Raw genomic sequence first — 70,291 nt, forward strand, 5'->3', positions numbered from 1 at the left:
CAATCTCTAGGAAGGCTAGAAAGCAAAGGCAATCCCCTTTGCACTGATCCAAATAACTGCATTTGCTGATTAACTGCTCTAAGGTCATGTAGGAGCCTCCATTTCCCTGATTTTTTCTTGATCACAAAAATAGGTGTATTCCAAGGAGATTGAGACATCTCCAGGTACCCCAGAGCAAGTTGCTCTTTTACCAATTCTTGTGCTGCCTCCAATTTTTCTCTAGAGAGGGGCCACTGAGGGACCCAGACCGGGATGTCAGTGGTCCAGGGTATAGGGATGGCATCCTCAGTGGCCCCTAGGAAAAACCCAGGCCTTGACGTCCAGGACTCATTGAAGGCATAATCGGTTCAGGGGTGCCCTGAAGCCCCTTCCCTAGTCCCTTGCCCGGAACATATCCGGACTGCAGCATTAACTGTTGACTAACATCTGAATACTGTGTAACAAGTTTTATTCTCATCTGACTCAAAACATCTCGCCCCCATAAGGAAATGGGGAGATCAAGCACGAAAGGTTAAAATAGTCCCTTTTGGCCTTCTTCATATGTCCAAGTTAATTCTTAAGCACTGACCTTTGGTGTATTGGCATACCCCAGGCCCTGTAATGTTTGAGATGATAGCTGAAGAGGCCACCGTTTCGGCCAATCCCCCTCTCTAATAATGCTGCGGTCTGCACCTGTGTCCAGCAATCCTTGAAACGTTTTGCCTTCTATATTAAGGGCTATAATCTGCCTTTGATCTAAACCCATAGACAGACAAACAAGATCTGTGCCAGTGGAACCAAACCCCTGATCCTCTCTATTCATAGCCCTGGCTGGAAAATGGTTATGCAGACTAGGCAAGATCAACATTTGAGCTATGCGATCCCCTGGGGAAATAGCTGTAATGCCCCTTGGGGAGGAACACATGATCTTAACTATGCCAGTATAATCAGGGTCTATAACACCCGCGGTTACTACCAGCCCTCTCAGAGCAGATGATGAACGTCCTAACAGTAAGCCCACAGTGTCTCTAGGCAACGGACCTTTAAAGTCTGACTCGATGGGCTGCACTCCCATTTGTGGTGTCAATACCAGCCTGGTGGCGGCACAGATGTCCAACCCTGCAGAGCCCGCGGTTGCCCTTCGGGTTTCTGAGGTGGCTGCTCTGCCTGATCTTGCAATGCCCCATACATTTGAGGGCCCTGGGGACGTGGGCCCCTCTTGCCGTTTTTTGAACCTGGTGGATTAGTAATGGGCCGGCCAGAATCTGATGGATTAGTAATGAGCCGGCCATTGATATCTTTCACCGACCGGCATTCATTTCCCCAGTGGCTCCCCTTTTTGCATCTTGGACAGAGGCCTCCTGGTTGACGTCCTCCACCTCCCTGCCTCCCTTCTCCATTCGGACATGTTTTTCTTATATGACCCGGCTGGCCACATTTAAAACAGACTCCTGGTCTATTGCCAGACATCCGGGCAGCAGCCAAAACAGCAGCTGCCAGTCCAGAATTAGTCAATGGCCCTCCTATTTCCCTGCAAGCTTTCATCCATGCTTGGAGTCCTTTTCCTTTCCAGGGGGTGATTGCCCTCCTACATTCTTTGGTACATTGTTCATAGACGAGTTGCTCTACTAAAGGCATACACTGGTCCATGTCGCTAAATACTCTTCCTGCTGCCTCCATCATTCGAGCAACAAAGTCTGAAAATGGCTCTGCTGGTCCTTGTATTATCTTGGTTAAATTACCCGACACTTGGCCCCTGTTAGGCAGGGCTTTCCAGGCTCGTATGGCTATTTCATTAATTTGTTGGTAAACCTGAATAGGAAACACGGTCTGATTGTTTATCCACTGTCCTTGACCTAGTAACATGTCTGCTGTCCAGGCAGCATTGCCATTATCTGCATTAATACGGGCTTGCGCATAAGCATAGTCGGTATAAATGGACCTGAAGTCCAAGTATTGGCCTAAAGTAACACACGCCTTAACAGTACTCATCCAATCGGCAGGTGTCATTGCCGATTGTCCTAGGCGCTCTACAAGTCCGAGCGTGAAGCTCGCAGACACTCCATAAGTCTGTGTGGCCTCAGCCAAGTCCTTCAACTGTTTATAAGCAACCGGCTCATGAAACCTCTGCCCTGTGTTGGGATCCTGAAAGATGGGGAACGCAGCAGCCAATCGGCTCCATGTGCCAGGCTTAATGAAGGAAGCTGACGTGGCAGGAGGTGCCGATGGGCCACTCCTGGTACCACTAGCTCTAGGTGAATCATATGGTGGGGGCTTAGTATGCTCCGGACTACACTGTCCCCGTTCATACTGAACTGCAGCTTCCTCTAGATCTTCCTCTAGACCTTCCTCCTCCACCTCTAATTGGTCCTCATCCTCGGAGGACTCATCTATACAAAATTGAGGAAATTCCTCCAAGAGTGGATACCGCGTATCCTCTAGCTCCCTGTCTTTCTCTGGAGCTTTCTCTTCCCTCTTCTGAGAGCTCTTGTCGCTCTCCCTTTTCCGAGAGCTTTTGTCTCCCTCCTTAGGCCTATGTTTTTTGTGTTCTCCTGTCTTTTCTTCCTTGGTATCTAGCTCCGACATGCTATCCTGGTAGTCTGAAAGCGCTCCTCGGCCTTCTTTTACTGCCTCGATGCATTTCCCGTCCCGCAAACAGGCTCGTACCAATTTCCATAATGGATGACTTCCCGGCCGAAGCTTACCCTCCGCCTTTGCTGTCTTGAGGGCCCTATCTAGCTTGTTCCAGCAGGGGAGATTGATGTCCCCAGAACCTCCAAACCATGGTGCTACTCGATCCACATCCTCCAAAAACTTTCTTACGGTACCCTCGGAGATTTTTAGATCTCGGTCCCTAAGCAGCCTCTGGATAGGGCGCGAGAAAGGCGCCATGCCAGCGGGTCCAGATGCTACATTTCCCATGCTGTACGTTATCTGCACACCTTATGCACGAGTTGAAATGCCTACCTATCTACACCGAGCTTACTTTCAGTTTCACTTACTGCCGGTCCCAGCAAATACACTCTTGACTGGCTCTATGAAAACGTGGAAAAAAGGCAATGGGTCAGCACCAAGACGACCATACCCCGAATGACAGGGGCTCCCCAGAGCGGATTCACTCCTCCACTCAGCACGTCAGAAGTAATACTCACGGAGAACTCACCGGCGCCGCCTCTCCGAGTGTCTAAGTTCTGAATCCTCCTGCATCCGCAGGGGTCTCTGCCTGATGCCGTGATGGAAGTCCCGGGTTTCGGCACCACTTGCAGCACACCGCTACTGCCAGCAGAAGAGACGACTGCAACAGGATCCTTCTCAGAATGCCCTTTATTGGAGCACTTACGCTTGAGGTTTGAAAGAGGCAAGAAGACCCCGTCCCCGTGGAAGCAGAAGAATATATACGGTGCCAGACAAAGCCCTGACGTGTCATCAACCCAATGGCTCAGGCCAGAATGGAGCGATAAATGTGCTAAATAATGATTGGCCAGATCGGATGGCCAGATCGAAAGACTCCCCGCGCTGGAGGGGGGAGCTTGTGTGCATGCGCACAAGTTCTCTCAAGTTTGATGTGGAACAGCAAACGGCGCCCAGGCTCCGCGCCCACGACATGACAGCGCCATGGTGCACGCTACATAAAGTAATAAAAAAAGGAATTATTTGACGGGCCTGGTAGTACAAGCCTTCAATCCCAGCACTCAGGAGGCAGAGACAGGTGGATCTCTGTGAGTTTGAGGCCTGTTTGGTCTACAAAGTGAGTTCCAGGACAGCCAAAGATACACAGAGAAACCCTGTCTCAAAAAAACAAACAAACGAACAAGCAAGCAAAAATGAATTATTTAATGGCATAGATGGTTTGGGTATGGATGTCAGTTTGATCTTGCAGAAGTGGTGCCACGTTGGACATGTTTCTCAAACTGTCTTTATTTGTTTTCATCAATAAAACAGAAATAGTGATCTTGTTTGAGAGGTGCAAAAAGTGAGGGACTGGCTCTTCCTATCCCACCCAGCTTACATCCAGAACCCCCTACCCCCTGTCTCCCTCCCTCCCTCTCCTCTTTGTTGGCATGGCACTGCCCAGCTCAGCCTGCTAGGGCGCTGGGACCGAACCCGAATTGGGAGGGCAAAAGGGAAGGCGGTAGTTCCTTTGTCTCCATAGCCTGCCTGCAGCAAGCAGGGAGGGCCCTGTGTTTGCGAGCTACCCAAGCAGCACGGAGTTTCAATCTGGGCACCGGGAGAGCCATCATTGGGGTGAGTGAGTGCGGCTGCAGCAGGGAACAGGGAACGCATATGTTCCTCATCCCTCCTCCACTTCCTGGTCATCCTGCAGGGGCTATACTGCCTGATACCTCCTCTCTCTTCCTATCCCACCCAGCTTGCATCCAGAACCCCCTACCCTCTGTCTCCCTCCCTCCCTCCCCTCTTTGGCGCATAGCATCTCCCAGCTCAGCCTGCTTGGGCGCTGGGACCGAACCCGAATCGGGAGGGCAAAAGGGAGGGTGGTAGTTCCTTTGTCTCCATAGCCTGCCTGCAGCAAGCAGGGTGGGCCCTTTGTTTGCGAGTTACCCAAGCAGCACGGAGATCCGATCTGGAAACCGGGAGAACCATCACTGGGGAATGACATCACTGGGAAGGTACATCAGTGGGCAAGAAGACCTGATCCTGTAAAAGAAGATCCATAGGGGAGTACTCTGAGGAAGAGATGGGCAGGCGCCAATGCAAGAATTCACCCAACAATCTGAAAAACAACAGGAAACCACCAGAACCCAGCGACCTCAGAACAGGAGGACATGAACACCTTAATCAAGAAGAAGTAGAAAAAACTGACTTTATGAAAGTGATAGAGGCCCTTAAACAGCATATAAAAAACACCCTTTTTGATGGATGAGAAATATAACAGAAAGTTTGAGGAATTGAGTAAATCAGTGAATGATAACCTAGGAAACCAAAGAAAAACAATCAAGCAGATAATGGAAACAGTTCAAGACTTGAAAACTGAAATGGAGGCAAAGAAGAAAACACAAACAGAGGGCCAGCTGGACATGGAAAATCTAGGTAAACGAATAGAGACTACAGAAACAAGCATAACCAGCAGAATACAAGAGATAGGAGAAAGAATCTCAGATTCTGAAGATAACATAGAGAAAATAAACGCACTGATCAAAGAAAACAGCAAGTCCAACAAACTCTCATCACAAATCATTCAGGAAATATGGGACACAATAAAAAGACCAAACCTAAGAATAATTGGAGTAGAAGAAGGAGAAGAAGTGCAGCTCAACGGTCCAGTCCAGAAAATGTACTTAATAAAATTATAGAAGAAAACTTTCCCAACCTGAAGAAAGATGTACCTATGAAGGTTCAAGAAGCACACAGAACACCAAATAGGCTGGATCAAAAAAAAAAAATCCCCTCGCCATATAATAATCAAAACACAAATCATACAGAATATTAAGAATATAAAGAATATTAAGAGCCGCAGAGGAAAAAGGCCAAGTTACTCATAAAGGTAAACCTATCAGACTTACACCTGACTTCTCTATGGAAACCATGAAAGCCAGAAGGTCCTGGATAGATGTACTGCAAAAACTAAGAGACCATGGATGCAAGCCCAGAATACTATACCCAGCCAAGCTTTCATTCACTATAAATGGGGAAAACAAAATTTTCCAGGATAAAAACAAATTTAAACAATACGTAGCCACCAATCCAGCCTTACAGAAAATAATAGAAGGAAAATCACTAACCAAGGAGTCCAACAATGACCACAATAACTCAGACATCTAGAGACCCTTCACCAGCGCAACTCAAAGAAGGGAAACACAAAAACCCTACAACTAAAAAAGTGACCGGAGTTAACAACCACTGGTCATTAATATCACTTAATGTTCAATGGGCTCATCTCACCTATAAAAAGGCACAAGCTAAGAGATTGGATACGAAAATGGGATCCAACATTCTGCGGTTTACAAGAAACACACCTCAACCACAAAGACAGGCACCTACTCAGAGTAAAGGGCTGGGAAAAGTCTTATCAAGCAAATGGACCTAAGAAACAAGCAGGTGTGGCCATACTAATTTCTAACAAAGTTGACTTCAAACTTAAATCAATCAGAAGAGATGGAGAGGGACATTTTATACTCATAACAGGAACAATTCATCAGGATGAAGTCTCAATCCTGAATATCTATGTCCCTAATATAAGAGCACCCACGTACGTAAAAGAAACATTACTAAAACTCAAGGCAGCCATCAAACCGTACATACTAATAGTAGGAGACTTCAACACTCCTCTCTCACCAATGGACAGGTCAGTCAGACAGAAACCTAGCAGAGAAATTAGAGAATTAATGGAGGTAAAGAAGCAAATGGAATTAACAGACATCTATAGATTATTCCACCCAAAGAGGAAAGAATATACCTTCTTCTCTGCAGCTCATGGAACCTTCTCGAAAATTGACCACATATTCGGTAGCAAAGCTAACTTACACAGTTACAAAAAAATATTAGTAACCACCTGTGTCTTATCAGATCACCATGGATTAAAGTTAGAATTCAACAACAATGATACCCCCAGAAAGCCTACAAACTCATGGAAACTGAACAGTCAACTACTGAACCTTACCTGGATTACGGAAGAAATAAAGAAAGAAATTAAAGTCTTCCTTGAATTCAATGAAAATAAAGAAACAACATACTCGAACTTATGGGACACTATGAAAGCAGTCCTAAGAGGAAAGTTCATTGCACTAAGTGCCCACTTAAAGAAAACAGAGAAAGCACATATTGGAGACTTAACAGCCCACCTGAAAGCTCTAGCAAAAAAAGAAGCAGACTTACCTAGGAGGAGTAGAAGACTGGAAATAATCAAACTGAGGGCTGAAATCAACAAAATAGAAACACAGAAAACAATCCAAAGAATCAATGAAACTAAAAGCTGGTTCCTGGAGAAAATCAACAAGATTGATAAACCCCTATCCAAACTAATCAAACGCCAGAGAGAGAATACGCAAATTAGTAAGGTCAGAAATGAAAAGGGGGACATAACCACAGACACAGAGGAAATTCAGAGAATCATTAGATCTTACTACAAAAGCCTGTATACCACAAAGCTGGAAAATGTAAAAGAAATGGACACTTTTTTTAGATAAATACCATATACCAAAGTTAAACCAGGACCAGGTGAACAATCTAAACAGACCTGTTAGTCGCGAAGAATTAGAAGCTGTTATCAAAACCTCCCTACCAAAAAAGTCCAGGAACAGATGGTTTCAATGCGGAATTCTACCAGAACTTCCAAGAAGAGCTAATACCTATACTCCTTAATGTATTCCACAATATAGAAACAGAAGGGTCATTACCAAATTCCTTTTATGAAGCTACAGTTACTCTGATACCAAAACCACACAAAGACTCAACCAGGAAAGAGAATTACAGGCCAATCTCACTCATGAACATCGACGCAAAAATCCTCAACAAAATACTGGCAAACTGAATCCAAGAACACATCCGAAAAATTATCCATTATAATCAAGTAGGCTTCATCCCAGAGATGCAGGGCTGGTTCAACATACGAAAATCTATCAATGTAATCCATCATATAAATAAACTGAAAGAAAAAAAAACCATATGATCATTTCATTAGATGCTGAAAAAGCATTTGAGAAAATTCAACATCCCTTTATGATAAAAGTATTGGAGAGATTAGGGATACAAGGGTCATACCTAAATATAATAAAAGCTATATACAACAAGCTGGCAGCTAACATCAAATTAAACAGAGAGAAACTCAAAGCCATCCCGCTTAACTCAGGAACACGACAAGGCTGTCCACTCTCGCCATACCTCTTCAATATAGTGCTTGAAGTTCTAGCAATAGCAATAAGACAACATAATGGGATCAAGGGGATTTGAATTGGAAAGGAAGAAGTTAAACTTTCGTTATTTGCAGATGATATGATAGTGTAAATAAGCGACCCCCAAAACTCCACCAAAGAACTTTTACAGCTGATATACAGCTTTAGTAATGTGGCAGGATACAAGATCAACTCCAAAAAATCAGTCGCCCTCTTATACACAAAGGATGTGGAAGCAGAGAGGGAAATAAGAGAAGCTTCACCTTTCACGATAGCCACAAACAGCATAAAATATCTTGGGGTAAATCTAACCAAGGAAGTGAAAGATCTATTTGACAAGAACTTTAAGGCATTGAAGAAAGAAATTGAAGAGGATACCAGAAAATGGAAGGACCTCCCTTGCTCTTGGATTGGGAGGATCAACATAATAAAAATGTCAATTCTACCAAAAGCAATCTATAGATTCAATGCAATCCCCATCAAGATCCCATCAAAATTCTTCACAGATCTGGAGAGGACAATAATCAACTTTATATGGAAAAACAAAAATCCCAGGATAGCCAAAACAATCCTATACAATAAAGGTTTTTCTGGAGGCATTACCATCCCTGACTTCAAACTCTATTACAGAGCTACAGTAATGAAAACAGTGTGGTACTGGCATAAAAACAGAGAAGTCGACCAATGGAATAGTATAGAAGACCCGGATTTTAACCCACAAACCTATGAACACCTCATTTTCGATAAAGGAGCTAAAAGTATACAATGGAAGAAAGAAAGCATCTTCAACAAATGGTGCTTGCACAACTGGATGTCAACCTGTAGAAGAATGAAAATAGACCCATATCTATCACCATGCACAAAACTCAAGTCCAAATGGATTAAAGACCTCAATATCAGTCCGAACACACTGAACCTGATAGAAGAGAAAGTGGGAAGTACCCTACAACAGATGGGCACAGGAGATCGCTTCCTATGTATATCCCCAGCAGCACAGACATTAAGGGCAACATTGAATTAATGGGACCTACTAAAACTGAGAAGCTTCTGTAAAGCAAAGGACATGGTCACTAAGACACAAAGGCAACCTACTGACTGGGAGAAGATCTTCACCAACCCCGCAACAGACAAAGGTCTGATCTCCAAAATATATAGAGAACTCAAGAAACTAGACTTTAAAATGCTAATTAACCCAATTAAAAAATGGGGCACTGAACTGAACAGAGAATTCTCAACAGAAGAAGTTCAAATGGCCATAAGACACTTAAGGTCCTGTTCAACCTCCTTAGCAATCAGGGAAATGCAAATCAAAACAACTTTGAGATATCATCTTACACCTATCAGAATGGCTAAAGTCAAAAACACCAAGGATAGCCTTTGCTGGAGAGGCTGTGGAGGAAGGAGTACCCTCATCAATTGCTGGTGGGAATGCAATCTTGTGCAACCACTGTGGAAATCAGTGTTTCGGTTTCTCAGGAAATTCGGGATCAACCTACCCCTGGACCCAGCAATACCACTCTTGGGAATATACCCAAGAGAGTCCCTACCATATGACAAAAGCATTTGTTCAACTATGTTCATAGCAGTATTATTTGTAATAGCCAGAACCTGGAAACAACCTAGATGCCCTTCAATGGAAGAATGGATGAAGAAAGTATGGAATATCTACACATTAGAGTACTATGCTGCGGTAAAAAACAATGACTTCTCGAATTTTGCATGCAAATGGATGGAAATAGAAAACACTATCCTGAGTGAGGTATCCCAGACCCAAAAAGATGAACATGGGATGTACTCACTCATAATTGGTTTCTAGCCATAAATAAGGGTCACGGAGACTACAGTTGGTGAACCTAAAGAAGCTAAATAAGAAGGTGAACCCAAGGAAAAACATATAGTTATCCTCTTGGCTATGGGAAGTAGACAAAATTGCCGGGGAGAAAATTGGGATCTTGGGGTTGGTGTGGGATGGGGTTAAGGGGAGATGGGGAGAGAAAAGTTAGAAGGGAAGGAGGGGGGGAACTAGGGGAAACAGGAGGATTGGGATAAAGGAAGGTTGGACAGGGGAGCACGGAAGCACAATTCTTAGTTAAGGGAGCCACTTTAGGGTTGGCAAGAGACTTGACCCTAGAGTAGCTCCCAGGAGCCCATGGTGATGTCCCCAGTTAGTCCCTTGGGCAGCTGAGGATAGGCAACCTGAAATGACCCTATCCTATAGCAATACTGACGAATATCTTGCATATCACCATAGAACCTTCATCTGGTGATGGATGGAGATAGAGATAGAGACCCACACTGGAGCACTGGACTGAGCTCCCAAGGTCCCAATGAGGAGCAGAAGGAGGGAGAACATGAGCAAAGAAGTCGGGACCACGAGGGATGCACCCATCCACTGAGACAGTGGAGCTGATCTATTGAGAGCTCACCAAGACCAGCTGGACTGTGACTGAAAAAGCATGGGATAAAACTGGACTCTCTGAACATGGCGAACTATGAGGGCTGATGAGAAGCCAAGGACAATGGCCTGGGGTTTTGACCCTACTTCATGTTCTGGCTTTGTCGGAGCCTAGCCAGTTTGGATGTTCACCTTCCTAGACATGGACGGAGGGATGCGGACCTTGGACTTTCCACAGGGCCAGGAACCCTGACTGCTCTTTGGACGGGAGAGGGAGGGGGAGAGGAGTTTGGGGGAGGGGGAGAAGTGTCGGAGGAGGGGGAGGGAAATGGGAGGCTGGGAGGAGGCGGATACTTTTTTTTCCTTTTCTCAATATAAAAAAAAAAAAGTGAGGGACTGGCAGCTGTTCACCAGAATCTATTTTCCTCTTCTTCCTTTAGTGATAGAATCCTGGTCTGGGATTGCAGCTCCTTGGTAGAGCACTTGGACAAGGAATGTTCACAAGCAAAGTGTGCCTCTGGGGGTAGTGTCAGGTGCCTGTGTTCCCAAGGAGGCTACACAGGAGGATAATTGTGCCTCAGAGTTCCTTAGCTGAGCAACATAGAGAGATTGTGTCAAAACTCAAACAACTGCAGGGTGATGTTGAAGGGTTAAAGTAGTACCTTTACTTGGGAAGGTGAGAAATTAATTCATAGAGTCAGGTGTTTCCCTGCAGGCTTCACAGAACCACTGACTCGGAGAAGTCAATGCAAAACCATTTCTGGGAGAAGGCCTTTATTTTGTTCTCCAATAGCCTCCTCTTTTTGTGACCTGACCCCTTAGTGAAGAGACAGTTACTTTGAAGCCGTGGCAGACAACATTGTATCACTAACTAAAATCACTGCAATGTCCGTAAGCCCACCAGCGAAAGACAAGGGCTGCGAGCCTGTACTCAAGAGCTGTTTCAAAGATAGAAGTACATGATGAATACAAAGATATTGTCATGAATTGTAAAGTGCTTTGTAAAATTTACATTTACAGAGTAATAAAGTCAGTTCAACACTCTCTTACCTCCAGACCAACTAATCAATCATATAAGCCCACAGGTACTTTATGCCTCGAGACCTGAGACAGGAGATCTGGGTATGTTAGTGCTGAACCATTGAGTGTGACAGGGGAAGTTCTTTCCCTTCTGCTTGTCTTATTGTTTACTTGATTTCACCATTATCACCACCACCACCATCATCACCACCATCATTTGGTAGTACAGGGAGTGAACCTCACACATATTAGGCAGGTGCTCATTTTTTCTTTCTCCTTGAGACACTAAGTTGCCCGGGCTGGCTTTGATTTCACTCTGCCGCCTAAGCTGTCATTGGACTTGTGACCCTCCTGTCTCAACCCTCTGTGTACCAGGAAAGCAACTACGCACCACTCTATGTCTGGCTGCTTCACTAGTTACAGAAGGGCAAAGTCAGCATTGACAACGTCCTTCCTCTTGGGCAGTTTTTGGATCCTGTGCTTTCTCAGAAGCTCATTCATATTCATGGGTCACAGTTATTGTTTTAGCTCATAAATATAATGATTGTTGAGGCTACAAGGGTCTGGCGGATGCACCAACATCCTTGAGAGCGGTATGTCTGGTATGTGGCATCAAAAATGCTTCAGAACTACAGAAAGTTATTCTCATCTCCGGCTCTCTCAAACTGTTGCCCGTGGTTGCAATCTGTTGTTTCAGGGTTCTCCGCTTCTTACTCAAGACACTGAAATAAAAACGCAAAGGTATCGAGGAAACACCATTGAAGCCAACCTGTAAAACAGGTTAGAGTATGCTCCAAGTCCTTTAATCCCAGCATTTGGGAGGCAGAGGAAGGACAATCTCAACAATCTCTGTGAGTCTGAGGCCATTCTGATCTATATAGTGAGTTCCAGGATAGTCAAGGCTATGCAGAGAGACCCAGTCTACAAAAAACAAAACAAAACAACAACAACAAAAAACCCCCTAAAACTAAAATAAGCAAAAGTGAAATACTTCAAGAGCAGCAGGTTGGGTCCCAGGTACTGTTTGAGATGCAAGAGAAGGAATTTGGTCATTAAGGTGGAATAGTGAGAGTAGTTCTCTATTTTTATGTTTATTTATTTTATGTGTGTGAGTGTTTTATCAGCAGGTATGTATATGCACTGTATGAATGCCTGGTGCCTGCAGAGGCAAGAACAAGGTGTCAGATTCTCTGAAACTGGAATAACAGAGGGTTTCAAGTCACCTGGTGGTTGTAGAACTACACCCCAGTCCTTAAAAAAAGCAGAAAGTGCTCTTAACTATTGAGTCATCTCGTCAGCTCCAAGACTGTCTCTTTTGATTGCTATATACACAACCATTTTCTACTGTACATGTCTCTTTCCACAATTCACTTGATTTTAATCATGTGTACAGTCACAAGATGGTAATTGGTGGATTCTCCCTAAAAGTTCACATGAGGTCACAATTTTGCCTTATTGAGCATGAACCCCAAACCAATTCATTCTGGGATCAGTCCTTCTGCCCTGGGGAACAAGGGTGCATTGGGAGTGTATTTGAGTAGAAACTGTGTAAGTTTGATGTTTATTTAAGGTAGGAGGGGGCAGAAGAGGTGTCTCAGAGGTTAAGAAGAGGATCAAGGATTTTTAGAGCCCCTGTGGCCCCAACACAGATAACTATCTTCCCTGACTGGACTGGTACAGAGCCGCAAGGAATAATCAGACACAGCTTACACGGTCATCACAGAAGGGCATCTCAGGGTCCTTTCTCCTGACGGTCTCCTGAAGATCTCCTCACGTTTATTATCCAAACAACTTTTATACCAACACATAAACTGAGCGGGAAAAATACATTAGGCTGTCTCCTAGGTAACCAGGTGAATGGCCTTTTGTCACGTCTGCATCTGCCTGTCTGCTGCTGTGTATGCTAGCTGTCACATAGGCTTGAATCAGCATCTCTATAAGACATCCTCCAAATTACAAAGGAAGGAGCACCGAACATACTGATTTTTTTTGGTTTTTTTGAGACAGGGTTTCTCTGTGGTTTTGGAGCCTGTCCTGGAACTAGCTCTTGTATCCCAGGCTGGCCTCGAACTCACAGAGATCCTCCTGCCTCTGCCTCCCGAGTGCTGGGATTACTTTTGTTAGGCAGAGACAGCTTGTCTGCAGAACTACGTGACCCCCTCGGATGGGGCCTATGGCTTTGTCGCCTGGCTGCCACACCATACAGAAATATGGGTCTACAAATGATCTATTCCTAGTACCCATATGGGACCTTACAATTGTCTGTTTTTCTAGTTCCAGGGGTTCTGACATCCTCTTATGGCCTTCCAGGGCACTAAGCACACATGTGCTGCCTAGATATACATGCAGACAAAACACTTATGCACAAATAATTAAAATAAGAGGAGGAGAAATGTATTCTGTTATTCAGGAAGGATGTATTTGTCACTCACAATGGAAAAGTGCCTAAACACAGGGTTGTAAAGTTGTAAATAGGAGCCAGGTGTGGTGGTGCATGCCTTTAATCCCAGAATTTGAGGCAGGGACAGGTGGATCTCTGTGAGTTTGAGGCCAGCCTGGTCTATAAGGAAGAGAGTTTCAGGACAGCTGGGACTGTTACATGGAGAAACCCTGTCTTGGAAATAAACAAAAAAGAAAGAAAGAAAGAAAAAAGAAAGAAAAGAAAAGGAAGAAAGAAAAAGAAAAAAGCAGCTAGGGAAAGCCCTTTGCAAACTGCAGGCTGTGCTGGCAGGAGCTACAGCTGCTGCACCTGGATCACTGTCAAATTAGCTCCAGGCACTGAAACCCTGAGAACAATGGCAGAGCTCACATCACTGGCTTCTGAAACCAAAACTGTGGAGGGCATTTCATCTCCGATTTTATAGACTGAGAAAGATGGGACTTGAATTAGATCCCTGGAACTCAAAAGGGAGAAGAGAGAGCTGACTCTCAAAAGTTGCTCTTTGTGTACAGTTCCATGTGCATGCTTGCACGTGTGTGGACACGTGCGTGTGAATGCTTATCTGGATGTGTGTACAGAGTCCAGAGGTCACACTGGTGTCTTCCTTTATTATCTCTCTGCTATCATCTTATTTTCTGAAACTGGGTTTCTCACTGAAACGTGAGCATACTGATCAGTTAGGCTGGCCAGGAAGCCAACTGCCACTGTTCTTCAGTGGGGATACACTTGGCGAAGGTTACATGGAGCTTCTCAGGCCAGCACAGAAAGTGTCCTATTTTGCTTTATGTTGCTTAGGTGAACACCATGACCAAAAACAGCTTCTGGGAGAAAGGGGTTTACTTCAGCTTACAGCATACAGTCCCACCATTGAGGGAAGCCCAGGCAGAAACCTGGAGGCAGGAACTGAAGCAGAAACCATGGAAGAACACTGCCTGGTGGTTTGCTTTCCACAGCTTGCTCAGTCAGCTTTCTTATACAGCCCAGGGCCACCTGTTTAAGAATGGCACTGCCCACACTGGACTGGGCCCCCTACATTAGTCAACAATCAAGAAAATACCCACCACCCCAGGCACGCCCACAGTCTGCTGGCAGCAATTTTTCAGTTGAGTTTTTCTCTTCCTAAGTATGTCCAGATTTGTGACAGAAACTAATCAACACTGAAAGTTGATGAGGAACAAAAGGGAAGTAAAAACAAGATTTGTGTGTGTGTGTGTGGCTAAGGTTGTATGTGAAATTCGAACAAGTGACACTTTGGAAATGGTGTGGATGCATGAGTTTGTAGCCCCCCGTTACTTTGGACGCTGAAGCTTGAGGATCACTTGAATCCAGGAGTTTGAGGCTAGCCCTGGCAACATAGTGAGACCTTGACACACCCACACAGATAGAAACAGAGACACAGAGAGATAGAAATAGAGAGCCAGCCAGCCACACACACGCACAGAAGCGCGCGCGCGCGCGCGCACACACACACACACACACACACACGAGAGAGGAGAGAAGAGAGAACTAGATTAACATGTAAAATGTCCCACTTAGCCAAAAACCTTTGTTGTGTGTGTGTCTGGGGGTTGGTGCCTGTGTTAAGGCCAACCTGATTGACTTGCAATCTTGCTCCAGTGAGACCAAAATGAAATGAGTTTCAGGTAACTGTGAATTGAACGCTTATGACAAAGGCTCAGTTAGGGCAAAATTAGCAGCCTTGCCTTGGATCAAAGAATTTTGCGGGAGAAATACCAGACATTGTTTGAAAATCCAGTTCTCTGGTTAACAGGCAATGTTTCTGTGCAAAAGGGAGCCGGAAGGGTCAGGAGTTTCCATCCACATCTTTGATTTGCCACATGGTGGCTGACCCTTGATGCTGTTTGTGTGACGGGGCAGGGCAGTAACTCATCTATTCATAGAACTCTATGAATGTGCCTTTGTATTGAGCTCTGTGTCTTAGACGGAGTCTCCCAGATGTTGACTAAAAAAGTAGCTTGTTTGAAATTCTTGTCCTGAATTTGGGGAGCCCTGCCTGGGGTGCCTAAGGGTACCAGAGACATTTAGGTCCCCACTTTGTATTTTTGGTCTCATCAGTGCAAGAATTTAAGAAGGAAACTTGAGGACAGTTTATTATAATCTAAAAGAAAAACAGCAGTGTAGGCAAGCAGCCAGGAAAGAGGGAGCAGAGGAAGAGAGGCAGCCATGCCTTTTGAATTAGTCTGGCATGTGTGAAATGAGGTCAGCAAGCAGCCATAGGCAGATAAGCAGCTCACAAAGGCAGATGAGGAACTTCAGAGGAAGAATGAAGAAGCCCAATGTGTCGGAGAGAGCATGTCCAAGCTCTGGCCGGTATTCAAAAAGAAAAAGATAAAAAGAAGGAAAAAGGAAAGGCTATCTTTTTCTGAGCAATTTGGAAAATCAGGAAGACTTGGCAGAGCCACGTGGAAGCTAAAACATCAAGCTTAGCATCAGAGGGGCCAGTGAGATGGCTGGCTCAATGGTGAAGGTGCTGCTGTTGAGCCTTGCAGACCCGAGTTCAATCCCTAGGTCTCACAACTTGTCCTCTGACCGCCACACGTGTACCTTGCACAAGATAAATACAATGCAATAAAAGAAAATCACATACTTAACACGAAAGAAGTCAGTTTGCAGAAGAAGACTGGCATGGTGGGCTGCTTCTAATCCCAGCCTCAGAGGACCAAAACAGGCGATGGCCAGAGCAAGCTCACTAAGGAGACCAGCCATCTTGACAAGCTCTGGTTTGACCATGAGAACCTATCTCACTGACTAAAGTAGGAGAGCAAGGGAGGCGATTATAGACCTCACCCTTGTACCTCCATATGCATGTGCATCTCCACATGCATACCGCATAGAGAGGAAAATGAGAGACTGGGAACCTTTATTTACCTAGGTTTCTGTTAGCAGAGCGTTTCTGAGAAAAGCCCGTGACACTCACACGGGAGAGGCCAGGACTGTAAAGGGCCATATTTCTTGAGCCTGATGTTTTGGAGGTTCTTTTCTCAGCTCTCTGTACCACTTCCACTCTTGGGAGAGCTTTTTCTTTCTTGATAATCTGTCTCTATGTTGCTCTAGGACCTAAAAGTTTGGGCTTAGATGTTCTCTGAGCTCGGGTCTACGACTCAGCATGTGTTGCCTGGCACTGGGCTTCATCACTATTTAATGGCTGACTTAAAAGACGTGACTGCACCTGTCCTGCCAGGACTTTCAAAATTGTCCTTGGGGGCTGGAGAGATGGCTCAGAGGGGCTGGAGAGATGGCTCAGAGGTTAAGAGCATTGCGTGCTCTTCCAAAGGTCCTGAGTTCAATTCCCAGCAACCACATGGTGGCTCACAGTCATCTGTAATGGGGTCTGGTACCCTCTTCTGGCCTTCGGGCATACACACAGACAGAATATTGTATACATAATAAATAAATATTTTAAAAAAAAAATTGTCCTTGGGCTTCCTTCTGAGTTATTTTTTAACTCATTTTATTAATGAGACTAAGAAACCCCAAAGGGAAACTAAGTAACAAGTCTACCTGACTGTGCCTTGCTGAGAGTTAAAGGAGTTAAGAGAGGTGCCTACCGGCATAGTAAGTTGACAAAGTAACAACTAGTACTAAAATATTCTCCCCTCCCCCTGTGGTGTGTGTGTGTGCGCGCGCGCGCATGTGCGTGTGTGTGTGTGTGTGTGTGTGTGTGTGTGTGTGTGCCCGTGTGCGTGTGTGAATTTGTGTATGTGTGTATTACTGGGGATGGAACCCACATGCATGAGAAGCAGGGGCTTTGCCATTGAACTATTTTACCAGCCCAAATATTATCTTCTTATTGGCTCCAGGAATGTAAGTGAGCCTAGAAACCCCCTTTTCATGAAATATGTGGTATCCTTTTGGTTCAGGGCTCTCACTAAATAACAAGGAGTTAAGAAACAGAAGGGAGAAGGACCAATTTGGAGACCGATAGAATAATCCCAACTCTTAGAGAGTGGCCGGGAAGAACGTGTTTTTTTGATTCAAGAGGAAATTGGAGGCACACTACGGTAGTTTGGCCCCCGTAGGGAGTGGCACTATTAAGAGGTGTGGCTTTGTTGGGGTTGGTCTGACCTTGTTGAAGTATGTGTCACCGTGAGGGCGGGCTTTGAGATTTCTTTTGCTTGAGTTTTGCTCAGTGTGACACTCAACTGATTTCCTGTCACCTGCAAGTTGTAGGCCTCTTACCTACTACTCCAGCACCACGTTGGTCTGCAATCACCATGCTCAGAAACGGTAATAATGGACTGAACTTCTGTGAGTGAGACACCCCAATTAAATGTCTTCTTTATTGGAGTTTCTGTGGTCATGGTGTCTCCCCACAGCAATTAAAACCCTAAGTAAGACACACGCTCACAATCAGTAAGAATAAATAACTAATAGGGTAATTTTTACTAAAACAGTTTTGTATTTTATGTGTGTGTGGGAGGGGATAAATTGTACCCAAGGCTTTGCCTGTTCTAGGCAAATATATCTCTGAACTACTCTCAGCTCTAAAAACCAAGTTTAAAAATGGTAAATAATGAATTAAAAAAAGAAATAAAAAAGGGGGAGAAAAGAAAATTATTTTTCCTAAGTTTGGTAGAGGAGAAAGTTTATTGTAGATATGTAGGAGAGTGTAGGTAGAGGTCGGGACATCTGGGGGGGGGGGTTCAGAATGCACGTGACCAGACTGAGCTGAGCCGTGGGGGGGGGTTCAGAATGCACATGACCAGACTGAGCTGAGCCGTGGGGGGGGGGGGGGGTTCAGAATGCACATGACCAGACTGAGCTGAGCCGTGCGGGGGGGTTCAGAATGCACATGACCAGACTGAGCTGAGCCGTGGGGGGGGGGGGTTTCAGAATGCACATGACCAGACTGAGCTGAGCCGTGGGGGGGGGGGGGGGGTTCAGAATGCACATGACCAGACTGAGCTGAGCCGTGGGGGAGAGGGGGAGAGGAAAGAAGAGAGGAGAGAGGGGAATAACACGTCGCAGCCAGGAGGCCAAAGGTACAAAAAGGGTTGGGTAGTCAAAATATCTGGATTATACAGGAAAAAGCCTCCGAGGGGAGGGTAGCCCAGCCCCTGGGCTGCAGAGTTCAGGGTAGAGGGCTGGGTTTGCCAGTCAGACCCTGTAACAGGTAGAGGCCCGCTTTGGTATGTTAAATAGGTACCTCAACCCTTTGTCCCTGGTTTGAAACTTAACTGATAACATTCAAATATAGGAATGTTCAGATATAAATAACCTTTCCTTAAGGGAGAATTCTTAGAGGGAAATCTCAGAAGTGGACAGCTGTTTATACTTGTAGACAAATGGTATTCTCTGCTGTAATAAGAGCTTTTCTTCGCAAAAAACAGAGACCATGGTTGTCGATAAGGAATGACTATGCTCAGCTCTAAACAGGGTATTTATACCAGGGCCTGGAAAGACCAGGGAATACTGAAAATGTGTGTAAAGAATATAAGAGTGTGTGGGGGCCAGCTATGATAATCTAAGTCTGGGCAAGTTCTTTACTTCCAACCGTTATCACCTGGGACTCTGGCCTTTGATAAATTTAAATAAGAGGCCTAAGTCTCAGTAGTTTACCCTGAAGCAATACCTGGTGGCAGGGAAGAACCACAAGCTGAGATAACCAGATCCTCACCCAAAAGGCAGACCAAAGAAAATGCCTGACATTCCAACCGCTGTAGATAGGATCACCTGCCAGCACACCTCACCTGGACACCCCTAGACAAAAGTCAGCCAATCAGGGGTCCTGAACCTCAGAGACCCCTCACCCCCACCTTTACTACTATAAAAACCCAATTCTAATTGAGCTCGGGGCTCTCCGGTTATTCCAATACGTTGGACATAGGGAGAGACTGAGTTTGCAAACTTGATTAAAATAAAGGCTCTTTGCTTTTACATATGGGACTCGGTCTCTTTGTTGGCTTTTGTGGGGACCCCGCAGATTTGGGCACAACAAGTCAAAAGACAGGGAAAGGGGCTGTGGAATATTATCTTGTGGACATGACACAGCCAATGAAATTAGGATTTTTTTTTCTTGGTCCCAAATGCAGTCCTGCCTGTCCTGGAACTCGCTATGTAGATCAGGCCTCTCTCTCTCTCTCTCTCTCTCTCTCTCTCTCTCTCTCTCTCCACACATGTGCAGGAGGTCACAGAAATCCTCCTGCCTCTGCCTTCGGAGTAGAGGAATTAAAGGCCTGCACCAACATGCCTGGTTTACACTGTCTCTAGTTAAATACCCATTGATAAACCCAGGTTCTAACAGATAGCTTGAAAGCCTTGGTCACACACATGGCCTTGATTAAACTCAGTAAGTCACAGAAGAAAACGACATACACTGGGGAAAGGGACTTGTGAAGAAGATCGGAGTGTGTAAAAGGTGGGGTTCTCAGATGCTGGATATCTGGAAGGTTGCTGAACGAGGCTGACACCAAGCACTACGGATTCTTCTAACATCATGCAAAGCCACAGTGGTCCAGGAAGGGGCGGGTGTTGCGTGTGTCTTTGGAGCTGGGGCAATGTCAGCCAATTGGAGGCGAAGGGAGAGAAGCGACCAATGATAAACGGCTCTTGAGGGTGACTCTGCCAACGAGGCTCCAGTTCGGCGCACGCAAGCGCGCGTGTCGCGCTGGACTACGGGACGCTGCAGAGCTGAGGGGCCCAAAGGGATACAGTACGGCGCGCGCCCGAGTCACGTGTCCTAGAGGTGCCCGAGTTCCTCTGGAGTCAGGGACATTTTCTGTAGGCAAAGGTCATAGGGCCTTGGGTTGGGGTGTGTGTCTGTGAGGTGGAGTTGGAGGAGCACCCGACTGCAATGTGATCTCGGCCGAAGGACAAAGGTCTAGAGTTAGGTCGGGGGGCCGTGGGCTGGGCGATCCGGTGGGGGTGTGGCCTTACGACTCGAAGAAGTAAGCGTGGAGCGGGCTCTAAGCTGAGGTCGAGTCCTGTGATGAGGAGGGCGGGGATGCCCACGGGTTTACTCCCAAATAGATAAGTAGAGACCACAACTCTCTTCCGATGCTGCTGTGATCCCTGCGCTGGCCTACTTTTAGATTGGAGGTGGTGACGTCAGGGGGCGGAATTAGCCTCACTAGGGGTGTGGCTCAGCCCAGCCTAGATGCGTCTGTGGGCGTGGCGTGGCAGCTCGGGGGCGTGGTTCAGGAGAGGGTGGACGATCCTGCTTCCGGATTAGCTTATAGTGCTCAGGTTCTGGCTCTGTGCTTTCTTACTTAGGTTCCGCTTCATGGAGACTCCCGTGGCTGCCGCACCTGCTGGGGGTTTCTTCCCCTCGTTCCTGCTCCTGGCGTTTGGGACACTGGTGGCTGCTGTGCTGGGCACTGCTCACAGACTGGGGCTCTTCTATCAGCTGATGCACAAGGTGCACAAGGAGGAGAGGAGGGCTACGGGTTAGGAGGAGGGGCCTGAAGGCGCTCCTCCAGCTCATCCACTGTGCTGGTGGGTAAAGCGAGTCCCGACTAGTTCAGAGTCGTTGGGAGATTCTTTACAGAGCTTTGTCCCTTTGCCAAACTGTATGTGGGCTCTGGACTTTGTATCTAGTTCGAGATAATGGGGAAACTGTCTCTGTCTGGATAGCACACACTCTGCCTCGCTCCATACCCAGGGGCCTGAGTCATTTTAACAGAGCAGGCCTTTTTAGACATAATGGGATTGGTGGGCAGAAGGCAGGCAGGGGAGGGACTGGTCTTCGATACTAGGCTACACGAGGGTTCAAAGCTCTTCCGAGGGAGGGACTTTCTTAACATCTGTTACCATCGAAATTGGTGCTATCATTTCTGTCCTTGTGTTCGCAAGAGGAAACTGATCTACAGAAAAGTTTAGTATTTGCTCTAGATGACAGGTTTGGAAAGAGCTGACCCCACATGTCATATTCTAAATCACTTGTTCCATTGTGAGAAATTTTTGCCCCCCGACCCAGTCCTTTATCTTCTAGTGGAGCTGTGTCAGTGACCTTGAGGTGTGTGTGTGGCAGTTGAAGATACCCGTTACTGAGGCTTGGATGCTCAGGGCAGTCTGTGCCAGGAGGCACTTCTGTGCTAGGCATGTGGCAGCTGGCAGCATGTCAGCTGGACACGAGGCTCATGAGCAGAGTGAGAGGGAGGCAATAGGCTGGAATTAGCATTCCAGGTGCCAGGCCCTGCAGGGATACCAGAAAGCAGGCACAAGGCCAAGCCAGGGGCCTTTGGCCTCTTGCCAAGCTTCCCTGGGTTCTGTAGATCTGCCCTCATTTTCTCCTGACTGGTTGAATATCTCTGGAGCAGGCAATGTAATCTACTGAGCCACGTAAGAGCATAGCCCCTATCTTAGCCTGGGACTTGGTAGGCTGAGAAAAGATGACCACAGGTTCAAACTCAGCTTAGGCGACACAGGGGTTCAAAGCCATTCTGGGGAGCGTAGTGAGACCTTTAAAACATAAAAAGGCTCATGAGGCAGCTTAGTGGTAGAGTGATTGTCTAACATGGTCTGTTCCTTGGGTTCAGTCCTCAGTGCTGCTGCAAAACAAACGGGGTTCTGTTGGACTCTGTCACTTGGGAAAGTCTTGGTGTCCTTAGCTGTAGGAAAAAAGAGAACAGTAAGATTTGCTAGGACAGCATACTCTGACTATTTGCTATAGTGTGGTATGTCCCTAACCAACATCTGTGTTCTGTCCTCTCCTCTGCTCCTGGGCTGGCCTGCTACTGTCTTTTTCCTTCTCTCCCCTGGCTCAGGTGGATAGGACAAGCATTCGGCATGGTGGAGAGAGTGTGGCGGCTGTGCTCAAGGCCCATGGCGTGCGGTTTGTCTTCACACTGGTTGGTGGGCACATTTCCCCACTGCTGGTAGCCAGTGAGAAGCTGGGCATCCGTGTGGTAGACACTCGCCATGAGGTCACTGCTGTCTTTGCTGCCGATGCTGTGGCCCGCCTGACTGGTAAGGGTAGCATATGGAGGGTCGGGGGCTGGCGGGACAGTGACATGGAACCTGTACGCGAGAGGTGTGGGGGTGGGGTGATGGCTGGCAGGGTGGCATGGTTGTCATCGCTCTGTCTCCCAGGGACAGTGGGCGTGGCCGCAGTGACAGCTGGTCCTGGCCTTACCAACACAGTGACTGCAGTGAAGAATGCTCAGGTGGCCCAGTCTCCGGTCCTGCTTCTGGGTGGGGCTGCCAGCACCCTGCTGCAGGTGTGTAGTAAGAGGAGCGGGCTGTGTCCTTAAGTGTGGTCAGGGTCCCCAGGAAAAGCTTCCTGAGCTTACCTAATAACCATCCCACCCCTTCTCTGCCAGAAACGGGGAGCACTCCAGGCCATTGACCAGATGTCTCTGTTCAGACCGCTTTGCAAGTTTTGTGCCTCTGTGCGAAGGGTACGAGACATCGTACCTACCCTGAGGGCCGCAATGGCTGCGGCCCAGTCAGGCACCCCAGGTAGGTGGAGGAGGGAGCTGGATAGCAATAATGCCCTGGGGGTTTGGGGGTTGCAACAGCAGGCACCATAGGCTTGGAGTCTTCCTGTCCCTGCAGGTCCGGTGTTTGTGGAGCTGCCTCTGGATGTGCTGTATCCCTACTTCATGGTAGAGAAGGAGATGGTGCCAGCCAAGCCGCCCAAGGGCTTCATGGGTCGAGTGGTCTCCTGGTGAGAACTGCCATTCCCCTACACGCCTCCTCCATTGTCCTCCTCTTTCTCAGTCTTCTCCCCCAACACACCCTCCTTCTTTTCTCATGTGAGTACATGTGAACTCTGAGGAGCCAGCTCTGGAGAGAACATTCCATGTAAAAGCAATGCATGTGTAAAGGTCCCGAGGCAGGAGGGTACTTAGTGGGTTTGGGAAGGCAAGGCACAGAGGTTGAGAGGTTTTCCTACCTCCTTTCTTTCTCCTCTTTCTCCACCTCTGCCACCTCCACATTCCTGAGCTTCTCCAGCTTCTCCCTTTGCTTGTTCTTGCCCCTCCTCTCCCAGATATTTAGTGGGCCAGATCTCTGCGCAAGATAGCAAGATAGGCATTGGGCGTCATCAGTGGACAAGATTTTCAGGTTCCTGTGCACTGGTTTGTGAAGATTGTTCTGAGGACCAGATCAAGCAAAAGTGATTTTTGTCTTAACTTATTCTGGCCCAGAGCTCTGTGTGGCCCAGGCTGTTCAGAAACTTGAAAATCCTCCTCTCTCAGCCTCTGAAATGCTGGGATCACCAACAGGTGCTCCAGGCCTGCCGGAAGTCTTGTTCTTTTTTTTTTTTTTTTTTTTTTTTTTTTGGTTTTTCGAGACAGGGTTCGGAAGTCTTGTTCTTAAGGCTTCCTGGCCTTCAGTCATCTTGTTCTTAAGGCTTCCCGGCCTTCAGTCATCTTGTTCTTAAGGCTTCCCGGCCTTCAGTCATCTGGCCCTCTTCTCTCCCTGTCCTCTCTCTCAGCGTCACTTGGTCACTTGGAAGGCTGGCTCTCTTCCTGCCTTCCCTTTATGTATTTTTATTTTTATTGGTTTTTATGAGATAGGAGTTAGTTTTGGAGCCCATGCTGGCTCACAGTTGGGGTCAGTCCCTTGACTCAGTATCTCTGGTGCTGGATGGTCTTTCCTTTTTAAACCATGTTGTTGTGGCTTCCCATGTTCTTGGCCTCATCTTAGCTCCTTGCAGCCTTGACTCAAACAGACGAGACAGGCTTTAGCTCTGTGCCCTGACTGTTTCTTGTTGACACTCATGACAGTCTTTTATGAGACGGCATGTTCCTTGAGGGCAAGACCTGGGCAGGATTTCTTTTTGTGTCACAGGGCCTTAGAAACTTGAGGCCTGTGGCCCAGTGAGTGGGGAGACAGAGAAACACTGTAAGAGTGAATGGGTGACATTAATTACTACCACGGACAGAGCATTTTGCAAAATGTTTGCCTCCTCCCCTTCTGGTGGTGTTAGAGGTAGAAACTAAGGCTTCATATACACCAGGCAAGGGCTTTAACACTGAGCCACATTCCCAGACCACAGCATGCCTCATAACCTAAGAGGGTAGCTATAAAAGCTTTCCCAGTTTGGAGAGGAGGAAGCTCAAACAGCTGGGACACTGTAGGGGCAGGGTCTAACCCACCGGTCCAGTTTCTGTGCAGGCATTCTCTGCTCGTGTTTTATATCTGGGGGCTATGTCAGATTAGGGTGGTTATCTGAAAGGAGGAATAAGTACCTGGTGACTTAGCCATTTAGTGTCCCTATGTCATGACTTTCGTCCCTGATTCCTTTCCTGGCCCCTTGGCTTTCCTCAGCCTCCAGAGTACTGTATTAACTTTAGTAACTGATTCCTCCCTGTTCTCACAGGTACTTACAGAACTGCCTGAACAACCTCTTTGTTGGAGCTTGGGAGCCTCATCCTGAGGGACCTCTGCCCCTGGACATTCCCCAGGCATCTCCCCAACAGGTGAATCAACTCTCTTACCTGGCTTAGGACTCCCACTTGGCAAGGCCTCGGCAGATCTCTCTTGGCCAGTGCTGGGCCTCAATCTTGTGGGCTCGTGGGAACCCTGAGATGGCCCTTTACATTTTTAGAAAATGTTTGTGTGTTTGTGTGTTGTGTTTATACCACTACTTGCATGTGGAGGTCAGAATACAACTGTGTGGAATTGATTCTCTCTTTCTGCCTTGACATAAGCTCTGGGGATTCGGTTCAGGCTTTCCAGGCATGTGCTATGACCTGTTAGCTGTCTTGCCAGACTGTGGGATGGCCCTTTGATCTCTACCTGTCACCCCAGGTTCAGCGCTGTGTGGAGATCCTGAGCCGGGCCAAGAGACCCCTGCTGGTGCTGGGGAGCCAGGCTCTGCTGCCCCCAACCCCTGCCAACAAGCTTAGGTGAGGAGTTCCCACCCTGTCTTAGAACAATGGTCTTGGTCTCTGGTGTTCCAGCGGCCTTGGTCATACTGACATCTGCTCTATCTGGACTCTCCCCGCTCACAGGGCTGCTGTGGAGACCCTAGGAGTCCCTTGCTTCCTGGGGGGGATGTCTCGGGGGCTGCTGGGCCGCAACCACCCTCTCCATATCCGGCAGAACCGCAGTGCTGCCCTGAAGAAAGCAGATGTTGTTGTCCTGGCAGGTGGGCTCGGCCTCTCATTCTTCCCTTCGTCCCCAACCTTGTCCATCCTCACGTCCAGCACCATTCCCCAGCACCCTTCCTTTGTGATCGCTCCTACTTCCTCCTCTGCATCCACCCATCCACCCCTCCCCTTCTAAAGGCCTTCTAACAAGCTTGAACACCTCAGACTGCAGCTTGGTGCTGTGACCTGGCTTCCCCCAGAGCAAGCATGCCCTGTGGGCACTTGCTGTGTCATACACACATTTTTGCACAAGCCATTTTGTATCCCGTCAGTCACATGACAGGTGTACCCTGTCAGCTCTTGCTCTATACAGCTGTGTACTGCTTCATCACAGAATGTATTCTGGGAAATGTGTCCGTAAGTGGTTTTCTTGGGTGGATTTTGAGTGTGTGTACACAAGCCAGCGGTTGGCTGGGAAACTGCTGGTCCGTGTCATTTACAAGACCACAGTCGTATATATGAACTGTCACTGACTGAAACATTGATAGGCTGTACAGGACTGTAATGGTGCCCCATATCAGTGGGTCATCGTAAGTTCACGATTACTTACATCTCACCAGCAGGCTAGGTAGGAATCCTCCCTTCCCTTGTGGTGTTGAGGCTATTAGAATCCAAGGCCTTGTACATGCTAAATGAGTTTTCTGCTACCCCCAAACCCTCATGACCTTTTGACCTTTTCTCTCAGTATGGCACACCGTTGCTTTTGCCACGGTTTCTTGATGAGAGCCAGTCAAGAGGCCTTCCCAGAATCAAGAACTGCAAAGTCATGCTGGCCAGATGGCCTTGTGGGTAAAAATGCTTGTTGCTAAGCCTGGTAACCTGAGTTTAATCCCTGGACCCCACATAGTCGGAGTAGAAAACCGCCCCCTGCAAGGTGTTTTTCACCCCCAATGTAAACATCTGTAAGGTTCCTGCAAGTGGTACAGATGTAAGGAAGGGGGGCTGCCCTACATTCAGTGTGCCACAATGGATCAGGAGTGAGGTAGTACCCACTGACACCCTGCCTGTCACCCTAGGAGCTGTATGTGATTTCCGCCTGTCTTATGGTCGTGTTCTCAACCGCAAGAGCAAAATCATCATTGTCAATCGGAACCGGGATGATATGTTGCTCAACTCAGACATCTTCTGGAAGCCCCAGGAGGCTGTGCAGGGTGAGCATATCCCAGGGGTCCCTACCATGCATGGCTTCTTTCATCTGGCCTCTGTTGAAACTTCAACTGAATGTCAGGTCTGGCCCCTGCACCAGGGGACACTGGGGCAACCTGAGACACATTTGGCTTGCAGACTGATAGGTGCTTCTGAAGGAATGGAGGGAGGGTGGGTGCAGAGGGAGGTTTGGGATTTTGCATGTCATCAACTCCTGTATGCTGCCTGCTGCTGCTTTGTCTGGCCCATGCCCCTGAGCATCTCTCTTATTCTAACCCTCCTGATTTCTGTCTGCTTTCCATGCCATACCTTGACCATTATTCTAAGGGCATAGACTCTCTTGTCGCATAGGAAACAGGGTCCTTTAGGATTTAACCAGAGAATTGATTCCACCCTGTGTGTTAGGGACGGTCCCTCCCAGAAGTTGATGAGCAGCATGGGAAGATGGCAGGCTGGGCAGGGAGGGACTGATAGAAGGAGCTAGACATTCAGGGAATGATGCTGCATGCCTGTGAGTCCAGCTACTTGGTGGCAGGGAGGTGAGGGAACAGAGACCACATTACCTGTTTGAGGCTTTACTTACTTAGCAAGATCTATGTCAAAATAAAAGAACTCCAGTGTCACCTGTGATAGTACACACTTAGGTTTTCTTTGTTTGGAAACAGGCTCTCACTGTGTAGCTCTAGCTGTCTTGGAACTCACTGTGTAGATCAGGCTGGCCTTGAACTCACAGAGACGTGCCTGCCTCTGTTCACCAAGTACAAGGATTAAAATGTGCCACTACAGACAGTGATGGTGGTGCACACTTGTAATTCCAATATGGAATCAGAAGAACCACTGAGAGTTTGAGACAAATCCTTGGTGAATAGTGAGTTTAAGGCTAGCGTAGACTGCAGTGTGATATCTTGCCCCGTCCCCCCAAAAAGCCTGAGTGGGGTGGGGTGGGGTGGTAAGTTTGGTGGCACATGCCTCCCACTAAGGAGGCAGAGGCAGGTAGATTTCTGAGTTTAAGGCCAACCTGTTCTACATAGAGAGTTCAAGGCCAGCCAGTGCTACCTAGAGAAACCCTGTCTCAAAACACAAAGTAACACAAAGTAAACAATGAAATAAAAAAAAAAACACCAAGAAAGTAGTGCCCGTATGCTTGGACTTGGAAGACTTCCTTGGTGGGTGACATATTTTGGAGGCAGACTTGACAGTACTTGGTGCCTCTGGGTTATGAGGGGCAGGGAGACAATGAGGCCAGCTTAAGTTTCCAACTTCTCTGCACCTCATTTATCAGGTCTTGCCAGTTCTCAAAGGCTCTTGGAGGGGCTTTACCAGCTTTGTCCTGAGAACGCCTCTGGCCCGCTTTCCTCTCAGATGCTGCCGTTGGCGTCCTGTTACATTTGGGCCTCTGGTGCTAAAAGATCAGGAGGAAGCTGCTGCCTGGCAGCTGGCCCTATAGCTGTGCTTTCTTCTTTTCTAGGAGACGTGGGTTCCTTCATGCTCAAGCTGGTGGAAGGCCTTCAGGGCCAGGTGTGGGCCTCAGATTGGGCTGAGGAGCTTCGGAAAGCCGACCAGCAGAAGGAACAGACTTATCGGTCAGTCTGGGTAGAGTGGGAAGGGTAAGGAGTGGAGGAGGTCATTGCCAACCAACCCTACTGACCTCCAGTGTCCTGTTTCAGGGACAAGGCTGCAACGCCTGTGTCTCAGCACCTGAACCCAGTGCAGGTGTTACAGCAGGTGGAGGAGACTCTGCCTGACAACGCACTTCTTGTGGTTGATGGTGGGGACTTTGTGGCCACAGCCGCCTACTTGGTACAGCCCCGAGGGCCCCTGCGCTGGCTCGATCCTGGTAAGGAAAGGCCCACACCCGGGGCAGCTTGCACTGCATGGACCCTTCACAGCAATTTGCTCCTATCTTCCTAGGAGCCTTTGGGACTCTGGGAGTTGGTGCAGGGTTTGCACTTGGGGCTAAGCTGTGTCAGCCGGATGCCGAGGTGAGGCACTGGATGTGGGAGACTTGCTGCTTTCTGGGCTGTGAACCACCCTAACTGCCCTGGGTCCCCCCTACCAGGTTTGGTGCCTGTTTGGGGATGGTGCCTTTGGCTACAGCCTCATCGAGTTTGACACATTCGTGAGACACAAGGTGACTGGGCTGTCCTGAGGGAAGCTTATGGGATATGGGTTCTGGGATATGTCATCCAGGGTGAGCTGTGGGGGCTGGGGAGAGGAAGGAGGAGGAGGGAGGGGGCTTCCCTCAGTGGGCCACAGGTCCTGTGGCTGGTCAGACCTTTGTACTGATGGCTGTCGCCTGGCCTTTTTTTTTCCCCTGTAGATACCAGTGATGGCCTTGATAGGGAATGATGCAGGCTGGACCCAGATTTCTCGGGAACAGGTGTCCAGGTTGGGCAGTGACGTGGCCTGTAGCCTGGCTTACACTGGTGAGGGGTCAGAATATTTTATGTCCAGTTGGGTTTCTGTTACTCTCCTTGGTGGACCCTCTTCTACTGTCTGATTTATTTTCTTTCAGATTATCACAAGGCAGCCATAGGTCTGGGGGCCCAGGGATTGATACTGTCACGGGACAATGAGGATCAAGTGGTCAGGGTACTTCGTGAAGGCCAGCAGCTGTGCCGGGAGGGCCATGCAGTCGTGGTCAACATCCTGATTGGGAGGACCGATTTCAGAGATGGATCCATTTCTGTATAGGGCCCGTGTATGGGTTAGTATACTTGCTTCTGTACCTGGACTATGCCTGGCCCAAGTTTTCATCCTTTCCTGCTCTGAGCTTGTCTCACAAGGCTCAACAATTCTACAACCCTCCGAGAGGGTAATGGAGGGATCAAAGATCAGAGACACCTTGGTGACCCTGGATAGCAGCTCTTTCCACAGCTCAGCCGTACACCTTTCTCCCGCTTACAGACTGAATAAACCTCCTAGCCACATGAGCCCAAGGACTCAGTCACGTAATATGTGTATACTGGTTTATTTATTGTCCACAAAGGTCAAAGTAGTGGAAAAGAAATGGGAGACTGGAAAGGGACCTCATTCTTCCACTTGATCTCTGGGAATTTTGGGGTACCTGGGATGGCAAATACTATCCCACTCTATGGTCCCTGAAAGAGTTCCACATGCCCACTCCAGAGAGGCCAGTGCACACAAGTCCTCACACAGACACACACATGCATGGAGGCAATAAATATTTTCCGTACCAAAAGTGCCCCCAACCTGATACCTCAGGTGGGGTCCCTCCAAAGGGGAGGGGTTAAGTGCTCAGTTTCTCAGGGGTGGGAAAGGGCTGCTGGGGAAAGGAAGGGTCGGACTCTGTCTCTACTTGCTGGTTGGAGGCTCATCTTGGAGGTCTTCCCTAGAAGAGAGGGTTGGGGGAAATCAGCTGTTTTGCTATAGGCCTAAGCTGCCCTTTCACAGATGGCAGCCAAGTCTGGGGCTATGTCCCTTAAGATGAACCTCATGACTGTCCTTAGAGAGACAGAGTGTAGTGCTTGATGCTAATACTGGTTTGGTTGGCAGCAGCAAGAGGGTTGACTAGGGATGTCTCAACACCCCAGGGTGATGCTCACAGTAATTGGTGTTCCCCTACAAAGGGAGAGGCAAGAGAGGCCAGCCTAGCAAGCAGAACTGTCTCTGGCAGCAAGAGAAGCCCTGGTGCTCAGGAGAGAGGCTATGGCATCAGTGCTTAAAATGCCAAGAGCCTGGTATTTGCAACTAGGGCCCAAACAATGGCACTAGAAGCTGGGAATGATTCTTACTTAGCATAGGAGGCTGGTCCCTTGGCAACTCCTTAGCACAGGAGCTCAGCCTGAGCAACTCTGGTCAGTTCCTTTTAGGTCATCAGGGCACTTCCTTAGTAACTTGGAATCCAGTTGCCAGTAACCAGAACCTGGTCCTTAGCAACCAGGAAGCAATTCCTTATTAGCCAGAGTCCAGCACCTGCTTCAAGGACTCAGAGACACACATTGATCTGCTTGGAGAGTTCTCTCTCCAGATCCAGGATGAGTGCATCAAAGTCTTTGAGATTAAGGTGTGGGTTGAAGGGTGCATCAAACTCATCTTCGAAGTCAGTAGTGCCCCTCTGCTCTCCGGTCTCTTCATCATCTTCCTCACTGTCTGTCACGTGGTCATAGTCAGGCCCCGACAGGAAGTCCCGTCCATGCGGCAGTAAGTCTCTTCCACACACACTCCAGTCGCCTGCATAGCGGTTGCTTGGGGGGCTTTCAGGGCCTCCGCGACCTCGGGGCCGAGTCACCACTTCGGGGCCCACCAGTGGCAAGTGCAGAGGCGGCTGTCGTTTGGGTCGCAAATAAGGTGCTACGTCCGAGGCCTCTGGTGGTCGGCGGGTATCTGCGGGGGTTCACAGGGAGGGTTATGAGATGTGATGCTGGGGAGTAGCATCTAGGTGCCTGATTGGCCTTCAGAGAGGCAAGTTTACAAGTTTATCCCCAAGGGGCGTGGCCTTCCTTAAATTCCAGCCCATGATTGGCTAGTAGGGAAATATATCAGGGAGGCTGATAGGAATGGTCAATGTTCACCTGGCCAAGACTGTAGCAGGTAATGCAGGACTTCGATGTGGCGCTTGAAGTCCACAGCGCTGGTGACGCCTGGGCCTGAGCTACGGAGCCGCGGCCGAGCTGGTGTCTGTCTTGCTGGCAACAACACTGGTCCGAAGCACACTGCCAAGTTCTGCGGGGTCATGCGGTTGTGGGTGTGGAAGGAAGAAACGAGGCGCAGGTGGTCCAGGAGAAGCGTCAGCGTGGCCTGTGGAGAGGGTTGCGGGGGGAGGGGGGGCACAAGGGGGTAAACCTGAGCCTGTTTGCACTTTGTGGGACACTTAGGGGTGGCTTAGAGTGGAGAAACTCCGGCACAAGTTCTCATAGCCATAGGGAGGTGTTAGTATTTAGGAATGTATTTTGCTGAATACAAATATTTTGTTGAAATTAAGGCCAAGGACAATTTAGCTTTGGACTGGAAGGGTTTGAACTCCAACCCACGCCATGTTAGGCAATATGAGCATGAATTTTATTTTACAGATGAACAGAAGCACAGTTTCAAGGACTTTCTCAAGATCCCATAGCCAGGAACTTCCCTTGTGTTAGGCTGGCAGACCTGCTGGCTCAGTTTGCTACACAGCCCAGGCTGCCTTGGAAGTAGCTATGTATCTTAGGCTGGTCTCCAACTCAATCCTCTTGCCTTTGACTCGAGTGCTAGGAGTAGAGGCACATAACACTATGCCTGCGTAGAGGGTGAGTTTTGGGCCAAGCTTGGCTGTTTGACCTTGAGCAAATCACTAGACTGAGCCTTGGTTTCCTAATCCAGGGACTGACAGGTAATAACATGAGCTTTGCTGGGATGTGATGATCCCTTATGCTCACCACATCTCAGGCATGGCTAAAATGCTTTACTGCTATCAACTACTCTATAGTGTCCCAATGTTCCCAGCAGGGTCACTCACTCTCTCCACATCTGGCAGGCAACTGAGGAGCCCTCTGGTGCCCTCAGGACCCAGGGAAGCCTTGCTTGGATGTCCTTGGGCCATGGCCTCCAGCACCACCTGGTAGAGGGGCTGGGTGATGAGTGGAGTAGGCAGCTCCCGGAGATAATCCTTGAGGATGCCTGTGGACAGAGGGGCCCCTCTGGTTAAAACACCCTGGCTCCTGAAACCAGAGGGACCACTGGGCTGGCAGTAGTAGTGGGAAGAGGGCAGGTGTAAGAAGTGAGAACAAGATCAGAGAGGAGGGAGGAGGTTTCATTGGGGGAGGGAACGAGCAGGCAGGGGAGAGGGGCTATGTGGACCTGTGATGACATTGATATCAGGGTACACATCTTCGGAGAGGCACACAGCTGCACTATCCTGCTCAAAGGCATCCCGAAGCTCTTTCTTCACTGCTGCCGAGCCACACAGACGGTACAGCCCCACTACCTGGGGATACAGACAGAGAAAGGATGTCTTCCTGCAGCCACAGGCAAGGGCTGTTGGACAAGGGTGACAGTGGCTGTTTAGGCCTGGGAGGGTGGGACCATTCACACGCATCTTCACCGTCTGCCTTCCCACAGATGCAACAACTGTCGTAAGTGCCCCTGAGCCAGGACAGGAGGACCACCTGGGCCATAGGCTACAGAATGTGCTCAAGGCCAGCCTGGGCTGCTTAGCGAAAGCCTGTCTCCAAAAGTAAAAAGGTGGCTGGGAGTGTGACTCAATGGTAAAGTGCTTGCTGAGCAGGTACGAGGCCCTAGGTTCAGTCCCCCAGTACCAGAAAAAAACAACATCCCAGATACACACCTAGCTTTCTAAATCCCTTAGTTTGGACCACCTCCTCCGACTTCACAGTTCATATCTTCCAGGAAGCCCTCTTTGACTAGCTCAGACCCCACCCCCTTTCGATTTATTTATTTATTTATTAAGAGTCTTACTGTGTTGCTCAGCTGCCCTTGGATTCTCCATCTTGTCCTAGCATTTCTAGTGCTGGGACAAATATCACCGTGCTAGGCTACCCCCTTTCTTAACTACCCTCTGAGCTACAGTTTGGCATCCATGAACTGTCTGTCATCTCTCTCACTCCAGGAGACTGAGCTCTGTAAGGGCTGAGATACTGTAATAAAATGGACAGATGATCCGTGGGTCCTGGTGCTGTGGGGGAGGATTTCTTTTCCCTCAGTGAGTGTCGGATCTCAGAACAGCTCAGGTTGGTGAAGGGGTTCCAGGGAGTAAGGTGGCAGGAGAGGGTACTGATGCTCACCCGCAGACCGCGGCATTCGATCTGCCCCACACACTTTCGAATGATGAGAGGCACCTGGCCAGGCGACTGTTCACGTTCTACCAGTAGCTGCAGAGGGAGCCCGAAGACACGGGGCTCCACTGTGTCAGGGGCCTCTTGCTGTTCAGACAGTGTTAGCTTGGCATAAAGAAGTCCCTGGGGTTCCAGACGAATGGCCAATTGTTGGGCCTGGCACCCTTAAAGATGCAAGGAGGACTGAGTTAGTTCTGTCCCAGAGGTTCTTGTGTTCTGGCTCCCCTCATCTGGGACAACCCTCCCTTGTGGAGCCCAGCCCTCCTGGGTGCTGTGGGAGGTCTTGGTGTTGCTTTTCCTTCCTCGAAGTCCCATGTCTTACCTCGAAAGATGGTTGGCAGTAACACAGTGCCCTGGGCGCAGGGCCGGTGCCGCCTTACACCGGGATCCCATGCAAGTACCAGGGCCCGCAGCAGCCGAGCAGCCTCCAGCTCCAAGTGGAAGGTGTGGTCCAGTCTCAGGAAGTCTGGTCCACCTCGAAGTGGCCCTGTGCGGGCCCGAGCTACCCCATCCACTTGGAGAAGGCAGCAGAGATCTCGAGGAGTGGCCCCTGGAGTTGGCCGCAGACCCCCTAGCCCATACAGGTGCAGGCTGAGACGCCCCCAGAGTGCAGCTGGAGGGGCCCGAGCTGATGAGCCCACCTCATAGGGCCGGAAGGCAGTGGGTGATGGTGGTCCCCCAGGGCGCTCCGGAGAATCACCATCGCTGAGGTACCCACCCATTGGGCTCCTAGTGCCTCCAGCCACCGATCCCTGCCCAGGAGTCCCCACGCTGCTGTCCAGGTGGTAGCGGCTGATGACAGAGCCCGCTGGGGCAGTTCTCTCTCGTTCCCGGGCAGTGCGGGTACTTCTTAAGCTCAGGCGGCGCCGTAGCTCTGGCAGCTTCTTCATCTTCATAGAGAGGCGCCTAGCAGGGCCTGGGGACTTGGTACGAGAAGTTTTGGTAGAGGGGCTGGTAGGGACTGCGCCTGTTGGGAGAGCAAATCTCAGATGACAGGCCTGGGCCTGGGGTATGATGCTTGTAGTCCCTAGGGGGCTGGGTTTGAGCCTTGGGCATCCCTGGTTTGGAGTGTGAGGTTTGTGCATGCTTGCAGGTGGGAATGAGTGTAACGCTTTGCGCCTACCTTGGATGATTGAGCCTTCTGTATCAGAGGAGGCTGGCTTTGATCCCAAGGGCTCAGCTGCTGGTGGTCTGGGGTCTTCTTCAGGGATGGGGTTGTACCAAATCTCACCAGCAGACTCCCCACTGCTAGGTGTCCCAGGCCCCAAAGATATCTCCTCTGGTGGTTTGGCTCCACTTAGCACCCACCGGCGGCTGCTGGGCTCGAGGCTTTGCAGGTAGGCCCCCCGAGCAGGGCTCCGAGGTGCCTCTGGGCTGGGAGGACCCTCTGCTCCAGCCTGGGACCCTTCAATGATTTGAGGCTCTGGTTCTGGGGGGTGGGGCTCTGAGCGCTGGGCTGGGCGGCCTGGTGGAAAACGAAGGGAGTAAGACCCAGCGCTCAAGTCTGGCCCAGGGCCACAGTCGAGCTACTTTGATTCTGCCCTCACAGAATGGAAGCCCGTTACCATCCGGGAGCCTAAGGCGCTGCCCCTTGGGACCTATTTTTTTGTTTGGTCCTAGCAACTAGTCAATACCTCCTCAGTCTCTAGTTTGGCGGTCCCCTGTCTCCAGCCCCTAGCACTCCAAGGGGGAAACTGTAACTAGCCGCGACTCCAAGTCAGATATTCTTGGAACCTCAGGTCATTTTAGCCCTGTCTCCCCTCTTGAGATCTCTCAATCCCGGTTTGGAGTCTCATGTCTGTTACTGCTCACTGAGTGGTCTTAAGTGAGTCATTTTCTTGGGCCCCATGTCCTGTTTATGAGGAGATTATGTGTGCCCCCCCCCCCCAAGGCTTGAGTGAGGGAGCTCAGTGTGAGAAGCAGTGTTAGACAATAGGATTTGCAGTCCAACTCACTGCCCCAGGAGATGCTGCGGAATTGAAGGCAGGACAGGAAATATGACAAGAAGAGCTGGCTTCTTTCTCATTCAGCCCCCTCTACCATTTTCCAAATTCTGCCCCAAGGCCCTCCCAGACCTTGCTCCTCAGCCCATGCCAGGTTTCTACACTCAGTGTCCCATACACCCCTGGCACCCCTACCCCCACCCCGTCTTGGATCCATTCTCTCCCTGACATCATGGTTGATTTCCTGTGTGTGTTTATGTGTGGGCACTCGGGTCCCTTCTCTGGCCCTGGGAACCTTGGGACTCACTGGGAAAGGCCAGGGAGGAGGGGTCAGGCTCATGGTGTGGTGGCCTCCCTCCTTTGACTGGTTCTTTTCCAGGCTCCCTACCCCATACAGCTATGGTTTCTCTAAGGTCCTGTCTTGCTTGCCAATAGACGCCCAGATTTAAGCACCTCCTATTCCTCCCCTCTAGCACTCTGCTTCACGTCTCTTGTCATCAGTGGCATAGTCCAAAGGATTGTTTAAAGTCAGTTTACAGGCCCTGGACAAATCACCCAACAGTCACATGCCTCAGTTTCCCTTTCTGAATAAGGAGGACAGTTTTTTGGGGCTGCACTCTCTGGTGCGGTGATGGCACGGAGGTGGGGAAAGGCTGCGATAACAGACATAACCCCGGAGTACCTTTCTCGGGAACAGGAGTGCGCCCCCCATCTCTCATCATACAGAGCTCCCAGTGCCCACCGCCTGGCCGGGTGGCACAGCGGGTCCTCCGGCCACCCTCCAGGCGTCCCGTGGAGGCCCCATTTCCTGTCAGGGGCGAGGCTCCGCTCCCGGGCCTCCCAAGGAACCCGCGGGGCTGGCATCTTAGGCCAGCCCCACATAACGGTCCGCTGCCCCCCGCCTTGCAACGATCTGGTCCATTCCTCTCCTGCAGCAGGGATCAGCCCCGGCTTACTCTCCCAGGTTCCGCTGCGTTTCCTACCGCGGATCTGGGGACCCCAGGCCGGGCGGGGCTCCCATCTCCTCCTCCCCGCGAGCACCCGCACTCACCGCGCTCCTTCGCATCTGACTTTTTCCGAGGAAGTTTCTCCCGGCCCCGCAGGCGGGAGAAGGTCTTCCTGAGCAGCGGCTCGGCCATGCTGGGGCCGCGGCCCGGCCGAGTACGCGCCCCGGGGCTGCGGCCGCCCGCCCCGTCCCGCCCCGCCCGCCCCCCGGCCCGCGCCGGCAGGAAGCGCATTCCGGGAATGCTTGGCCTTAACTTTTTTTTTTTTCTTTTCCCTTCCCGCGGCCCGAGCAGGCGATGCTGGGAGATGTAGTCGTCTGGGGCCGGGAGGGGACATGTTGGGGTGCTGGGCCGATGGCCCCTCTTCAACTACAAATGTCATGACCTAGGCTGAACCTTCTGAAGCATCCCCTTGTATGATGGCATGCAGCAAATACTGTCCGGTCTCCAAAAAACACATCAAAGTACATATAATCCCACGTCTTTCCTCCTGTACATCGAGTCCCCACATGACTTAATACGTCGCCCAGCGACTCTTTGGTTACCCTAATGCCATTCCTTGCCCCTTCCACCCTACCCAATTTCCTCACTCAACTCGTAATTACTACTGCTGTTTATCAAACCATCCTCAAATTTATTGGTGTCAAAGAGCCGTGATGCGAGCAAGGAACTCAGGACCGCGAGGGGTGCACCCACACACTGAGACAATGGGGATATTCTATCAGGAACCCACTAAGGCCAGCTGGCCTGGGTCTGAAAAAGCATGGGATAAAACCGGACTTTCTGAACATAGCGGACAATGAGGACTACTGAAAACTCAAGAACAATGGCAATGGGTTTTTGATCCTACTGCACGTACTGGATTTGTGGGAGCCTAGGCAGTTTGGATGCTCACCTTACTAGACCTGGATGGAGGTGGGTGATCCTTGGACTTCCCACAGGTCAGGGAACCCTGATTGCTCTTCGAGCTGATGAGGGAGGGGGACTTGATTGGGGGAAGGGGAGGGAAATGGAAGGCGGTGGCGGGGAGGAGGCAGAAATATTTAATAAATAAATAAATTAAATTAAAAAAAAGAGCCGTGATGCTCATCACTGCTGATATCGTCCGCTTTATATTGTCTACATAGTGGAGAATACAGTAAGGGTAGGGATGTCTCTAAAATAAGAGGAAGTGGATGTAGGATCATCTGGAGGCATATGCATTCAGAGGCTCTATTTTTTTTAATTAATAAGGAAATACTGGAGACTGAACGACTTTATAAAGTAAATTAGTTTCACAGCTCTGAAGCTTCATAGCATAGTTCTAGCATAGTCTTGGTTCTGATGACATCCTCAGAGCTGGTAATATCATAGCAGCATATCTTGAGACAGGAAGAGAGAAATTCTAGGTTTGGGCTCATTCTTACAACTTTCAAAAAAGATTTTTTTTTATTTATGTGTATTTGTGTGTCTCTGTGTATGTCAGATGGGTCTGTGTGTCCACAGAGGCCAGAGGAATCAGATTCCTCTGGAGTTGGAGTTACAATTGTGAACCATCCGACATATGGCTGAGGGAATACAGCCTGGATACTCTGGAAGAATAAGCACTTTTAACTACTTAAGCTCTCTATCCAGCCCCACAAATTAACTTTTGCAAGAACTAATTCGGTCCCAGGAGAACTATCTTTTGAAGGCAAACTCCCTGTGATATAGGCTCCCTTTGCCATGCCCAGCCTATTAACAGTGCCACTAGGAGGTAGGAACTTCCAACACGTGGACTGTGTCAGAAACCATATCTAAACTAAAGCTCAGGTCTTCCAACTGCTGCCTGTCTCTGGCTGGACCTCCACTGGGATCGAGTGCCCATTGTGGGCCTCTACATGTGTCCTTGCCTTCCTCCTAGTTAGGTAGCTTTGGGGTCCTCGGAGTGCTTTAGGTGTGTATGCAGGGCTCTAAAGGTTAGCAGGGCAGAGTTTGCACGAGCCTTTCTGGAAACCTTGCATGAGTACTTCCTCTTCTGGCACAGATTCAGGAAGACACAGATGCCCCCTTTTTCAGTGTAAGGAAGACACGTCAAGTGGAGTTTGTCCAGGTAGATATAGGAGAAGCGACCATCGTGATGCAATATTTTGAAAAGAACTCTTACGTCCTGCGAACTTCTGCTGGACCTCACAGCCAGAGTTAATAATACGCCTTGGTCACTTAAGACCGCTCTCCTCCTGTATACTCAGCCTGTTTGTTTAACTTACCTTCAGAGAACAATGTAACAATTAACTCCACTTGCCTTGGATGTCCTGTGTAATCAACTTTATGCACCCTTAGATAATGCAGAGCTGTAATCTTCAATTATGTGCTCTTCCATGCTTCTGACTCAGATAGTGCATATGAATCCTTTGCTGAAAGCAGCAAATACAGAGTTGGAAGCAACTTCCTTAAATCTGCTGAAAAGGTTGAAAAAGCAACTATTTGTGGGTGTTGGTTGATAAACAGTGATGCTTGTTATCTGGGCCAGTTAAGATCAAATAGAGCAAGTGACTTGTAAAACTCTGATAGAGGATTCTGTAAAGTATCCCATTCCTTCTCCATACAATGCTTTCTGTGCTGTTCAATAAAGACAGAACCACACACACACACACACACACACACACACACACACACAGAGAGAGAGAGAGAGAGAGAGAGAGAGAGCTCATACAGCATAGAAACAAACAGAACAGACAGACACAGGTACAGATAGAGGACAGAAGACAAAGGAAGCATGACCTGGACTCGCCCTTGGTTAGATGACACCAGGCAGAAGCACTTTTGTTTCTCTAATGTGACACTGATGGTTGGTAACTCGCAGTTAATTACCGATGTGTATAATCCTGGCAGGAGACACTGTTGTGGCCGCCTTGAGAAATACAACCTGCTTCACACCCATGTTCTGTGGTCCACGCAGGACCCCTGATGGACTTCGAACTCAAATCAGATTAGGGCACATTCCTGTTGGAAGTCTTTTCACTACTACTCACCCCACCCACTTGAAATAAGGTCTATATTGCCACCATAACCTCCCTGAATTTTCTGGTCTCATTGAAGTGGTTGGTGGAGATTGTTTTCCATTTCCAACCAAGTTCTTGTCCCACCCACCTCTAAGAATCGAGTATAAATTGGAGGGGTTTCTTTATTGTCTGTTTGGGATTAACAACCTTACATGGGATAAATTTTAAGCATTCAGGATTAAAATGACATGGGTTTGAGCTCTTGGTAGCACCAACCAAGAGTGGCCTTTTTGAGAATAAAGAAAATGCCTTGGCCTGTTGATAGGGCAGAACTTAGGTGTGTGTGGGGGACTGGACTGAATGCTGGAAAAAGGAAGGCAGAGAGAGAGAGAGAGAGAGAGAGAGAGAGAGACCATGGAGCTGCCAGAGTCAGACATGCCAGATCTTTCATGGTAAGCCACTGCTACGTGGCAATATACAAATTAATAGAAATGGGCTAAATTAATGTGAGAGTTAGCCAATAAAAAAGCTAAAGCTAATAGGCCAAGCAGTGATTTAATTAATACAGTTTCTGTGTGATTATTTCGGGGCTGGGCAGCCGGAAATCAAAGAAATGGCACCTCCCTCCAACAGAGGTACAGATCTTTAGTTACAGGTCTAGAAGTTCGGGCCACTGGTCTCAGAAATGATGGGTCTTGGAGGTTGGAAGCAGATGCAGGGAAGAGTTCCCTTCCTGAAGAGATCTGAGTGAAAAGTCTTGAAGGCGGAGTCAGGAACAAGTCTCTCTGCTAGCGATGGCTGAGTCCTGGAGGTTGCCTTGAGGGCAGAAGCCTCAGGCATCTATCTATCCAGGTGAGTATAATTTGAAGCCACGAGGCTTCTTCCTCTGAAGAAAGATGGAACATCTGGGGCTTGATTCCCAGCTAGAGTTAGGAGCTGGTCTCCAAAGTCTTTCTTCTCTCCTTCGAAGCTGTTGTGGGTCTGATTTGACCTTTGCAGGCAGCCTGCTGCTTTTGTAGGAGTCTGCTTCCTTCAGCTAGGTATTTACTTCTACCACTTTTGTTTGTTTGTTCTTGGCGTATTGTATTGTGTGTGTGTGTGTGTGTGTGTGTGTGTGTGTTTGCTACTACAGATAGCAGCTCCTTTGCCCTGAAGACTCAAGCCTGCCAGCTGTGAGAAAGCCCTGTATCAGGGGGCCCTACCTGTCTCTAATACTATCTCTCTGGCCACAACCTTCTCTTATGGCTTCAGTTTGGGCCTTCCTGTTTTGTCTCTATTTCTTCCAAACTGAAATTTTTCTGGAGTCAAACTAGATAAGACTGGGGAAGTAATTACGCCCATTGTTAGGGTTGCTTGCTGGTCCAGTCATCTCAAGAAGTTCTTGAAACTTACAAGATTCACTAGGCCTTGCCCCTGGGGTTATATAAGCAGTATTATATTGCTTATAATTGCTTATAGTTATATTGCTAAGAAAAGGTTTCCTGAGTGAGGTTTTTGGTTTTGGTGGTGGTGGTGGTGTGTGTGTGTGTGTGTGTGTGTGTGTGTGCGCGCGCGCGTGCTGTTGTTATAGGTTTTTTTGAGACAGGTTTTCTCTTTGTACCCATGACTGCCCTGGAATTCCCTCTGTAGACCAGGCTGGCCTTGAACTCCCAGAGATTGGCCTGCTTCTTGTGAGCTGGGATTTAAGGCGTGTGCCACCACTACCTGGCAATGAGCTTCTTTCCAGGAAAGAACAGATGTAGCTCAGTGCAGAGTGCTTGCCTAGTATGGGCAAGACCCTGGGCTTGATCCTAAACAGGTTGAAAAACAAGCTGTCAAGTTCTGTGAATCTCTCTGTTGTGTCATGATATACTGTGGGACTTCTAGCCCACACAGGTCATGTAGATGTCAAGATCTCCCCCATTCTGTAGAATTTTCAGAAAAATAAACATTTGGCAGCTAGAACTTCTATGGGATCCTCTAGACAAACCTTTAGTGATCTTTTCTCCAAGTGTGTTGGAAGTGACTTCCTGACCACTCTCATCAGCTTGACTCTGTTTTGGGTCTCTCCCTCCGAGAGGTATCCCTGAGCTATCAGACGTTACCCACATACGTGACTGCCAACTTCGTGACGAGCAGTGTGTGTGTGTGTGTGTGTGTGTGTGTGTGTGTGCATGTGTGTGTCACACCAACTGATTTGGAATCCTCCATGTCTTTGATCTGATGCACACAGTCTTGGGACAGTCACTTTAGCTTGGTGAGACTCAGTGCCGGAATCTCCAAGATTCGTGAACCACTCAGCGAAATCCCACAAGGAGTGGGTTGTATAGCAGTTTCTATTGCATTGAAGTATTGCATCCTGCAGAGAAGTTCAGTAAGACTCAGGAAGTAAACAGCTCATAAATCTTAGGAAATACCTGTAACTTACAAAGTGCACAAGGCTTTTGCCTCCCCCACCCCGGTTTTATAACAGTAACGATGGTCAAGGAGAGCAGACTTTTCCAACTTGTTGAGCTGCCTGTAATTCAAGCAGAAAGTTCCAGGGTTCTGGTTCTTTTAGTCATCAGCCATGCTAGAGTGGCCTTTCAGTGGTGCCTTGAAGTTGTCCTTGTTTCTGTAAGTAACCCTGATGTAGGTGGGTCTTCTACGTGTTACTTTCATTGGTCAAATAAAGAAACTGCCTTGGCATTTGATAGGACAGCAGCTTAGATAGGCGGAGTAGACAGAACAGAATGCTGGGAGAAAGAAGCAGAGTCAGAGAGCTTCCATGATTCTTCGACCTGAGACAGATGTAGGTTAGAATCTTTTCCGGTAAGCCACCACCTCATGGTGCTACACAGATTACTAAATATGGGTTAAAGCAAGATGTGAGAATTAGCCAATAAGAGGCTGAAACTAATGGGCCAGGCAGTGTTTAAATGAATAAGGTAATTATTTCGGGTGTAAAGTTAGCTGTGCGGGAGCCAGATGAAAAGCAGACTTGCTCGCCTCATCACTACATAACCCTTAAACCACACTCCTGTAATTAACTCCAGTAATCTTAATGGTTCATCACATTTGATGTTAGTGGTATTATTACTCTGCTCTATCACCAGTTCCCCATCTGGGGTGAGGAGATGTTTATTGTTTATTCATGCCTCCCTAGAAACAGTGTCACACAACAGCGAGAGAAAAATACTCTTTTACTATAATGCTGGATGTAACAAATCTGTTTCTTCAAATCTGTATAAAACTGGCTGAAACCCCTCCCTAAAGCATTGCTGAGGGTTTGGAGAAATTCCAGTTTGCTTCTTATAGTCTCCTGTTACTGAGATGTTAGCTCTGTCATGTGCTCTCTGGTCCTGCTCTTGAGGATGGAGCACCTGACTGCCCTTTGATGTTGGCAGACATCCACAGAAGGCACCTGGATCTGAAGTGGACTTTACAGAAGGTGAAGGGATGGAGGAGGTGGCTACATTTCAATTTGCATCAGTTTAAGTATGACTATTGTCTTAGTGCACTTTCTGTGACTGTAACACAATAACAGAGATCAATAAAGAAAATAAGTTTATTTTAGCTCATGGTATTTTGAGGCTGTAAGTTCAAGTTTGAGTGATCTTGTCTGTTCAGGCTATGGTTAAAGCTCCATTGGCTGGATCATAGCCTGCAGGTGGTTTCTGTGTGTGTGCAAGTGTGTGTATGTATGTGTGAGAGCACATGCATGAGAGAGAGAGAGAGAGAGATCAGATATGAAGCCAGAGATTGTGAAGAATCCATCCTTCTGTAACAACCTACTCTTTTGTGAACTAATTTACTCTAGGAAACCAGCATTACTTCCAAAAGTGGGTGTCCCTAATAACTTAATTCTGTCCCAGTAAGTTATACCTCTTAAAGGTTCCACTGTACTCCAATACAGCCACACTGGGGTCCAAGCCCTGTAGCAGATGAAGAAATGATAGACCCAATCAATCCACATCCAAATCATACCCACTACATTCATCTTTGTCCCAAAACAGTCAATGTGGCATCCTAGGCTTGTTATCACACTGCTTCATTCATACATCCAGTCAGTGACACACACACACACACACACACACACACCCCACACACACACTGTGTAGTTCAAGCTGGCCTTGAACTCAGAGATCCACCTGCCTCTGCTTCCTGAGTGATGGGAATAAAGGAGCGTACCACCATGCCTAGCAGTCTACATGTATCTGAGTGAGAGGCTAGTATACTAAGCATAGGGGTACAGACTTGGGCCTCGTAAGATAATACCCAAGATCTGCTCTGTCAATAGACTTTGAAGATTTATACAAGCGAGTATTTATGGCAGCTTTTGTCACTGACACAAACTGAGGGGACTCTAGCAAGGCCAAGTGTGGCAAGCATGGCTCTGGCAGGCTTTGCCCTTCTCCCCCATTCCTTCTGCCTTGCTAAAAACCGTAACATTACATTTTTTTAAAGCTAGCCCTTATTTGGCTACTTCCTCCTCCTGAGGCTGACTAAGGTATTGATGTTCAGCCCACCTAATTAACATGCCCAATTAAAATTAAACACCTCGTCTTAAAATGGGGTTTCCCATTTTACCTTTATAATCTCCCATTTTCCTATGTGCCATGTCTCTCTCCTCTCTGTCCAAAGGCAGTACCCTAGCCCCCTTTCCCTTGTTCCCTTCTCCCTGTCTTCTGTCTCCTGTCTTTGTCTCTTATTTCCTGCCCTCACTCCCTCTGGGATAAATCAGTCCCCTTTGTGCTGAGAACTTGTCTTGGGGTCCTAAGCTGATACTGTTGTCTTGCACAAGCTCTGAGCAAAGCGGCTTATAGGGAGGGCAGGATTGTTTTAACTCACAGTTTTGGAGGTTCCGAGTCTGTGCTTTGCTGGCCCCTTTGCCTTTAGGTTTGACACAGTGGGAAGCAAAGGTATAGTGAAACTGTTTGTTTCATGGCTGGTTTGCGAAAAGAAGCAGGACGAGGAAGGGCCTGGGGTCCTGTAGTCCCCTTCTAGGGCACATCCCCAGTGACTTAATGTCCTTCATTAGTCCTCTCCTCTATAAGGGTTCCATCATCTTCCAATAGCTCCTTCAACTAGCATGTAACTTATCTTGTCAGGTGTGATAGAATGTCTGCTCATGCCAGATAGGACACTGATACCAGGTAAAAGAAACAATCCTACCAAAGCTCAGCTTGGAGGACCGACGAGCTTATTGGGACTTCCTCTGAGTGCATAGGTGACCGAGAGGCGAAGCCCATACCAGCACATCTGATGATTTCAGAAAGCTGCAACCCCGGAGCTCGCTGCACAGCCCATAGGCTGCTAGGTCAGAGAATCTCCTTACTGTCTATGTGACTTTGGGGAGGAAGTGGGCATTGTTGAGTCTTGTTTCGGGGACCTCTTGAAGCTCATCAATTGTTTACTTCCTGGCGTTAGAGAGCTTTGTCTAGGATGTTTCACTTAGGAGGACATTGCTACAAAACAGGGAACAGCCCTTTAACATGGGGCAGTTGGATCTACCGCAATGATGACAGTAAGGACACAGTGACCAAATCAGGCTGATGTGATTGATCAGTAGATGGAGACAAGAGGAAGAAGGGTCTAAGTTGAGATCTTACATTCAGGAGAGTATTAACTCTGGGAGGTAGTGGGAAGTGGAAACAGCACAAACTCCTCTTTGTTCCTGCCTGCCTCTACTGATGGGCTTTAGTGGGTAGTGTTTCTCCCCTTTGGTCTTCCTTGATTTCTGCTTCTTCTCTCTCCTGTCTCTTATGTAGCTATTTCCTCTGAATAGAAACATTCATAAGGCCCAGGAAGTAAACACAGGACTCTGGAAGCTTCAGAAAGTTAGGAGACTTAGGAAATCACGCCCCCAGGTTATAGAACAGAAATACTTGTAGGTAGGTAGAAGGATTCTGATCTGCAATGGCAGGGTTTCCTGCAACCTTTGGAGGGAGCTTCAGGGATGCAAATTTTGGGTTATCAGCAAGATAGGCAACTCAAGACAACAAAGGACTTTTGAGTGATGCCTTTGTGTGACTCTTGTGTCTGTGAGTAACCCTAATGAACGCATTAGGTCACTAAGCTAGACTTAAGTAGACGTATTTCTTTGCTTTGTTGTTGGTACCCTATCTACAGTGAGTCGATGGTATGTCTCTCCAAGAGAAGTCACACATCTACCCCATGACTGGCAAATGTAGGTCCTTCAGACTGACAGTTAATGCTATGTTGATGGCTAGGGTTACCTTTATTTATTTTTTTTTTATTTTTAAATTTATTTATTTATTAAGGATTTCTGCCTCCTCCCCACCACCGCCTCCCACTTCCCTCCCCCTCCTCCGGTCAAGTCCCCCTCCCTCATCAGCTCGAAGAGCTCTCAGCGTTCCCTGACCTGTGGGAAGTCCAAGGATCACCCACCTCCATCCAGGTCTAGTAAGGTGAGCATCCAAACTGCCTAGGCTCCCCCAAAGCCAGTACATGCAGTAGGATCAAAAACCCATTGCCATTGTTCTTGAGTTCTCAATAGTCCTCATTGTCCGCTATGTTCAGCAAGTCCGGTTTTATCCCAGACTTTTTCAGACCCAGGCCAGCTGGCCTTGGTGAGTTCCCGATAGAACATCCCCATTGTCTCAGTGTGTGGGTGCACCCCTCGCGGTTCTGAGTTCCTTGCTCGTGCTCTCTCTCTTTCTTAGGGTTACCTTTAAAAATGACAAAAATTACCGTGCTTCAGAGAACTACAAAGCAAAATTGGGCCTCCAAATGTTAAGGGTTGCTTTGGTAAATGTTTGGTCTTGTATAACTTTAACAAAATTGTTTATAGAAGAGGGTGTGATTCACAACTTCAGTTCCTGGGGTTCAAGTGCCCTCTTTTGGTTTCTACAGGTACTGCAGGCATGTGTTGCATTTGCATGCAGGCAAAACATTTCTATAAATAAAAGTAACAGAAAAAAATAGAGCTTGAAAGAAAAGTGTCTGAAAAGTTTCTGCATCCGGATAAGCCTCTCTGCCAATGCAATAATCGGAATAGGACCAAATCAAACCAAATTAGAAAAAGCCCAGGCTTAATGGATACCAACGCTCCTGGATGGCTAAGGGAAACTGTGTTTTTTCCTCTAAGGGGCAGTTTAAATATCCTGTGAGAGTGGTCTTGAGCATCTCTGGGGAGGGGTCTTCGTTAGGCGGACTTTCTTGGGGGTGGAGTCTGGATTGAGGCAACTCCAGGGAAGGGGGTTTAGGATGGAACTTCTACCCAAACATTCAGACTCTTTGGATATACAGGATGCCAACGGCTGGTGTGAAGCCTCCACCCAAACATTGTCCGTTAGGAAAGTAGCATCTGGGCTGTTTGTCTGAAAGAAAAAAAAAAGTAACAGGAAAAGTCTAGAATAAATGCAAAGTGTCCATCAAGTCAAGCATTGTCAGGGCAGCTTGTCAGGAGGAAAAGCTCTGCCTCCAACCAGACCTCTAGATCCTAACTCAACATCCCTTGAGGGCTTCAAACGAGAACCCCTGGGCCTGCCCAGGTCCTGAAGAAATCTGAGAAACGACAGATATTTTGTGGGTGGGAGTAGTAGTGAATGGGTTAATTGGTTAGCTGATTTTTTTTTTTTTTTGAGACAAGACTAAGTGCATAGCACAGGCTGACTTCAAACTCCAGACTAGGCCTCCTGCCTTGCTGAAAATCTGGGCACATCTTGTGGTCAAACTTAAACTGTTTGGCACAGAAGCTGGATGAAAATCCTGGGGGATAATGGCCCGGCCAAAGTTCTAGCAGAAAAATTTAGGCAAAAGGTATGGAAACAGAGCCAAAAGCAAAACCACGGCAAAAAGTCTGGCAGAAAGAGAGGTGAAAAGTCCTGGTTGAAATGCTGGGTAAAAAGGCTGTGTGAAAAAATGTCAGAACAGAAATCCAGGCAAATAATACCGACCACAAATACAGGCACAGACGCTGGGAGCAAAAACTATGCGAGGCAGGAGAACATAGCTGGGTCCTATCTGAAATAAATAAAAATAAATAGATAAATCAGCATGCACCTTTAATCCTGGCACCTGGGAGGCAGTGGCAGGCAGATCTCTGTGAGTTCGAGGCCAGCCTTATATATAGAGTGAGTTCCAGGGAAGATAGGGCTACACAGAGAAACTGTCTTAAAATAAATAACAAATAAATAAATTAAAAAAAATCAACTAACCCATCCACCATCATCCCCCACCCATGAAATATCTGTTTTCCAGTTTTCTAGGGACCTCGGCAGGCTCAGGGGTGCTCAAACTTTAAGAGGGATGTTGAAGTTAGGTTCTAGTGGTCTGGGTTGGAGGCAGAGCTTTTCCTCCTGACAAGCTGCCCTGACAATGCTTTACTTGATGGACACTTTGCATTTACTCTAGACTTTTCCTGTTACTTTTTTTTTCTTTCAGTATTGGGGCATTAAGCCCAGGGCTTTGTAACACTAGGGAGTGTTAGGGGAAGAATAATCTCTGTATCAAACAAAGAAACACATGGACAAAGTGGAAGTGACTCAGCAGGGTGATTTCTTTTCACAAAAAGAGTTCACTAGGACCCAAACTGGAGTGGCAAATACACTGGCCAAAATGATTCCTTTATCACTGGCATACACGGTGACTGTGTCCCATTCTACCAGCAAGAGCTCAACCATTCAAGATGATGAGTTTGGCTAAGTGGTAAAAGGAGAAGGGGAAGGGTTAAGAAATATGGGCCCTTGTTGAGTGTACTGTCTTTAATAGAAAAAAAAAAGAACTTTCTCACAGGGGAGTGCTTTATTTCTGAACTGTATCCAATTTCTCTCTCTCTCTCTCTCTCTCTCTCTCTCTCTCTCTCTCTAGAATTGGTAGACTGTTCTATAAGATATTTCCTTGGGATCATCAATACCAACACACACACACACACACACACACACACACACACACACACACACACACCAGCTCACCAAAAATAGAGAATCCACAACAGACCACAAAGTACGATTGCACCAATGTCCGGCTTGGAGAACCAATGAGTTCATTAACAGGAATATGGGTGAGAGGTTACTTATGTGAGCAAAGGCAGCTGCCTCACTGAAAAGCCCACTCGTTTAAGAAAGTCACAACACTGGGGTTTTCTGTGTAACTTGCAAGCAGCTGAGAGGCTGCGGAGCCTTCCTGGAGCAGGGCTTAAGGCTATCGGCTCCTCCCTCAGCAGCTGAGAGGCTGTAGAGCCTTCGTGGAGCAGGGCTTCTGGCCATCGACTCCTCCCCAGCAGTTGTTTAAGCGCCCATAACTTAGTGGAGCAGCCCTGGTTCATCTTGTAAACATCAGCTTTTCAGATTTGTGAGTTTTGTTCTCTTCCCAAGTCTCAGGAGACTGCTCGGAGGCAGTGTTTCAGCTCCAAGGTAACCCCAAAGATGGGAGGAGAAAGACCACCGACCCAAATCATCACGGCCAAATTCATTCAAGCAAGCTTTTCTGTTGTGTACATGGGCTGCCTCTCAGAGGTGGAGTTGGAGAGGTCAGCGCTGGATATGATGAAGATGAGGTTCAGGGTTAGGCCGTTTCCAAATGGGGGATTTGGCGGGCAAAATAGTCAGGATTACAGAAGTAGAACACAAGCATAACAAGTTAGTCCTGATGACCTCCGGAAACAAAGACATGGTTGCAACATGGACATAACAAGGTAGTCATAGCAACAGGTAGTCATAAGTGGTCATATAACCATTCGAAACACTGGTAGGATTGCAAGATGATTATACACATCCTTCTGAAACAAAGACATGATTGCCATCATACCTAGGATGGTGGCCCATTCCTTTAATTCCAGCACTCGAGAGGCAGAGGCAGGCAGATATTTGTGAGTTCGAGGCCTGTCTGGTCTACATAAAGCAAGTCCCAGGACAGCCAGAGCTGTTCCACAGAGAAACCCTGTCTTGAGAAACCGATTGAAAAAGAAGAGCTTGGTGTTCCTGGAGAACACCCAGGTTCCATGTTCACCGTCTACATGGTGATCCACAACTCCAGTTCCTGGGGTTCAAGTGCCCTTTTCTGGCTTCTACAGGTTTTTCATGAATGTGGTACATTTATATGCAGGCAAAACATTTGTAAAAATAAAAGCAAATAAGAAAAATTCCATACATGCCTCTAATCTCTGTACCCAAGAGGCAGAGGTAGGCAGATCTCTGTGAATTCAAGTTTAGGTTGGCCAGGGCTGCACAGTGAGACCCTATTTCAAAAAGAAAACAAATAAACAAACAAACAAATAAATATTGAAAATTATCTTCATGAGAGAAGAATAAAGGTTAAAAGAAGCAAGCAAAAAAAATTATCTTCAAGAAAAGTCAAATATAGCTGTGAGGTGAGGCCAGTGTGATCTACAGAGAGAAACCCTGTCTTGAAAAACAAAAAAACCAACCAAACAACCAACAAAAAAGTCAAATAAACCAAAACTAAAATAAAACAAAATGGAACCAGGGGACTAAATTGTTGTAATGTGGAGCAGCGGGCTGTGTCCCGCCATCTTATACCCCGGGCTAGCTTATACCCCGAAATAACAACACGAAAATTGTATTAATTTAATCACTGCCTGGCCCATTATCTCCAGCCCCTTATTGGCTAGCTCTCACATATTAGTTTAAGCCATCTCCATTAATGTGCATTGCCTCTTGACTGTGGCTTACCTGCATGAGTCTAATTAGCGTCCATCTCGGAGAGGAGAGCCATGGCGTTTGCCACACTGCCTTCTTCCTCCAGAATTCTGTTCTGTCTACTCCACCCACCTAAGGGCTGACCTATCAAAAGGCCAAGGCAGTTTTCTTTATTCAACCAATGAAAGCAACACATAGAAAGAAGACCCACCTACACCACTAAAGAGATGGCCCAGTCGATGAAGAACCTATGATTTGAGAATGAGGACCTGATTTGGGGTCCCTAGTGTCCAGTTGAAAGCTGGGCATGGTGTTGACTCTTGTAACCCTAGCACTGAGGACAGCAGGAAGGGGAGGGGAGGGACAGATTCCTGTAGCTTCTTTAGCAGCCAGTGTGGCCCGTGGTAAACTCCAGCTTAAGAGAGAGGCCTTGCCACAAAAAATAAAGTGAGAGAAAGAGAGGAAGACATTCAGTTTTGACCTCTAGCCTTCATATGCATGGGTACATATATACACAAAGACATGTACACAATATATGCACAAAAACAACAGACAAAACCAGAGTGGGGTGTGATAGTCCATGCCTGTAGCCCTAGCACCCAGGAAGCAGAGGAAGAAGGATCAGGAATTGGAAGCCACTTTGTGTCAAGAGTATACACAAGGCCTTGGAGAGATGTCTCAAACCTTAAGAGTGCTTGCTGCATTCAGTTCCCAGCACCCATTGTAATGGTCTGTCCTGTCCCTTTAAGAGACAAGCCCCGCCTACTCCCTCCCCCATCTGCCCAGGCAAGTGGATCTTCCTTCCACTTCCAGCCTGAGCTCATTCCCTTTCCATCTCTTTCTGAGGAGTCTCCCCCATTTTTCTTTCTCTCTCTCTCTGCCTCTCTCTCTGCTCTTCCCCCTTTTCCCTTTCTCTCTCCTCTCCATAACCCACTAAATAAATACCCACTTTCTCTGCATGGCAAGCCTATACATCTCTGTCTCTCTCCTGCTGTGCGGCTCCTCATGGGACTGACTGACGTGCCGCGTTCTCTCACCCTGTCTGGGAACTGCTGCTCCTCATGGCCTGCTGCCCACTGCTGCCACTCGGGGACCTGGAGAGTTTTATTTTTTTGATTTCCATCTCATTGAAAGACTCAAATATCTGTTACTCTAGTTCCAGGGGACCCAGACTTTCAGATTGCAGGCACCTGCATATACTTATATCTCTGCCATCACACACCTAATTAAAAAAAAAAATCTTTGTTGTTTTTTGAGACAGGGTCTCACTGTTATGCCCAGATTTGTGAAGTTCTCCAAAACCAACAAGGATGTGAAGTCCCATATGTAAAAGCAAAGAGCCTTTATTCTATACAGTTTTGCAAACTTGGTCTCTCTGTGTGTCCAAAGTATTGGAATAATTGGAGAGCCCCGAGCTCAGTTAGAGTTGGGTTTTTATAGTAGTAAAGGTGGGGGTGAGGCGTTTCTAAGGTTCAGGACCCCTGATTGGCTGATATTTGTCTAGGGGTGTTCTGGTGAGTGTGTACTGGTAGGTGAGTCTATCTACAATGGTTGGAAGTTTGAAACATTAAGAATTTCCTTTGGATGATCTATTCCTGGGTGGTGACTGGGTAATCTCAGTTTGTGGTCCTTCCTGCAACCAGGTATTGCCTCAGGATAAACTACTGAGGCTCAGGCCTCCATTAAGTTTATCATTAAGCTGAGTCCTACAGTGGCAGGTGATAATGGTTGAAAGTTAAGAACTTCCTTTGGGTGGTCTGTTCCTACCAAGCTTATTATGGTTGAGTCCTACACTCACTACATAGCTCTGGCTGTCCAGGAACTCACTCTGTAGACCAGGTTGGCCTGGAACTCAGAGAGATCTGCTTGCTTCTGCCTTCTGAGTGCTGGGATTAAAGGTGTGTGCCATCACTGCTTGGCAGAAAAATAAAGTAAATCTTACAAAAAGAAAACAAAACCCCAAACAACAGACATAAAAACAAATTAAACACAGAGAAATGTAAAAGCCACCCCCATTTGGCAGCTATACCAAACCAAACTGTGGACTGGATTTGCCTCTGATGTGGGATTCCCCTCTGTATGCTATGAATATCATTGGTTAATAAAGGAACTGCTTTGAGCCTATGGCAGAGCTATAGGGGAACAGACATAGGTGGGGAAAACTAAATGGAATACTGGGAAAAAGGAGGTGGGGTCAGAGAGAAGCCATGGAGTCGCTGCCTGAGACAGATGTGCTAACACTTTGCTGGTTGGCCACAACCTCATGGTGATGCACAGATTAATGGAGATTATATTAACGTGAGAGTTCACCAATAAGAAGCTAGATCTAATGGGCCAAGCAGCGTTTCAAATAATATAGTTTCTGTGTGATTATTTTGGGGGGCTGAGCTGCTGAGCAGCCGGGAACCAACAAGCAGCCTCCTCCAGCATGCCTTGGTGCTGCAACTTGTAGATGCTGCTCAATAGCACATTTAGAGGCTTTGCAGACGCCACTGTCCCCTCTCACCGCTTGCTTCAGCCATGGTTAACCCCACCATGTTCTTCGACATCGCGGCCCATGGCGAGCCCTTGGGCCGCATCTCCTTCGAGGTGTTTGCAGACAAAGTTCCAAAGACAGCAGAAAACTTTCGTGCTCTGAGCACTGGAGAGAAAGGATTTGGATATAAGGGTTCTTCCTTTCACAGGATTATTCCAGGATTCATGTGCCAGGGTGGTGACTTCACATGCCATAATGGCACTGGCGGCAGATCCATCTATGGAGAAAAGTTTGAGGATGAGAACTTCATCCTGAAGCATACAGGTCTTGGCATCTTGTCCATGGCAAATGCTGGACCAAACACAAACGGTTCCTAGTTTTTTATCTGCTCCACCAAGACTGAGTGGCTGGATGGCAAATATGTCGTCTTTGGGAAGGTGAAAGAAGGCATAAACATTGTGGAAGCCATGGAGCATTTTGGGTCCAGGAAATGGCAAGACCAGCAAGAAGATCACCATTTCTGACTGTGGACAACTCTAATTCTTTTGATTTGCGGGCTACTTACCCACCAGACCATTCCTTCTGTAGCTCAGGAGAGCACCCCAGCCCCATCTGCTCACAGTACCCTGTAATCTCGGCTCTCACTGAAGTTCTTTGGGTTCCATATTTTCCTCATTCCCCTTCAAGTCTAGCTGGATTGCAGAGTTAAGTTTATGATTATGAATAAAAACTAAGTAAGAAAAAAAAATAACACATGTAAGCAATCCTGTGTCCTTGTCAAGACTAGGGTCCAGGGTTTTGATCTCAGTTACCATAGTAGCAGTTTCAAGTCCCAGCTACCCCAGGGGACATTTTACTTAGGGATATTTTTTTAAAAGATTTATTTATTTATTTTGTATACAGTGTTCTGCCTGCATATATGCCTGCAGGCCAGAAGAGGGTGCCAGATCTCATTACAGATGGTTGTGAGCCACCAGGTGGTTGCTGAGAATTGAACTCAGGACCTCTGGAAGAACAATCAGTGCTCTTAACCTCTGAGCCATCTCTCCAGCCCAGGGATATTGTTTAAAATGTGATAAATTGCCTGGTATGTTGGTGTATGCCTTTAATCTTAGCACTCCATAGTCAGAAGCAGGTAGATTTCTATGAGTTCAAGGGTAACCTAGTCTGCATAGTGAGTTCAAGGCCAGCCAGGGCTACATAGAGACCCTGTCTCAAAAAATAATAAATGTAATGACTGGCAGATAAAATGAGTTTAGTTCTTAGCTGATGGTGAATCCTAGCTTTCAGCATCTTTTTGTTCCTGATACCCAGCAAGCCCATTGGTAAAATTATCTGTCTGTCTGTCTGTCTGTCTGTCTGTCTATTTACTGTTCTCTCACACAGCAAACCAAAATTTCCCCTCTCCCCATTCCTCTCAGTTCCCTCTCCCACAGATTTACTCTGATGTGGGAAGGTCATTTGTCAATCTGTTGTTTCATTGGTTAAATCAATAAAGAAAACTGCTTGGCCTGATAGGTCAGAAAATTAGGTAGGTGGAGTAGACAGAACAGAATGCTGCGAAGAAGGGAATTGAGCCAGACGCCAAGCCTCTCCTCTCTAGGGCAGATGCGATGAAGCTCCAGCCCAAGATGGATGCAGGTCAGACATGCTGAATTTTTCCCGGTAAGACACCACCTCCTGGTGCTACACAGATTATTAGATATGGGTTAAGCAAGATATGAGAGTTAGTCAAGAAGAAGCTAGATATAATGGGCCAAGCAGTGTTTAAATGAATACAGTTTGTGTGTTGTTATTTTGGGGCATAAGTCAGCCAGGTGGCTGGGAGTTGTGCTGCAGGAATGCAGCCCGTAGCTCCTTCAACATTACTCCTTCTCTGTTTCAGTTCAGAAAAGAGCAGGCATCCCAGGGCTATCAACCAAATACAGCTTAACAAGATACACTAAGACTAAGTTAAAAACCCTCATATCAGGTCTGGGTGAGGTAACCCAGTAGGAGGAAAAGGCTCCCAAGAGCAGGCAAAAAACCTTTTAATCCTTCATGTGTTTTTCCTCAATACAGAATGGGCCACAAACCAGACATACTTAGACACAATCTTTGCAAGTCACCAACTCTTCCCAAATGACCATAGGGGTTCTCTGGTGCTGCCACATGAGAAAATCACAAACTTCCCTATCTAGCTGTTGAACACCTGTCATCCCAAAATTCAGGATGCTGAGACACCGAACTTGGGGCCCCTGTAAGACCCCCACACTGACTGCTTTTAATTACCAAGCCATCCATTTCGTTATGACACATTGGCCACGTTTTACTGTAAGGTTTTATTAAGTGGCTCTGCTCCATGCTAGACTTTGGACAACTTGAGAACAGGACTGGGGCTCATCCCTGAATCCCAAGTAGCTAACAGTGGTTCCAAAACATGGTGGGTGCCTGGTCACTGTTCTTCCCTATGAGTGGGATAAGACTATTTGCTGCCAAGCTTCCTCAGGGCTGCCTTCATGTCCTTGTTCCTTAGGCTGTAGATAAAGGGGTTCAGTGTAGGGATGACCACCCCACACATTAATGCAGCTATCTTGTCTTTCTGGGAGGAGGTGGGGGATGCTGGCTGTAAGTATATAGCAAAGATGGTCCCATAGAACAATGACACCACGGTGAGGTGTGAGCCACAAGTGGAGAAGGCTTTCCACTTGCCCTGAGCAGAAGGGATCCGGACGACTGCCCTGAAAATGCAGATGTAGGAGGCTAGGATGCAGGACAATGGGCTGAGGCCCATGATGATGCCGAAAGCAAAGATCACCAACTCGTTGGTGTGCGTGTCTGAGCAGGAGAGTTTCAGGAGGGGCATGAGGTCACAGAAGAAGTGAGGGATTTCTGACCCTGCACAGAATGTCAGTTGGGCCATGAGGCAAGTGTGTACCAGGGATTGGAGATTAGTGATCACCCATGGCCCACCCACCAGTAGCCCACAGACATGTGGGCTCATGAGCACTGAGTAGTGCAGTGGATAGGCAATGGCCACCAGCCGGTCAATGGCCATCACTGCTAGGAGGAAGCTGTCCATGGTCCCGAAGAGGTGGAAGGCATACATTTGGGCAAGGCAGCCCGAGAAGGGGATGGCTGTGCTCTGGGTCTGGATGTTCACCAGCATCTTGGGGACAGTGGTAGAGGAGAAAAGGATGTCAACCAGGGACAGGTTGCAGAGGAAGAAGTACATGGGTGTGTGCAGGCGAGAGTCTGAGACAATGGCCAGGATGATGAGCAGGTTCCCAAAGACAGTGACCAGGTACATGGAGAGGAAGAGTCCAAAGAGGGTGGGCTGCAGGTCTGGATTTTCCGAGAGTCCCATGAGATGGAATTCCAAGACCGTTTGGTTTTTCAGTTCCATGGAGACCTTGCATGCATCTACTGGAACAGAACACAGAGCTGGAGTCAGAGATGGGACTCTAGTCCTGTGGGAACCTTTAAGGTTCTGTGAAAGTCCTCCTGCTTCGGGGAAATTTCTTCAGGCTATCTCCAGTGGGTTTTGTATTCTCGAAGCTGTCTAAATCTGAGGCAATTAGGGTCTCAAATCCCTGACTGAGGTACGTGATCAACTTGGATGTTGTTCAAGGTGGGTGACCTTTGCCTACGGATCAGTTCTGGAAGGTTCCACAAATACCCATATGGTAAAAGCTCAGATAGCCAGCTTGTGGGAGGTGGTAGAAGGTGGTTTCTGGGGCTGGAGAGATGACTTAGCAGTTGAGAGGACTTGCTGTTCTTGTAGAGGACCTGAGTTTGATTCTTAGGACTCACACTGGATGGCCATCTGACCACTGAACAGACATGCACTGTGCTCTCCCACTGTAGTATAACAGGGCCAGCTGGCCATGGACTGAGCCTCTGAAACCCTGAGTCAGAATGAACCTTCCTTCTTTAAAGCTGATTACCTCAAGTATTTTGGGACAGGGACTGAAAGCTGACTAACATGTATCAAATCTCAACTCAGAACATCTACGGTGAAAGGAACCTGATAGCTCCTTTTATTTCTTTCCCCAGGTCTCTCGCTCTCTTCCCTCCTCCTCCCCTTTACCTTTCTACCAATGAGAGTTGCTGAGATCGTGGTGTCTTGGTCTGGGAAGTCCTTCTATCTACATGTTGCTTTTATTGGTCAATGAATAAATCTACTTTGGCCAGTGGGTTAGCAGAATAGGGCAAGGTGGGAATCCCAAGCAGATAGAGGAGGAGAGTAGGCAGAGTCAAGGAGAAACCATGTAGCCCCTCACAGGTGACAGATGCCTCTGCTGGAGCCCACCAGAACCTTGCTAGTCAGTCACAGCCATGTAGTGATACATAGATTAATAAAAAAATGGGTTAATTTAAGATATGAGTTAACTAGCAATATGCTGAAGCTATTGGCCATGCAATGTTTTAAATAATATAGTTTCTGTGCAATTATTTCAGGTCTGAGCCTGATGAACAAATAGCCTCCACCTACAGTGTCTCTTCATGGCAACAGAGCACTGACTAAGACATGTTCTAGCTACTCGTGCAGAGAACATGCGCTTATTCCTAGACAGCAGCACTGTCCAAACGCGCACATATGCAAAATGTGAGATAAAATCTTTAAAAAGAAACAATTTGAGCATCAACCTTTTGTTAAGAATAGGTAATTGAGGGGCGGGAGAGACGGCTCAGCAGTTGAGAGCACTGGCTGCTCTTCTAGGGGGCCCAAGTTCAATTCTCAGCACCCACATGGCAGCTCACAACTCCCTGTAACTCCGGTTCCAGAGATTCCGACACCCTCATACAGATATACACACAGGGAATACCCCAATGCACATAAAATAAATAAATAAATAAATAAATAAATGAAAAAAGACTCGGTAATGATTTATGATGTGGGGCTGGAGGTGTAGCTCAGTGGTACAAGGTGTGTTTTGCATGCATGAAGCGGTGGGTTTGCTCTTCAGCATCATAAATAAAAATGTGCACAAAATTGTGTGTTTGCAGGTACACAGTGGAACACTATTCAGCGCCAGAGAAGGGAATCTTGCCATTCACTACCATATAGATGGACCCGGAAAAGGTTCTGCTTAATGAAACTAAAGCAATGCCACATCATCTCAATTAGATATGATAATCTGAAAAAGTTGAGTAGAATCAGGCAGTTGAGTGGCAGTTAACAGAGTCTGGCAAAAGTATGGGTTGGAGTTTAAGTTTTCATTTAGAGAGCTATAAGTTGAAGAGATCTGTTATAGAACATGGTGTAGTTAATGACAAAAGCCACATTCTTGCAGGTTGCTTCGGTTGCAGAGATGGCTAGGAGCATCTGCTACTCTTGCAGAGAACCAGACTTCAGTTTCCAGCAACCACGTAGGGTGGCTTACAACTGCCTGTGATTCCAACTCCAGGGGATTTGATGTCCTTTTCTGACACCTGTACTCCATGTACATACCCACACCCACCCCACTATACCCACACACATTTTAAAATGAAAATTGCCTAGAAAGTATTGGTGCTGTGCATTTGTTCCTTAGCTTAATTTAGTTACTCAGAAATATATGTAGACTTTAAAGCATCATTTACATAATTTTTTCAACTAAACATAGTTTCAAGGGGTTGGAGAGATGGCTCAGCGGTTAAGACCTCTGGCTGATTTCCCAGAGATCCTGAGTTCAATTCCCAGCAACCACATGGTGGTTCACAACCATCCATAATGAGATATGGTGCCTTCTTCTGGGCTGCAGGCATGCATGAAGGCAGAACACTGTATATATAATAGATAAATAAATCCTTAAAGAACCCATAAAGACAAAAAAAATAATTTTAAAGATTGTGTTCAGGGCTGGAGGCATAGCTCAGTGGTAGAGCCCTTGTCTAGCCTGTATCTGACCCTGAGTTTGATCCTCATCACTTTGAAAAAGAATTTTTGTTTGCTTGCTAGTAATATTTAATTAAGTAATACAATTACAGTAACAGCTGCAACCATCAAAATCAGGTTTGGGATTAATTAAAATGACACAATTCAGTAGATGGTAGCAGAGCCTGGGAGACAAATAAAGGAACCTGCTTTTGGGTTATGTACCCCATCAACAACCTACTTAATATCCGAATTCCTTCCCTGCATGTTCTATACACACATATCCCTTTCCAGACTGCACCCAGCAACCTAGGAATGCCCCCCAGGCCCTACCCACACCAGAATACATGTCCTCCCATCTTTGAACAATGCTGTAAGTTTCCCTGCTCACAGTCATGGTTAGACGGTTTCTGTTCAAGTATGTAAACAGTTTATGTAAACAGAGACTGCTCATTTGTTTCCCGGCCGCCCAAACCCAGATGATCACACAGAAACTATATTAACAACAACACTGTTCAACCAATAGCTTAGGTGCATTCCTACCTAGCTCTTTCATATCTTAAATTAACCTATTTTGGGTTTTGGGTATAGGCACAGTAAGGCGAAGCTCTAGCAGCGCTTTAGGAGACTTCTATTTACCATGTTATGCCCATGCATAATTGGGTGTACATATGATTAAAATGATGCAGTATGGGAAGAGACACGGGCAACAGAGAAATGACTGTATCACCTGATCTATGGGAACTGCCCCCATAACTCCCCTCAGTAAGCAGACTCCTCTGGAAGCCCATAAAAATATGGCTCCCTGTCTTTCTTTGTTCTGAATAGTTTTTTTGATTCTCAAGTCTGTGTGGGCCCTAGTTTAAAATTCTTGGGATAAGAGACCAAGAACTTGAAAACATCTGGCCCGGACCCAGATCACCACCTGCTCCAAACCTCACTCTTTCTTTAAAGTTTGTAAATAGCTCTCACGACTCTGAAGTTGTTGAGGTTGAGAGGGCTCCTGAGATCACTCAGCTTATAAAACCCAGTGTCTCATGTGTATGGTGCTAGGGATTGCACAAGCTGGGCAAGTGTCCTACTGTTGAGTTCCACTGCCAGCTCATTTTTTTTTTTTTTTACTTTTTCTTTTGAGGCATGATCTCACTAACTTGTCCAGGCTGGTCATGAACTCACTCTACAGCCCTGGCTGTCATTAAATGCACAATTCTCCTGCCTCATCCTCCAGGGTAGTTGGGATTGTAGTTCTGCATCCCCAGACCTGAGTCTAAAGCTAGGTTTATCTTCACCACGTGGGGCTCCTCTGTTCTCTCTGTGGGGCTCTTTTCACAAATTCAGTGCAAGGGAAAGGGCATTCAGTTGTAAATGTATCTCCCTGCCTTCCAAAGAACAATATTCTCCGGAAAGATTTAAGGATTGTTGAAATGGGACTAGAATGTAAATGATAGAACACAGGATGGGAAGAGATGTGGGTAAAAGTGAGGAAACTAGAAAGAGACCCTTATAGGCAGGCAAGATGGCTCAGTGGGTAAAGGTGCTTGTTGCCAAGTCTGAAGACCTGAGTTCAATCCCAAAAACCCACATCATTGAGAGAGAACTGACTTCCACAGGTTGTTCTCTACCCACCTATACAAACACACACACACACACACACACACACACACACACACACACACACGTGCCCACTCCCCCATAAACAATTATGTAAATAAAAAGAACTTCTGTAACTGGATGGGGGGGAAAGGGTCTAAGGGAACAGGTGTGGTAACATCAAAAAGGAGAGTGGAAGTAGGAGGGGAAATGGGGTAAATGGAGGAAGGGAGATGACGGAGAAGGGGAAGATAATGAATCAAAATGAAATATGTATGAAAATCTCACATGGAAGTCCATGACTTTGTAAGTTAATTTTAAAAATTCAAAAAGAAAAAGAAAGAAAAGAAAGTGTTTGGTTAGAGGTAGGGTTCAGTGGTAAAGTACATACCTGCCATTCCTGTAGAAGCTCAAGGTTATTTTGGGCTACATTACCCCAAAAAGGAGAAAGAAAACAAGCCCCTACCCCCACCCCACCCCCAACCCAAACACCAAAACAAAGAAACAGAACACAGAGGAGGAGAAAGAAAGTCAACAGGTGTGATGGTGACGGCCCCGCCCCAAGGTGCTGTGAGAGCAGAGGAGGCAGATGTAAGGCAGGCTCCTTGAGGTGGAAGACACAGGACAGGGAATTCAGGAAGGTCATTAGCATCCTCTCCCTGCTCACCAATCCCAAGACTGGTCTTACTTTGCAAGACAGGGGTGGGGTTTGAGTTTGAGGTGTTTGCAGGGCAATGTCAGATTCTTCCGCGCTGCTGGGTGAAGCCATGATTCCCTGTCATAAACACATTTGCAACTGTCTTTGGTGGGTGACTTGCATTGCCCTGTGGTAGTAGTTTTTGGACCATCCCCATTGCGGTGTGGGGAGCTTTTAAATGCCCAAAAAGAGCTGGTCTGAGGACCATTTGAAGAACTATCCCTTTGGGGACCCTGTTCTGTGACTCTCCCATTTGCACAAATGTTGTTGCACGTATGTCCTAACATTGAGTTTGACCCCCTCCTATTTATCTCTCCGGTCTACAATTGGCCACCCCCACCATCCCCCAGTCAGGAAGGAGCTGAGTTCCCTTTCTTCAGCCTCTTCCATCTTATTGTTCTCTGTCCTTCCCTCCCTTGCTCACCAGAATGGCATCAACAAAGAAGGGTTCTTCTCAGCAGCCTTCCTTATTCATTATCCACCAGAACAAACAGAGGTCAGGGCTCAGACCCCAGGAAGGGCACAGGAAGTCATTCACTGTGACAGCTGAGATGAACCTGCTGTCCTTGGGAGAAAAACTCAGATGTGCCCCCAGCCCGGGGCAGATGAGTAGAAAGCCAAGGGCCCTGGCAGATACTTATATCTGGGGACTCTTGGGGACTCCATCCCGAAGCTCTTTGTTAAGAAGGAGGATGCTAATTATTTTGTTCCCGTTCTTGTCCCACGTGACCTGTTCTCTGAGGGAAGCAGGTGGTTTGGGAATCACGTGAGGAACTAGAGCAGGTGTTAGTGATTTCCCCTCTTGTACCCATTCTCAACTCAGAAGCCCCTAAGCAAGATGGTCCTGGGCGGGAGAAGCCAAGTCCCCAGTGTCCAGAAGAGCCTGAGCAGGGCCTTTCACTGTGTCTGCATGGAAACTCTATTAAAAAGGATTCATGTCACTTGTGTCACCAAAGAAAGTTTCTGGAAAATACTAAGCAGTCGATCAATACACACTGACTAAAGAAATTATCACGTATTTAATTTTGAATGGTGCTTGGCATGACAAGGATGGATCTGAGTCAGGAGGTCAGCTGCTGGAGTTCCCAGGTTCTTGTTCCTTTTTACAAGGAATTATATAGAGACACGTGGATGATGGGGGAACAACCTTCTGTGTTATTCTAAACACAAGACTAGCAGCAGCAAAGCAGAGCTTAGTATAACATTCTGCAGAAAGGGTACTGGCATAAAGAGCAGATGAAACAGCTGGTGATTTTCTTTTATGGCTGTTGTTTTTAATTTATTTCTAGTTTTTATGTGTGTGGGTGTTTGGTCAGCATGTTTGTCTGTGTGCCACTGCATGTAGTGCTTACTTAGGCCAGGAAAGGGTATCAGGCATCCTGGAACTGGAGTTACAGATGTAACCCACCATGTGGGTGCAGGGAATTGAACCTGGGTCTCTTAGAAGAGCAGACAGTGATCTTAACCACTGAGCCATCTCTCATGTCCCCCACCTTCCTCTCTTCATCCTTTTCTCTCTCCCACTTCTGTTTCACTCTGGGTCTTCCTGCAAGGTCTAGAAAAAGTTCAGTTTCTTTGAAGGCAAGAGATATTTTTTTTTTAAAATTTATATAATTGCGCACATACATCTATCACATTGCCAATGTGAAGGTCATGTGGGGATTGGGTCCTCCCTTCCATCTTGCTGAGGTACTGTCTCTCTTGTATCTGCTGCTGTGATTTATACTCCAGGCAAGCTGACCTGCCAGTGTTCCTCAGATTCTTCTGTCTTTGCCTGCCATCTCCCCATAAGAATTCTGCAGATACAATGCCAAAGTATTCCATTCAAAATATTTTTGTTTATTCTCTGAGGATTTCATACGCTACATTTTGGTCACAGTCACCCCAGCTCCTTCCCTACTCCTCCTAGATACACCCCACCTCCCCATACCCACAACTTCATTTTGTTATTTATTTATTTATTTATTTATATTTAATAACCCAACCCATTAACTCCAATTTGTGATGTCCATATACTTGTGTGTGGGTGTGAGGCCATCTACTGGAGTGTGGTTGTTCTACCAGGAGCCACGTCCTTAAAGAAAAATTGACTTTCCTTCTCCAAGAGCCACCATCTGTCAATAGCTACTCAGGTGAGGTGGGGCCTTATGAGCCCCCTCCCACTCCCTTCTAGAAGGCCAAGCTAGAATCCAGTTTTTTTACGTGGGTTCTAGAAATTGAACTCAGGTCATCGAGCTTGTGGGACAATTGCTTTTACCCTTGGAGTCATCTCCCCAGCCCTGATGTTTTTCTTTTCCGATACAAGGTCTTGCTACGTTGCTCACTCTGACCTTGAACTCAGGCTCGAGTGAACTTCTTGCTCGGGTTTCCTGAGTAGCTGGGACTCTGAGTGTCCACCACTCAGCTGCAAGTATTTTCTGCTTTGATGTTATTCATTTTTATTTCTTTATATGTTTTTGTTTATTATTATTGCTCTGTACACATGTGCAGCTGTACGTGGGGAATTCAGAGGACAACCGTTCTCCTCCCACCTTTCCATATGGCTCTCAGGGTCAAATTCAGGTTCCCAGTCTTGCTTGGTGTGCTGAATATGTTTATGTCAACTTGATAAGAGCTAAAGTCATCTGAGAGGAGGGAACCTCAACTGAGAGCAGGTTGTGGGCAAGCCTTCAGCATATTCTTAATTACTGATTGATGGGGAAGGGCCAAGGCCATTGTGAATGGTACCATGCCATTTCTACCAGAAAGCAGGCTGAGGAAGCCATGAGGAGCAAGCCAGTCAGTAGCCCCCCTCTATGGCCTCTGCATCAGCTCCTACCTCCAGGGTCCTGCCCTGTTTGGGTTTCTGTCCTGATTCCCTTCCATTATAAACAGTGATGTGGAAGTGTAAGCCAAATAAAACCTTTCCTCCCTAAGTTGCTTTGGATCATAGTGTTTCATCACAACAGTAACCCGCAGACACTCAGCAAGCATTTTACCCACAGAATTATATGACTCAAGGCTCCTCCTTATCACATTAAGTAATTAATATACATTTTCAGATAATAAATATTAACATTATGATCTTTGTGTTCAGATCTTTTTTCACATTTGAAAACATACTGTCAGTGTTTTTATAAAACTTGCTTATTTGTTTATTTGTTCATTTGGATGTGTGTGGGTCATAGCAAATAGATATCTAGATAAAAACCTCATTAATTTTAATAGCTGCATAATATCCCAAGAAATGAATGTACTCTGACCATGAAGTTTCTCCACCTTTGAGGGCATGCAGGGTATTTCCAGTTTATTTTTGTTGCGTCTATAGTCAATTCTTTAGTAAACATTTATATAGGGTGGAGTCTCAGATGTGGGATTTATTTTTTAAATTTTAATTTATTCATTTATTTTATGTGTATGGATGTTTTGCCTGCATGTATGTCTGTCCACCATGTACATGCCTAGTGCCCCCTGGAGCATCAGATCCCATGGGATTGGAGTTACAGACAGCTGTGAGCTGCCATATGTGCTGGGAATGGAACCCTGGTCCTCTGGAAGAGCAGCTCATATGTGATGCGCCATCTCTCCAGTCCAGATGTAGAATTTCAAATAGATATTGTCCTCTTAACTTACCAGTGTGCAGTCACAAGCCACATTCCCACTAGAAATAGGAGTGCCTGTCTCAGTATATTTGTAGGTACTGGTGTTGTTATTTTTTCTGTTACTGCTTTTTCCTTCCCTTCCCTTTTCCCTTCCCTTCCCTTCCCTTCCCTTCCCTTCCCTTCCCTTCCCTTCCCTTCCCTTCCCTTCTCCTCTCTTCTTCCCTACGCCCTTCCCTTCTCTTCTCTTCCTCCAGTCCTCGTCCTTCTTTTAAATGAAGCACTGTGACTCTGTTAAGTGAAAAAAATGAGAAGCCATTGCTACTTACATTTCATTTCCCTACCCAAGGTGAAGTCGAGTTTCTTTCCATTTGTTTGTTTGATGATTTAAGCCCCTCTTCTGTGATCGCTCACTTCACACATTATTTGTATGTTTAATGTACTTGGATTGTTTGTGTTTTATTTGGGAGGGCTCTTGTTAATCCCTATGGTGAGAATAAGGCCACTACCATAATTTGAGCTGAATTTGAAGCAAACTTGATTTTTATTGGGTTGCACCCAAGAGCTGGCCAACAACTGCTCCTAAGTCAAATTAGATTCAAGTCCACCTATTAAACCCCCCCCCCCCCTTTTTTGAGAAAAAAATTTCCTTTACTAGGCTTCAGTGTCAGAGTCAACTTCCATAGCAACAAGAGTGAAGAGAACCAGAGGAATGGATGCAGTGCTTTAAAATCTTTTTCTCTCTTTCTCTCTCCCTCCCCCTGCTCTGTGGGAAGTCCAAGGCACTCCTCCCTCCATCCAGGCTTTGGAAGGTATGCATTCAAATACAGCAGGATCCCCAAAAGCCAGTACATGCAGTAGAGACAGATCCCAGTGCCATTATCATTGGCTTCTCAGTCTGCCTCAATTGTCAGCCACATTCAGAGGGTCCAGTTTGATGACATGCTTCTCAGTCCCAGTCCAGCTGGATTTGGTGAGCTCCCATTAGCTCAAGCACACTGTCTCAGTGGGTGAACCAACCCCTCATGGTCCTGACTTCCTTGCTCATATTCTCCCTTCTTCTGCTCTTCGTCTGGACCTTGGGAACTCAGTCCAGTGACCCATATCAGATCACTATAGGCTAAATGTTCTTTGTTTATGACTAGAATCCACTAATGGGTGAGTGCATACCATATTCATCTTTTTGGGTCTGGGTTATCTCACTCAGGATAGTGTTTTCTATTTCCATCCATTTGCATGCAAAATTCAAGATGTCTTTTTTCCCCGCTAAGTAGTACTCTAATATGTATATGTTCCACAATTTCTTTATCCATTCTTCCATTGAGGAGCATCTAGGTTGTTTCCAGGTTCTGGCTATTACAAATAATGCTTCTATGAACATAGTTGAACAAATGCTTTTGTTGTATGATAGGGCATCTCTTGGATCTATCTATCTATCTATCTATCTATCTATCTATCTATCTATATCTATATATATATATCAAGAGTGGTATTGCTGGATCCTGAGGTAGGTTGACTCCCAATTTTCTGAGAAACCACCACACTGATTTCCAAAGTGGTTGCACAAGTTTGCATTCCTACCAGCAATGGGTGAGTGTTCCCCTATGTTCTCCAGCATAGGTTATCATTGGTGTTTTTGATTTTAGCCATTCTGACAGGTGTAAGGTGGTATCTCAAAGTTGTTTTGATTCGCATTTCCCTGATAGCTAAGGAAGTTGAACATGTCCTTAAGTATCTTTTGGCCATTTGAAATTCTTGTGATGAGAATTCTCTGTTCAGTTCAGCACCCCATTTTTTAATTGGGTTATTTAGAATTTTTAATGTCTAATTTCTTGAGTTCTTTATATACTTTGGAGATTAGACCTTTGTCTGATGCAGGGTTGGTGAAGATCTTCTCCCATTCAGTAAGTTGCCTTTTTGTTTTAATGACTGTGTCCTTCGCTTTACAGAAGCTTCTCAGTTTCAGGAGGTCCCATTTAATCATTGTTGTTCTTATTGTCTGTGCTACTGGGGTTATACATCGGAAGTGGTCTCCTGTGCACATTTATTGCAGGGTACTTCCCACTTTCTTTTTTATCAGGTTCAGTGTGGTCAGATTAATATTGAGGTCTTTAATCCATTTATACTTGAGTTTTGTGCGTGGTGACAGATATGGATCTATTTTCATTCTTCTACAGGTTGACAACCAGTTATGCCAGCACCATTTTTTTTAAAGATGCTTTCTTTCTTCTAATGTATAATTTTAGATTCTTTGTAAAAAACCAGGTGTTTATAGGTTTGTGGATTAATATCAAGGTCTTTGATTCGATTCCATTGGTCAACGTCTCTGTTTTTATGCCAATACCAAGCTGTTTTCATTACTGTAGCTCTGTAATAGAGTTTGAAGTCAGGGATGGTAATGCCTCCAGATGATCCTTTATTGTATAAGATTTTTTTGGCTATTCTGGGTTTTTTGTTTTTCCATATAAAGTTGATTATTGTCTTCTCAAGGTCTGTGAAGAATTTTGATGGTATTTTGATGGGGATTGCATTGAATCTATAGATTGCTTTTGGTAGAATTGCCATTTTTACTATGTTGATCCTCCCAATCCAAGAGCAAGGGAGGTCCTTCCATTTTCTGGTGTCCTCTTCAATTTCTTTCTTCAAAGACTTAAAGTTTTTGTCAAATAGATCTTTCACTTCCTTAGTTAGAGTTACCCCAAGATATTTTATGCTATTTGTGGCTATCGTGAAAGGTGATGCTTCTCTGATTTCCTTCTCTGTTTCCTTATCCTTAGTGTATAGGAAGGCAACTGATTTTTTGGAGTTGATCTTGTATCCTGCAACATTACTAAAGGTGTTTATCAGCTGTAGGAGTTCTTTGGTAGAGTTTTTGGGATCGCTTATGTATAATATCATATCATCTGCAAATAACGGAAGTTTAACTTCTTCCTTTCCAATACGAGTCCCCTTGATCCCCTTATGTTGTCTTATTGCTATTGCTAGAAATGGAGGAAGTGCCACCACCTAAGTCATAGGCCTCACTTGCACCAGAGGAAGAGATGCGTAGATGGCAGTGTAAGGACACCTTCAACAACATAAAGAGCAATATGACACCACCAGAAACTAGTGGTTCTACACCACCAAGACCTGAACACCCTAATACAGATGAAACAGAAGAAAACTACCTTAAATATAACTTTATAAGGATGATAGAGATCCTTAAAAAGGAAATGAAAAATTCCCTTAAAGAAATGAAAAAAATACAAACAAAAAATTGGAAGAAATCAATGAAACCCAAGAAAACTTAGAAAAAAAAAACCAATCGAACAGGTGAAGCAAACAGTTAAAACAGTTCAAGACTTGAAAACTGAAATAGAGGCAATAAAGAAAAACACGAACCGAGGGAATTATGGAAATGGAAAATATGGGAAAGCAATCAGGAACTACAGATGTAAGTATAACCAACAGAATACAAGAGATGGAAGAGAGAATCTCAGGTGTTGAAGTTACAATAGAGGAAATAGACTCATTGGCCAATGAAAATGTTAAATCCAATAAACTCTTAACATAAAATATCCAGGAAATCTGGGATACTGTGTAAAGTGTAAAGACCAAACCAAGAATAATAGGAATAGAAGGAGAAGTCTAACTTAAAGACACAGAAAATACATTTACCAAAATTGTAGAAGAAAACTTTCTCAACCTAAAGGAGGACATGCTTATGAAAGTACAAGGAGCTTACAGAACAACAAATAGATTGGACCAAAAAAAAAAGTCCCTTCACCCCATAATAATCACAACACTAAACATATAGAATAAAGAAAGAATACTAAGAACTGCAAAGGACAAAGACTAGGTAGCATACAAAGCAGTCCTATCAGAATTATACCTGACTTCTCAATGGAAACTATGAAATTCAGAAGGTCCTGGATAGATGTTCTGAAGACACTATGGAGACAATGGATGCCAGTCCAGACTGCTATACCTAGCAAAGCTTTCAATCACTATAGATGTAGAAAACAAGATGTTCCATAATAAAATCAAATTTAAACAATACCTATCCACAAATTCAGTACTATAGAAAGTACTAGAAGGAAAACTCCAACCCAAGCAATTCAAAGAATCAATGAGGCAAAGAGTTGGTTCTTTGAGAAAATTGACAAAATAGACAAACCCTTATCCAAACTAACCAAAAAACAGAAATAACACTCAAATTAACAAAATCAGAAGAGAGAAGGGGGACATAACAACAGATACTGAGGAAATCCAGAGAATCATTAGGTCATACTTCAAAAACTTGTACTCCATAAAACTGAAAAATTTAAAGGAAATGAACAATTTTCTGGATAGGTACCACATACCAAAATTAAATCAAGAACAGATAAACAATTTAAATAGACCTATAACCTCTAAGGATATAGAAGCAGCCATCAAAATCTCCCAAAAAAATAAAAGCCCAGGCCCAGATGGTTTCAGTGCAGAACTCTACCAGAATTTCAAAGAAGAGCTAACCAATAGTCCTCAAATTGTTCCACACAATAGAAACAGAAGGGGCATTGCCAAACTTTTTACGAGGTGACTGTTACCCTGGTTCCCAAACCACACAAAGATGCAACCAAGAAAGAGAATTATAGACCAATCTCCTTCATGAACATTGTTGCAAAAATATTCAAAAAATACTGGCAAACTGAATCCAAGAATACATCAGAAAAATTCACCATGATCAAGTCGGCTTCATCCCAGAGATGCAGGGATGGTTCAACACACAAATATCCAATGGTGTAGTCTACCATATAAACAAACTGAAAGAAAAAACCCACCTGATCATCTCATTAGATGTGGAAAAGGCCTTTGACAAAAATCCAACACCTCTTTGTGATAAAGGTCTTGGAAAGATCAGGGAGTCAAGGAACATACCTGTACATAATAACGGCAATATACAGCAAGTCAACGGCCAACATCAAACTAAATGGAGAGAAACTCAAAACAATTCCACTAAAATCAGCAACAAGACAAGGTTGTCCATCTCTCCATATCTTTTTAGCATAGTCTTGAAGTTCTAGCTAAAGCAATAAGATACATAGAGATTATATTCTGTATAAATAATCTTCAACCTCTTCAAAGAGCTGTAGAAAATGGCATTTATTTTAATCTTAGAGTTCTGTGGTCGTGAGACACAGTCGCTCCTGGCAACACAGATCTATTCCCGAGAGATTGTTGAGCACTAAAGACACTCCACTTGGAGCTTGTCTTTTTGGCAATACTGGTCTCTGGGCAAGGAACTGCCCATACCTCAATTACTGGCAAAATACATAGTATCCGGAAATGGATAAGCAGAACTGTCAAATCTTGCCAAGACAGGGCAAGACAGTTTTGAAAAATATCTCGCCTGTTAAAAATAACCTGTCAGTTATTCTAGGCCTTAGCCAAAGTTGGTTGCTTCAACACTGCAAACATGACTTTGGGTGATTGCCCAGGTAGCCAGTTGTCTCTGTGATTTGTTGCATGTTTTGGAAGTTGTTTGATTGCACTTCCTAATTACTCAGGTAACATTATTTCCCTTCTCAGATTTTTGATGGGGTTGAAGACTATATAAATGTAGTTACTTTCCTCTCATTACTTGGCCAAGTTATTTATTATACAAGACTTAAGCTAGTTAGAATAGGATATTTGTTCTTATTGTATATAATTTCGTAGTAGGTTTAGAACTCTCTTACATAAACAAAAGGGGGAGGTGCTGTGGGAGCTCCTTCTGCTCCTTCAGCCAATAGCCACTGAGATACCAGCCCACTGGGGCGTGGTCTCTCTCTCTCTCTTTAAAAAAAGCAGCAGCAGCCCTCTGCTCTCTCTCTTGCTTCAGGCTCTGCTTCCGGCTCTGCTTCCAGCTACTAGACTCTTTTCCTGATTGCACAGAGGGCTGTTGTCTGGGATGGTGATCTGTAAGTTTTTTCCCTTT

At 46.6% G+C, this 70,291-nt stretch overlaps 3 protein-coding genes across 9 annotated transcripts; 1 reads left to right on the plus strand and 2 right to left on the minus strand.

Annotated features, from left to right (window-relative positions):
• Positions 1 to 20,273: 20,273 nt before the first annotated feature.
• Positions 20,274 to 29,822, plus strand: Ilvbl (ilvB acetolactate synthase like). Of its 5 annotated transcripts, none has more exons than XM_041630401.1 (16): positions 20,274 to 20,390; positions 20,918 to 21,062; positions 22,411 to 22,612; positions 22,736 to 22,863; positions 22,966 to 23,104; positions 23,201 to 23,312; positions 24,972 to 25,071; positions 25,403 to 25,500; positions 25,606 to 25,742; positions 26,760 to 26,894; positions 28,358 to 28,472; positions 28,557 to 28,726; positions 28,801 to 28,871; positions 28,949 to 29,020; positions 29,210 to 29,315; positions 29,405 to 29,822. In XM_041630401.1, the coding sequence occupies exons 2-16, from the start codon at positions 20,928 to 20,930 to the stop codon at positions 29,581 to 29,583; spliced, it is 1,899 nt and encodes a 632-aa protein (XP_041486335.1). In that variant the 5' UTR covers positions 20,274 to 20,390; positions 20,918 to 20,927; the 3' UTR covers positions 29,584 to 29,822. The 5 variants fall into 5 exon arrangements, with proteins under 5 accessions (XP_041486335.1, XP_041486336.1, XP_041486334.1 ...); XM_041630402.1 differs by having other exon boundaries at positions 20,313 to 20,425; XM_041630400.1 differs by lacking the exon at positions 20,274 to 20,390 and adding an exon at positions 20,395 to 20,523.
• A 25-nt stretch (positions 29,823 to 29,847) lies between these two features.
• Positions 29,848 to 36,808, minus strand: Syde1 (synapse defective Rho GTPase homolog 1). Of its 3 annotated transcripts, XR_005972195.1 has the most exons (9): positions 36,675 to 36,808; positions 34,804 to 35,145; positions 34,003 to 34,647; positions 33,630 to 33,844; positions 32,686 to 32,812; positions 32,345 to 32,505; positions 31,425 to 31,650; positions 30,645 to 31,236; positions 29,848 to 30,241 (listed from the first exon to the last, which is right to left on the minus strand). XR_005972195.1 is itself a non-coding variant. In XM_041630398.1 (8 exons), the coding sequence occupies exons 1-8, from the start codon at positions 36,760 to 36,762 to the stop codon at positions 30,839 to 30,841; spliced, it is 2,202 nt and encodes a 733-aa protein (XP_041486332.1). In that variant the 5' UTR covers positions 36,763 to 36,808; the 3' UTR covers positions 29,848 to 30,838. The 3 variants fall into 3 exon arrangements, 2 of the variants coding, with proteins under 2 accessions (XP_041486332.1, XP_041486333.1); XM_041630398.1 differs by having other exon boundaries at positions 29,848 to 31,236; XM_041630399.1 differs by lacking the exon at positions 34,804 to 35,145 and having other exon boundaries at positions 29,848 to 31,236.
• Positions 36,809 to 55,113: 18,305 nt separating this feature from the next.
• Positions 55,114 to 56,034, minus strand: LOC121432510 (olfactory receptor 1I1). Its single transcript, XM_041630502.1, has one exon. The coding sequence runs from the start codon at positions 56,032 to 56,034 to the stop codon at positions 55,114 to 55,116; it is 921 nt and encodes a 306-aa protein (XP_041486436.1).
• Between the last annotated feature and the right edge of the window lie 14,257 nt (positions 56,035 to 70,291).

Source organism: Microtus oregoni, unplaced genomic scaffold, assembly GCF_018167655.1.
Source record: "Microtus oregoni isolate MIOR12 unplaced genomic scaffold, Mior012 000034F_ref0000314, whole genome shotgun sequence".
Taxonomy (NCBI): domain Eukaryota; kingdom Metazoa; phylum Chordata; class Mammalia; order Rodentia; family Cricetidae; genus Microtus; species Microtus oregoni.

Excerpts from the sequence above, each read along its gene's own strand:
- Ilvbl (XM_041630401.1), top strand. The coding sequence starts at position 20,928 with ATGGAGACTCCCGTGGCTGCCGCACCTGCTGGGGGTTTCTTCCCCTCG. Across the intron at positions 21,063-22,410 it reads TCTATCAGCTGATGCACAAG|GTGGATAGGACAAGCATTCG; the intron begins GTGCACAAGGAG and ends CCCCTGGCTCAG. Across the intron at positions 25,743-26,759 it reads AGATGTTGTTGTCCTGGCAG|GAGCTGTATGTGATTTCCGC; the intron begins GTGGGCTCGGCC and ends CTGTCACCCTAG.
- LOC121432510 (XM_041630502.1), bottom strand. The coding sequence starts at position 56,034 with ATGGAACTGAAAAACCAAACGGTCTTGGAATTCCATCTCATGGGACTC.
- Syde1 (XM_041630398.1), bottom strand. The coding sequence starts at position 36,762 with ATGGCCGAGCCGCTGCTCAGGAAGACCTTCTCCCGCCTGCGGGGCCGG. Across the intron at positions 34,648-34,803 it reads AGAAGGCTCAATCATCCAAG|GCGCAGTCCCTACCAGCCCC; the intron begins GTAGGCGCAAAG and ends CTCTCCCAACAG. Across the intron at positions 32,813-33,629 it reads TCGAATGCCGCGGTCTGCGG|GTAGTGGGGCTGTACCGTCT; the intron begins GTGAGCATCAGT and ends CTGTATCCCCAG.